Consider the following 71,848-nt stretch of genomic DNA (forward strand, 5'->3'; position numbering starts at 1 on the left):
CCAGCATTCCGGAGGCAGAGGCCAGCAAATCTCTGGGGGATTCAAATCCGGTCTGGTCTACCTAGTAAAACCCTGTCTCAAGAACAAACTTTTGTTGTTGTTTTTGGTTTTGGGTTTTTTGTTGTTTTGTGGGGTTTTTTTTTTTTGTTTTTTTGGGGTTTTTTTGTTTTTTTGTTTTGTTTTGTTTTTTTTAAAAGACAGGGTTTCTCTGTAGCATTGGAGTCTGTCCTGGAACTCGCTCTGTAGACCAGGCTGACCTCGAACTCAGAGATCCAGAGATCCGCCTGCCTCTGCCTCTGAGTGCTGAGATTAAAGGCGTGTGCCACCACCGCACCGCAAGAAGTGTCTGTATGTGTGTGCAGTAGAGCGCACTAGCCATGGTCCATGGGGAGAGGAGTCAGGGGACAACTGGGGGATCCTTCTCTCCTCTCACCATGTGCATCCAGAAATTAAATTTAGGTTGTCTGGCTTGGCGGCAGCACTTTTACCTGCGGATTCATCTTGCCGCCCTCTCTATTTTCTTCACTGCCGAGGCAGTGCTCAGCGGTAAAGTACATGCCTAGCCGGCTCTGGTCTCTGGGTTCTATTCACACCAGGGAAAAAATAGTGCTCCGTATTTATGATGCCTATTTCCTTGCCTCTCGTCTTTATCTCCTCGACTCCATAAATTCCTGGCTTCAGAGATGACTCAGCAGTTAAGAGCACTTGCTGAGCCGGGCGGTGGTGGCACACGCCTTTAATCCCAGCACTCGGGAGGCAGAGCCAGGCGGATCTCTGAGTTCGAGGCCAGCCTGGTCTACAAGAGCTAGCTCCAGGACAGGCTCTAGAAACTACAGGGAAACCCTGTCTCGAAAAACCAAAAAAAAAAAAAAAAAGAGCACTTGCTGTTCTTCCAGAGGACCTGGGCTGGGCTCCAGCACCCATGACAGGGGACTCACAACTGCAGCTAACTTCAGCTCTTGGGGGTGATGTGTGTGTGTGTGTGTGTGTGTGTTATCCAATTCCCTCTTCTGGCCTCCATGAGACCCGCACATAAGTGCGCACACACACCCAAAACAGTCTTTTTAATATGACTTTTTCTTAAAGATGATTCTTGGTAGGGAGGGGTCCTGTACCCTCAGCACGGCAGGATCTTGAGTCAGAGCTACACAAGGATACCCTGTCTCAAAGACTGCCTGATGGAAGTGAAGTGTGTAGGCTCCCTGCTGGTGAGGTCTCCATGACTGACACCTCAAGCCAGACCATTGCTCCACAGCCAGGCACCCCACATTGTCACTATGCCTACCCTCCCCCCCACTTGGCAATGAAAGAGATGCCAGTGACCATCCTTTTCTTTTTTTCCCCCTTTTTGGTTTTTCCGTAGCTCTGGAGTCTGTCCTGGAACTCACTCTGTACACCAGGATAGCTTTGAGCTCAGAGATCCACCTGTCTCTGCCTCCTGAATACTGGGATTAAAGGTGTGCACCTGCACCGCTCAGCTACCGGTGACCATCTTTAGAGAATGTTACAGATTGGAGTGGATGAACTCTTATCACAGAAAGCCAGGGCAGGGTTTAGTGGCTTGGGCCAAGTCTTGTTTGTGGTTTACTTAGAAGATAAGGCATTTAACCCCCAAATGAGATAGGTTTAACACATAGTCAGAGGCTACGGGACCTGAAAGCTGGGTTTATGCATTAAGGCCACAAGTGGGTGATATACAGGGAGAATCTCCCTCGATTCCGCAGAATGGGATAGACGGGTCAGGAACACAGCTGGAATCAAGTCTTTTCTAGCCTAAGTCAAATCACTGACCTATAAATAAGACCAGAATCTTCCAACTGCATCTTCAGCTCTACCTGGTCCCTACCTGCTCTCAGGATCTCTCTCCAGGAACTCTGCCCCTCACACACCTGTCTGTGGTCTCTCCTTCAGGCCTGCCTCTGCCTTTTCACCCACCACAGTGGGCTCCTGTACCTGACATGGACCACCCTGTTCTGGAATTACTCCATACCTTGAAGCCAACATGCTAAGCAGTTTAAGCTCCAAAAAGCTTGCTCTTCAGAACCCTACGGGCTACTGGTGCCAAATGAGGTGCCCCCACCCCTCGCGTTGCTGTCATGCAATGAACTCATTTCACTCTTTATAGGATCTTCTCTCCCACTCCAGTCTTCTCCAGTCCACAGCCTCAGCAGAGAGCTTTAGAGTCATCCTTGGCTTGGATCCTCTGTGTTTTAGGCTAATCTATGACTGGTGTCCTGGAGGATGGATATGAAAACAGAAATGAGTAACAGCCATGTGAAAGTCTAAAATAAAATGTTATGTGTGGCCACTGAGCTAAAGAATCGAAATAACAGATCTCTTCAGTGAAACCCCAGCAAACTACTCCACCCAAGAAAAAATTGTTGTTGGGCCACCAGTCCTAGCTACCACCCAAGAGTGCTAATGGGGCATAATGCAATCACATTACAGGACCCAAGAGTCAAGTGTAAATAAAACATCGAACTACAGCATGGCATAATGGCTTCTTCAACACAATGTCACACCTCCAAAGGGCTCTTTCCAAACAGTTTCTCCCAGGAATGTCTGTTTTCACACTGGGAGTAGGGGAACATGTAGAATTACCACCTGGGAAGTCGAGGCAGGAAGATCAAGAGTCCAGGGCAGGGACTGAAGAGAGAGAGAGTTGCAGGGAATCCGACCCCCTCTTCTGGCTTCCTCAGACACCAGGCATGCACGTGGTACAGACACGTGTGTGTTTGTGTCCCATTTTGTAATCCCAGCAACAAAACAAGGGTTCCAGCCTCTCCCCATATCCATGTAAAATACTTGGTTTATATGTATTACTGGGTGTTCACTTTTAATTAGGGGGTCTGCTACCTGGTGTCATCAATTCAGCCCTTCAGCTCACTGGGCCAGAGACAGTGGAATCACATGGAACTTTTATCATTAAACACACACACACACACAGACACACACAACGGCATGTGGGGGCACACTTCTATCCCATGGGTCTCAGGAACCAAGCCCAGCATTCATCAGGCTTAGGGGCAATCACCTTAACCTGCTGAACCATCCTGCGAGCCTATGAACATCTCTTTTGAAATGCCTCCTCCAGAACCTAAGGAAAATCTTCCGGGAACCTCCCACTGTGCCCAGTTATGGATGGCAGGCAAATAACCAGACCGGAAGGAGACGGTGAAGAGAGGAGAACCAGAAGCAGGGCACAGGCTCAGCGCCCGTCCACGAAGTTACGGGCTCTCCAGAAATGCAGATGTTCTTTATTTTGGCCACATTAGGCAAGTGGCAAATGACAAGTTTTAGGAAAAACGCAGAATTCCGTCAAGTGGGTGTTTTCCAGTCTCTGCTTTGAGAAACACAATCAGGCTAAGACTTAGCTCTCCTAAGTAAATCCCAAATACACCTTAGAACATGCAGGGCTTGGCTTCAATCTTTAAAAACTACTTCCTATGTATGGGCATTTTACCTCCATGTTTGTCTGTGTCGCACGGGGGTGCCAGGTGCCCAGAAGAGGGCACTGGATCCTCTGGAGTTGGGAATCCAGCCTGGGTCCTCTGCCCCCACAAACAGGAACTGCCAGGAGGGAGTCGCTCACCCTCCTGGGGCCACAGTTTAGCTCTCAAATGGATCGTCCCCATCATCGCAGGTGGATAAAAGGCCGGTACCCACCAGAAAGGAAAAGAAAAAAGAAGGCAGTGGCAGCTGGTGTCACACTCTCCCCTCTGGAGAGACATCTGTTGCCCTCCTCCTTTGGGAGTACGAAGGACGGGGTATAAAGCCTGCTTTTTGTTTTAATTTAAATACGGACTCACATAGCCGTGGGGTGTGAATGTGGAGGTCAGAGGACAAACTGTATGAGTTGGTTCTCTGGCTCTGCCTACGAGTCATGGGCACTGAACCTCAGTTCTCAGGCTTGATGGCAAGCATCTTTACCAGCTAAGCCGCCTGCCTGCCTCTAGCCTGTTCTGTTTTCTTTATTTAAAGCATAAAACTACTGACACCCAGTTCAGCACATGCGCCCATGCAGTCATGGGGCAGCCACACCAGGGAGTCATCCTCCTGCCCCCTCCACCAAGGAGGTACACCCACCCACCCATACCAGGGAGTCATCCTCCTGCCCCCTCCACCAAGGAGGTACACCCACCCATAGCCAACCCAGATGGAAAGATCAAACAGACACGGTTTTCACAGGAAGACCCTCTTTATTTGATTAAACAAAAATAAAATAAGCTGCATAGGAACAATTTTTAAAGTCCATAGAGACACCGGCTTTGTTTTAAGGCTGCAGTAGCTGATACGTCGCCTTGCTACTTCCCCAGCCTTCTCTGTGGACCACAGAGATACATTCAGAAGCCTGTGAGCTCACAGGAGGTTTGGAACGCTGCTCCACTGGCTCGTCACCTGCTCATTGCCCATCATGCCTGCGGCTGGCAATAATAATAATGTTTAAGGTTTTAAAAGGTAAAAGTCCAAAAGCAGGGGAAGGGACTTACCCCAAATTTTAAAAAAAATTAATTAAAAAAAAAAGTCTTTTGCTTTGAGGTTTGGGGATAGTTCCCCTAACGATCCACTGCCTTGATGAGCTCTGATATGCCACAGCAATTCCAAGAGTGGCAGAGGCAGTTGGAGCCCCAGGTGGGCCAGCAGTGAGGGCTCTGGTGCCAGGGGAGGAATGCTGGCAGTGTGCTCCTCCCATCAGCTTGTTGTAAGAAGAGACAACATCAGGCAACACTCCTCCAAGAATTCCACCCAGATCTGTAACCATTCTTTAAAAACAAAAACAAACAAAAAAAGGGGAGACCCAACTGAGTCATATATTCTCTAGTTATGTAAAAATTAAAGTTTCTTTTCTTTTTTTCTTTTTTGGCTGACCAGGCATGAGAGCTAATGGACAGTATTAAACAAGATCCATAAAAACAAAAACCGAACAACCCTCCCACCCACAACTACATGTAACATGCTAGTTAAACATCACTAATCACCCACCCTCACCAGCACTGACGTCAGGGGAAAAGACATTTACCATCGTAAAAACAAGAGAGTCCCATAGGTATGAAGAGTCTCCCTCTAGAGGAGGCCAACTACCCAGACTGGTAGAAACACCAAGAAGCATTGCAAAGCTGGTTACAGAGAAAGTAAACGCATTGCTGCCACGAGCGCCAACATTCAGCCAGTGTGCTCTGAGATAGCCTTAAGATACGACCTGAGCTCGTAAGTTAATACAATCATTAAAAGAAGGTCTAAGACCATGCGGATACACAAAAACATTTAGAACCATTGCTGGTTAAATGATGATGGAAAACAGCCCACGAGGCTGGATCTGTTAACCCGTAAGACCAGTTTTAAAAATAGACATTGAGGTATTTCTTCATGGTGACATTTATTCATAAACTCAAAACCCAGTTACTCTGGTGGCCTTCAGGATGCTTTCATCCAGGTAGACCCGAAGGCTACCGGGACATACAGAGGTAGAAGGTTAACAGTACAGCATTTCCTGATAATGTGCTTCTCAAATTTATCAAGTATTTAACAAACAAGAAAAGGGGAAGGGGGCACAACAAATGTCAAAGTGTTGCCTTTGGTAGGAAGAACAAATCAAAACAAAGAGCAATGCACACGCCACCAGCCACTGTAGAGAGGGCTGCACCACGGTGGCAGCCATCCTGCTGGGTGCAGACAGCTACAAATACAATCACGAAGTCAGAGATTCTCATTCCCTTCAAATACCTGATGCTCCGCTAGACCTTCAGGGTTCACACGGAAAGGGTAAGTTTGCAGACACTCCTAACAGGTAAAACAGCTTTCTCTTGAAGAGAAGAAAGACCCAAAGGCCTTTATTCTTCTAAAGTCATTTATTCTCCATTAGGTCAGAAGCAGTTCCTAATACTGCATGCAAACTGGGTTTGTGGCAGGGGAATGCAAGATTGGTTGAGAACTACTTGGATGAATGACTATACTGACCTTACATCTCTTGTTCAAGTTCAAATATTTCTCTTTTGGAAGTCAAGTCTGGGTTCCTAAACACTGTCTTCAAGGCAGTCTGCCTACTACCCACTGGATTAACACCATCCTCTCAAGACCCACCAGGTGCCGGCATGAGGTAGATGACTTTGCCAAAAGTGAGGTAGAAAAATCTAATAAACCAAGCAGTGTGGCAATAAGATCTAATAAAACCAACAGGGCACTGTGTCCTGTGACCCTGGCTCAAACGAAGCCAGAGAAAGCCCTTGGATGTCAGGAGGTGATATGTCAGCCTCATTATAGTTCCAGACTGTCAGAACCTCGGTAGCAGAGGGACGTTCTAAATACATACATTTTGGCACCAGAGTGAGTGAGTGAGTGAGTGTGTGTGTGTGTGTGTGTGTGTGTGTGTGTGTGTATCTCTGTGTGCGTATACACATATTTCTTAAACAACAGGAAAAACAGGCCTATAAACTTTGGCATACATTTACTACCTACCAGAACACAGCAACCCTAGAACTTCCCAAACCCAAAAGACAACACACACAAACAGTACTGTGCTGCTTCAAGCCTAAAAGACTTCCCAACTCAAACAACTAAGCTTTGGCTTAACTACAGTGACACAGACTGAGCCATCCACCTCAGAGTACCTGCATCCTGGCAGCTTCTTTGGCCCAACACTAAGTCCAGTTCTGTTTAGGGTACCCTTGTATGTTTCCCCAGATAAGTTAGACTTAAAAAGGGTATTAATTAAGGAGTTCTGTGCACCTGGGGGACAGCCCAGACAACTGGGCTCCAAGCCAAATTTAGGAGTCACCTGCCAGCCACAGCAGTACACAGGATTGGAGACCAACAGGGTAGCTTCATGAACAAGTTGAGAGATTAGTGATGATTGTGGAATGTTACACAGGTGGCAACCAGGAGTCTAATACTCTCTAGGGACGTCCCAATGCCCACCGTCTCCAGCCTGCCTGCTGGACAGGGCGGATCTCCATGAGGACCACCGCCTGTCTCGTCTCTCATCTTCACTCACAACTCAGGACCTGGTCTCTCTCCTGTCGTACCCACGCATCGCCTCAGAATGGCAGCAGGCGTGCACAGGAATGCAAGTGGCGAACTCACGCTAGGGTGCACCAAACATGGCTTGCATCACGATAAGGAACAGTCCACATTATAACACGCTTCAAAGTGCTTAGCACCAATTCCCCCCACAGGCCAGGAGTAGATCTCAGGTAACCACAAATGGCCACTTGTTTTAGAAACAAAAAGCTCTCCAAGTGTGACCATGTTCTTAGAAGGCAGCCATATTCCATTCTGGATACCAAAAGCTAAGGAGCCACATACCTCTAAGGACACTCCCACTTTGCCCTAAGCCTTCACTGGCCTATCCACTTAACTACTCTTTAAGACCTGACATTTCAACCACAAGGTGGAAACCCAGGCTGAGTGATCCAATCCTAAGTATAATATCAAATATTTTTGTCGTAATTCACCAAGAAATTTCCCACTGGACAGCTGATACTCCTGCCAGGCAAGCTGTGAAAAGGATCGGAAAAAACTAAAACAGCACTAAAAAACAGCTTTTCCCTGGCCACAATTAAAATCGGGTTTCTTAAGAATGTTACCAAGACTCGTCTCTTCGCCTGGAATCTTCGTGAAGGATGTGAAGTCGATTGTGTTGAGTGTTTAAGGGTAGATGTTGGGCAGACTGGGGGGAGAAGCCTCCTCCTGGTTCTCTGTCCTATAAAAGCCAGTGTAACACTCGGGGGTGGGCACAATAAAGGCTAAAGGCGTGTGAACTGGGGAAGGATCCACTATTAAGTTTCAAAACAGGAGCTTGTGCCAAGTAAGCTCTCCTTCGTGCTCCTTCCTCTCTGGCCATCCCAGGAACCTAGAAATGGGGAGTCAGCAGCGGAAGCTACTTTCAGGGTTCCTTGATTGTGTACCACTCTCCCTGATGAAGGGACTCTCCCCGCTTCCCCATTTGGGTCGCTGAGAAATTACAAGTCCTGTGAATGAACGCCATAGTCCATACTGGCAAGTTAAATGTCCCAAAGCAATCTGATTGACCCATCACACAACTTCCCATCATCACCTTCTCCTTGGGATGACAGAAAGAAAACTGCTCCATTTCTTAACTTTCTCTTTTAAAACTAAATCCATTCTGGGCAGAAACTGATCATCTGGTCTGTTTCGGGCAGGAGCTTTCCGTCCTCAGCCAGCGATGCGAGAGCCCCCTTCCGAATCAGATCTGATTTCAGTAGTGAGGAATAGAGGCACGAAAGGTCTTCGTCCTGAGACAGACAGTAGCAAGAAGACCCACCCAATCTGCAGTTTACCACAAAACAGTCCCTACGTGGCATGGGAGCCACACACCCCCCCCCATTTCTATTCTTTGGTACAGGTTTTTTAAAGGATATATATTGTGTCCTGCACTTTGGGTTGGGGGTGATTTGGTTTACAAATGCTTTACATTCAAAGGCCTTTGGGGGAGGGAGTGGGGTTCACGTTAACCTTTAGGTCTGACTCCACTCAGGTACAAGGATCCTGAGAATGAGACCTGAGCCAAGGGGGTGGGGATGGGGTGCTCCTACTTGTCATTCAAACATTCTTCTATATTCCCTGAACTTCCAAAGCAGGAAAAAAATTGTGCTTTTTCAAATAAAAGTTTATCCCTTTGCCTACTACAAACTCTTGCAGAACGCTCACTCTTGTGACAGGATCCCCGCCCTCCCAAACAGTCCCTGACGTGGGGGTGCCTCACTTCCCCAGCACCCCCAACTTCTGTGGCACCGTGGCCCACAACTGAAAAGCTCCTCTCTGAGAACAAGGTCAACTTATTTGCTTATACCTAAGTCTTTATAAACAACAAAACACAGAAACTTGAGAACACTTTTAACTGAGAGTCCTGAGCTAAACCTATTTCTTAGAAAGCAAACTGGGAAGAAAAGTTTCCCAGGAATGCCATGTGTCAAATCCAGCCCCCCTCCCCCCCAAGGCGAAGATGGCTTTGAAACAACACACACACACACACCCTTCCTTAGCAGAAACAAAGACCAGACACCTAAAACATGAATGGTCTGCTTTTCTTGGCTAGCAAGCCACAGCCATCCTAGGGATGAAGATGTTAGACTCTGAGGTAACCCGAGAACAGAGGAAATCTCTGTTGCAGCATGGGGGGAAAAAAAATCAAACCAAACAACCTAACCCCACACATACACAGTATTCTCAAGAACACAAATACACTAGAATTATGAATTTTAAATCCTATCTTTCCAACATCTTATACTTAGTAGTTTTTTTTGGGGGGTTTCCTTGGCTCAATCTACAAAACGCACCCCACCCTATTCTTCCAGTGCCCTCAAGGTTGCAGAAGTGCTGGCCTGTGCACTCCACACCCTCAAGAGGGAAGGGACTGTGAGCTCCATGGAGGAGCAGAGGGTTGCTTGAAGGACATGCAAAGGTCTGAGGTAGATAGAAATTATCACTTCACAGGCTCAATCCCTGCACAAGAGAATTACATTCAACTGTAAAAAAAAGAAAGAAAGGAAAAAAAGATGAGGTAGGACTTAAGCTATGTTGTACTTCTGTTTTTTAAAAAAATAAAAATAAAAAAATAAAAAAGGGGAGAAAAAGAAATATCCCTGAGACAATTTCTTCTTTGTTATTCAAGAAAGGGGGGGGAGAGAGAGAGAGAGAGAGAGAGAGAGAGAGAGAGAGAGAGAGAGAGAGAGAGAGAGAGAGAGACACGCACCACACGCACACCCTAAACACAGAAACCCAGAAGATGTGATTAGAAGATGAGGATTCGATTGTTGCCAAAGTCCACCACGACGATCAATCCATCCGGGGTGACCGCGATACCTGAGGGGCGGTCCATCTGTCCGAAGCCACTGCCTTGAGCACCGAACTTGCACAGGAAGTTGCCATTGGCCTCAAACATCTGCACCCGGTGATTTCTGGAATCGGCCACAATGATTCGACCTTCCTGGTCCACGGCTACGCCCTGTGGTCGGAGGAACTGTCCATTGTTGCTGCCCTCTGAGCCCAAGAAGCGTGCTGATTGGCAATCAGGGTGAATGACCAGAAGCCGGTGGTTGTTGAAATCAGTGACGACCAAGTGACCCTCGTGGTTGAAAGCCACACCCCGTGGAGAGTCAAAGTGCTTCCAGAGAGCCCCCTCGAAGCCATACTTATTCAGGAAGACCCCATCAGGCCCAAACAGCTGGATGCGGTGGTTCCTGGTGTCTGAGACCAGGATCTTACCCTCAGAATTCACTGCTACATCCCACGGGTAGTTAAACTGCCCATTCTTGGTTCCTTTCTCACCAAACTTGAGGAGGAACTGGCCCTCAAAGGTAAAGATCTGGATGCGGTGATTGTCTTTGTCGGCCACTACGATCCTGCGGGAGGCATCACAGGCCACCCCAGCTGGCCGGTCAAACTGCCCAGGCCGGGAACCTAGGGTACCAAACTTGTGGTGGAAGGAGCCGCAGGGCTTGAACACCTGAATGCGGTTATTGCTGCGGTCGGCCACGATGATGTAGCCCTCCTTATCCACACTCACGCCCCAGGGCCTGCAGAGCTTGCCCTCACTGTCGCCCTCGCTGCCGAAGCTCAGCCCGGGGAGCCCGATGCCCACATAGCTGCGGCCGGACTTGACCACTACCTTGAAGGGGCTGTTCTCTATATGCTGGTTGCACAGGGTCACCGATACCAGGTGCTCCCCCTCCAGCTGGGGCCTGTAGCTCACCACGTAAGTCCCATTCTGCTGATCACTCACTTCTGCACCAAACAGGTTGCCATCGGGGCCCAGGACCACAGCTGATATCAGGTCACCTCCCGAGAGGCGAGGCTCACCATCATGGTCATAGCCCACCACAGTGAAGGAGGCTACTTTGCCCTGAAGGGCTCGCTTAATGCCATCTCCTGTGGCCTTCGTGAGTGGGGCAAAGGCCCCACTGCTGACAAAGCCAAAAGACTTGAGAGCAAGGTACAAGGCCTGATCGGGGGGTGTGAACATAACTCGATCATCTTCTTGGGGCTGCAGGAGGCTCCGGATGGCCTTGAGCTCCTGCAGCTGGGCAAGCATCCGGTCTCGGGCCAGCAGGATATCCAGGGCTCGGCCCTCTTCCAGGACCTGCTGGACGGCACTGACGGTGCTATCCAGCTTATTGAGGTTTTGACGAAGCTTCTCCACCTGCAGGTATAGAGATTTAGCCTTCACCTGCCTTATCTTCTCCACCTGGAAAAGGAGACAGGAAACAAGGACAGACTTAGAACCAAGCACAGAGAATGTGTGAGAAACCCACACTGGACCTGGAGTAATTTAGGCACAAAAGCCTAAATTATGCAGAAATAGATTTTCTCTGACAAAACAGAACGGATTTCCCCCTTGCTCTTTTGCCTTCACATCTTCCCGGTTCCCAGGTCTAAGCAAGTTGTCCCTCACCCCAAGAAGTGACTCAGTTCACAGGCCTGGCCTGGCATCAAGACTTTGCGGTCTTCTCTGGGCTGAAAGCTCAGAAAGGCCAATGAAACTTTTCTGAGGTCTAGATTTAAAAATAAACAAATATGATTGTTTTAATGATGTGTGAAAGTGGCAGATCACCTGAAACTGGAAATTACCAACAGTTGTGAGCTGCCGTGAGGGTGCTGGTTAATAACTGAACTGGGTCCTCTGGAAGAGCAGCCAGGGCACTCAACTGATGAGCCATCCTCTCTCCAGCCCCGGCTGGTTCTTAACTGTCAAAAACCAGAATTACCTAGGAAGATGGTGGGATTGCCTAGCTCATTCTAGCCCTCTGTCTGCCTATGAGGGGCCTTCTGAGTTGGATTAACTGGAGATGACCCAACCCAAAGCACCGTCACACACAGTCAACTCTCTGCTCTGGAATATGGGTATCACGTGACTAGGTTCTTCAAGTCGTGTTGCTCTTACTTCTCCATGACAATGAACTATAAAACACAGAATAAACTCTCCTGTCGGGGTATTTTATTGCAACAACAGAAATGAGAATAGAACGAACACACACACACACACACACACACACACACACACACACACACACCACAAGCACAATAAAAAAGATGGATGAGGTGGAAGCATCCACAAACAAGAAGTTATATTTAAGAACAGGGATTCTAGGTAAGTAGAAATGATCTAGTAGTACACAGGATGGCATCTTCAAATCTCCCCACCAAAACAAAACAAACAAAAAAAACCCACTGTACGGTTGGACACACTGACACCAGCACTTGGGAGACAGAGGAAGGTGCATCTCTGAGTCTACACAAGTGAGTTCCAGGATGGCAAGGAGGCTATACAGAGATGCCCCCCAACTCAAAAAAAAAAAAAAAAAAAAGAAAGAAAGGAAAAGAAAAGGAACATTCTACAGAGAGCTGGTGGGAAAGAACCAAAACAAGGGCCCATAACTACCACAGGCGTCTTTTCCATCGGGAAATCCAGACATGGATTTGCCGAAGCAGCTCTCATATCCTGACACAACATTTCAGGGTATGACTGTACTAAGAAGGGGTTGGGGGCTGGAGAGACGACTCACTGGTTAGGACCTACAAGGGCAGGGCCCCAGTTCAGTCCACACGACATCCCTGTTGGGAGGCTTACAGCCACCTGTAACCCCAGCTCCAGCTCCTTCCTTCTCTTCTGGCCCCTACACACCTACACTCATGGGCACAAAGCCACACTCAGTACACATGCTTAAAACCACAATGGGCTGGAGAGATGGCTTAGCAGTTGAGGGTGCAGCATAGAATGTTCTTGGGCCAGAGTTTGGTTCCCAGCACCCAAGTCAGGCTGCTCACCAGAAACTCCAGGTCTACGGCGATCCTATGCCTCCACAGGCACCCACAATCACATACACACAGCTTTTAAAAATGAAAGTCTTGGGGCTGGAGAGATGGCTCAGGGGTTAAGAGCACTGGCTGCTCTTCCAGAGGTCCTGAGTTCAATTCCCAGCAACCACATGGTGGCTTACAACCATCTGTAATGAGATCTGGTGCCCTCATCTGGCAAGCATACAGACAGACAGAACACTGTATACATAATAAATAAATAAATAAATCTTAAAAAAATGAAAGTCTTTAATTTTATGGGTCTTTTTTGGGAACTAAGATGCTATCCCTACCATAGTACCAGGTCAAAGCAAGCTACCCAACAGAGGAAGACTCTTCTAAGTCAGTTTTGCAGCCCTGTGTTCAGTACAGCCCATGAATCAGGGTTGAATACCAGCCCATAGGTAGCCACAGGCAGCCTTAGCTGGTCATTTTTCTTGGGTGGGGGGACACACAACCAGATGTTATATGGGTAGGGCGGTGGAAGTCTTCACAGCTGATTTTATCTGACAGCCCACCCATGTGCACTGAGCTCTTCCTAGACTTCAACAGGAAATGGATGGATACACACACACACACACTCCTTCCCAAATAGATGCTTTCCAAACGGGGTCAGGAAGTCCAGCCAGTCAGGACACCAAAAACAAGGGCTGTTTCCTCCCCCACCCCTCTGCTGACGAGAGTTCTGACTGTCTCCCTCTTGTCTGCCTCCTTTCCAGGGCAAGCAACAGAAAACCTGAGCCCTGCTCCATCCTGGCTACTGGGCACTTCTGAAAGGGTTTCTTGTTTTGCTACACGAGTGACACCTAGCATTCCAAGGACGCCTCCTTCCCAGCTTAGAGCCCAGGCCTCAGATCTGAAATGAGGCTAGACTCGGGGAGCCGGCTGGGGTGGAGACGTGCACCTCCTTACCTTCCATAACAGCTCGCACTCACGCTCTTCCAGGGCCTTCTTATGGCGGGCTGTCACAGCCTTGACCTCTGCCTGGACCACCTTCGCCTTCATCTCCACCTGCTCAGCCACCGTCTGGGCCTGCTCAATGCTCAGCTGGGAAAGCAAACAGAACCTTTAAGTAAGTGCTGGAAGGAATCTCGCCTCTCACACCCTGTCTCACCCTGGACCGAGCTTCCCTCAGGCCCACGGGGCTTATGCTAGGACGACGTTGCTGGCACCTACTGAGGTGTAACTGAGAGTTGCTGGCGAGAGCTGGGTCTCTCTGTCTCGGAAGTGGCACCTCCACTGAGTGTCAGACTATGATGGGAAGCTGACAACAGAGCAACCACTGCACCTGGGTCTGTGCGAATGCTGGGAAGGAACATCGGGTAAAAAAATCTACAGCTCTGGGTTCTCTACAGACTTCAGATTTCTTGGGCTTCCTTCCTGAACCTGAAGGAAATCTTGCAAACCAGGGAAGTCTGTGAGGGGGAGACACGGCAGGGAAGGATGGAAGGATGGACGGCGGGTTAGTGGCTTCTCCATACATTTAATCAGTTGTCAGTAATCCCCCTAACCCAACAGGAAGCAACACAATGCGCACTCTGGGAGTATCACCTGATCTAACCTAAGAAAACCATTGATCACACCCTGTAGTCAGGGGCCCTTCATCTTACACGACCAAGCCCCGGTGTATCAGCTGGCTAAATCAGACATATTGTTCATGAAAAATTAATCCAGGAGGCCTGGTGTGTTCATTAATAATACATGAAGTATCTCAAAAAAGCCTCAAGGATTTCTTTGAGGCACTGAGCAGTTAAATCAGGATTTCAACCTGACTGTCAGGGGAACCCTTTTTAGAGCAGATGATCCAACCAGAAAGCACAAGTCCTACAACCAGCACGACAGGGAAGCAATGGGCAAGTACCTGCTTGGGCAGAGGGCTCTCTGAATACGAGATGGGAGGCGGCCTTCTGTACCTCAGCTGGTAGGTGTTTTATTAAAGTAACCCAAGTTCAAATCCCAGCTCCTATTAGTTCTAAATAGGCATTTACCAATCCTCTCTCGAACCCTGGTGGATGGCTAACATGAGAGAAAACCAAGACAAAATATGCAGAGAAGCGAGCAACGGTGAGAGCAGAACGTCACTGTTACTCAGGGTTCAGCTCCTGGCTGATAAAAGAGATGTGTAAGAAACCGAGGTGTGGCAGGGCTGCGGTGAGGTGGTGCATGCCTTTAATCCCAGCATTTGGGAGGCAGATGGATCTCTGTGGGTTCGAGGCCAGCCTGGACTACAAAACTTAGTTCCAGTACAGACTCCAAAGCGACACAGAGAAACTGTCTCAGGAAACAAAATATAAAATTATTTTTATGTATGAGTGCTTTGCCTGTGTGTGTGTGTGTGTGTGTGTGTGTGTGTGTGTGTGTGTGTGTGAATGAATCACGTGTGTGCCTAATGTTGGCAAAAAGTCAGAAGGGGGCATTAGATCCCTAGAAGTGGAGTTACAGATAATTGTGAAAGAGCACACAGGTGCAAGGGGTTGAACCCAGGTCCTCTTAAAGAAGCAGTAAGTGCTCTTAAACACCAAGTCATCTCTCTGGCCACTCCATCTTAATTTTTACAAGGAATTTTGTTATTTTAATTATGTGTTTGTGCACACACGTGTGTACGAGCACATGCGTGCAAGTGCCTTCAGAGTTAATCTTAACTAATTAGCCTCTATGAAGTCTGTATTTCTAAAGCAAGTTACCTTCCAAGGGGTCCCCTTTTCCAAGACATATGTTATGAAGCTTCCCGGCCCAAGCAACACACATCAAGAGGGTAGAGTGGCAGAAACCTTTAATCCCTAAGAACAGAAAGTGGAGGGAGAGGCAGGCAGATCTCAAAAAAGCCAAACAGTAAGAAGTCAGTAAGTGTAGAATGACCAACACTCCTCCTCCTCTTTTCAGATGGTTCAGATGGGTCACTAACACCCAGGGCCAACAAGCTGATCCAGCTATCACTCATTTTGTTTTTTAAATTTTAATTCAAGACAGGACGGGGTCTCTGTGCAGCTCTGACTGTCCTGGAACAAGAACAAGGAAGGACAAGGAGGAAGAGGAGGAGGAAGCAGGAGAAGCGAGCAAGCAGGGAAGACAAAGCACTCTCTAAATGTGCAACTGAGGGCCAACAAGTTAGCTCAGCTGGCTTTAAAGATGCTTTTTGCAGGCTGACAACATACACTCAACCTGGGACCCCCCCCACCAGGGGTGACAGGAGAACCCCACCAAGTTCTCTGATCTCAACGTGAACATGGAGGTCCTTGCTGTCCCCACATACAATTACCTAATAAAATATACCAAACGTCTGTTTAATAAACTAATATTTTAAACATCTATCATGAGCTTACTTTTGTTAACGAGATACCATCTATATGACACTCACCATCTTTATTAATGGGGACACAGGCCAGTCTGGTGGGGGTATTTTCTCAGTTGAGCTTATCTCTTTTATTTTATTTTGGTTTTTCGAGACAGGATTTCCCTGTAGTTTCTAGAGCCTGTCCTGGAGCTAGCTCTTGTAGACCAGGCTGGCCTCGAACTCAGAGATCCGCCTGCCTCTGCCTCCCGAGTGCTGGGATTAAAGGCGTGCGCCACCACCGCCCGGCACCACCGTCCTTCTTAAACTGACAGAGTTTATCCCTTTTTAAGCGGACACAAAACTAGTCAACATACTATGCAAATGTCATCTTACGGGATAAACGGATTCCCTTGCCAAGCAGGGACCAGTGGAATGTGGGAGTGATGACCATTTTTTCCCTGTTGGGTGGGCAAGTGTGCCCTCTTTTGACAAATTTAACTTATTTGTGATCCACTTGTATGTCCTACATGTCCTCAAAGACCTGTTTAGGTATCATCCAGATGTGCTGGAAGATACCTATCTTCCATCAGGTAGAGGGATATAAAGTTTTTATGACACCAGAACAAGTGCACAGCATTTGAGCAAGGGTCACAGCACTCCTGACTCTGTGTAGACGTGCAATGGTCTGTCCTGAACACACTCCAGCAGGGGCTGGGTCTGCAGGGCGCTGGAATGGGGCCAGGAAAATAACAGGGAAAAAAGGGGCTCAGGTGTCAAGTCTTTTAGCTTAGAGAGATCTCCATGCCAAAGCTCAACTCCACGGAACATTTCCTTATTTCCTTATTTCTTTCCTTATTTCTTTCCTTCCTTCCTTCCTTCCTTCCCTTTCTTTTTCAAGACAGGGTTTTCTCTGTAACTTTGGAGCCTGTCCTGAAACTAGCTCTTATAGACCAGGCCGGCCTCAAACTCACAGAGATCCGCCTGCCTCTGCCTCCCGAGTGCTGGGATTAAAGGCATGCACCGCCGCCGCCGCCACCCAGCTACATTTTCCTTATTTTAAAAACATGTTTTTATTTTAGTTATGTGAGCACTTGTTTGTCTGCATGCATGCCTGTGGACCATGTGTAGGGAGTGCCCAGAGACCAGGAGGCCTGGAGCTGGAGTTACAGACAATTTTGACCCGGTGAGAGGGACTTAACTTGGATCTTCTAAAAGAGCAACCCTTTTTCAACTGTTAGACGGCAACAGAGCTAACCTCAGAGCAGAAAAGACGAGAGGCCCTAACAGGGCAACAGTGCACGTCAGCCAACTCCTGTGTGGCAACCACTGCACGTGCGGTAGGCTGGGACCAAACCTGTTTCCAGGGTACAGCCAGGAACTAGTCACACTGGCCACGTGGGAACCTCGAATGCACACCTAAGACTCTCAGACTGGAAACAATACGCTCCTACCGCCCACTCTTCACAGACTGCTCACCTCATGTGACCCAGGCACTCACAAGACACATTCAAAACACCCGTATGCAGAATAATTTTTCAAATTTTATTTTTAAACAATTAAAGGTTTTTTTTTTTAATGTCAAATGGTTTGATCTCCAGTCCAACACTGACATGGACTACCAACCTGGTCCTGTGGCCTACGCTTCAGACTGGTGCTTATACAACTGAGCAGCACACAAAATGCTAAACCTCTGTTCTTTTCTCTTCACTAGAACACAATCATCTACAGAAATGAGATTTCTTTGTTTTAATCACTCCTTTAAGGGGACAACACATTTTTTTAAGCTTAGACTTCTTAGTTAATTGTGTGTGACTGTTTTCCTATTTGTGTGTATGTACCATGTGGCACGTCCCAGAAACAGAAGTTATGGATGGCTCTGAGCTGTCATGTGGGCCCTGCAAATGAAACTTGGGTTTAACCACTGAGCCACCTTCTATCTCTGCAACCTCTCCATCCATCCAATCTTTTTTTGTTTGGTTTTGTTTTTGAGAGAGATCATTTCTCTGGTGTAACAGTCTAGCTGTTCTGGAACTAACTCTTATAAAAACAAGCTGGTCTTGGACTCAGAGATTGTTTGCCTCTGCCTCCCAACTGTTAGGATTAAAGACGTGAGCCACCACCGCCTGGCCTGTCCATCCAATCTTGACAACTCATTTCTCTCCCCAGAGTGGTTGGGCCCACAAAGCACAAACAATACACAACATTAGTTCTATCAAGTTCATTGGTCTGCCTGGGTGCTCTCAGTCTCTATGGGTAGAAACCGGAGAGTGGGATATGGTGGCATCCACTAAATCCCAGCATTTGAATAGAGGCAGGAGAACCCCGAGAACAAAGCCAGCCTGACCCAATAAATCAAGGTCTGGAACAGTCAGGGTCCACAGGAAGACCCTGTCTCATTTTTAAAACAAGCACCAAAAGCAGAAAGCGGGTATATAGATCATACAAACACTTCAGAAAGTAGGAGATCATGTGGCAGCTGGGGAGGGGAGCGGGGTGGCAGACAGATGCCTACATTGGGCTGGACCCAGAAAGGGGTCACATTGTGTCATCATCACCCCCTACAACACCCACCCACTCACACCCACACCCACCCAAAACGCAGCAGCTCTCTGCAGCTCTCTTAGTCCCAGGTCAGAAGCAGTGGCCAGGAAGGTCATAGTAAGTAAAACAGTTCCTAGGGAATTCTAACTGTAACAGTAAGTACAAAAGAAGACACTTGGCATTTATCTGTGGAGACACAAGCAGGTCAGCACAAACCAGAACAAAAGAGATACACTAACTTAAGAAGCAAGGAGGGTGGGGACACTATACAAGTGTTTTGTTTTGAGGCTTGAGATGTAGCCTCCTGTGGCCAAGGCTTGCCTGGAATTCTAGAGTTCCAGGTTAAGAGACACAAGGCCCCTCAGATGCACAGGCATTTTAAAAGATGGAGGGAGTTCATCATGAACAGCACCGGCTACTCTCACGGAGAACCCAGGTTCGGTTCCCAGTGTCTACTGGACAGCTTTTAACCACCTGGAACTCCCAGCTCCAGGAGCAACCTGACGCCCTCTTCTGGCTTCCAAGAGCACTGCACACAGAGACAAACACACGGGAAATAAAAATCTCTTCAAAAACAGACTGAGAAAAAAATACCATTTCTGGTGGCGGGAATTGTCATTCCAGAAATATGTTCTTTAACCCGTATTTAAACATCGGGAGAGTGAAAAAAAAATCTAATCAATCAGAAAAGACGACGCGGATGCCACACACACAAACCTGTTGGCTGCTGAAAGATTAACAGGGAGACCTGCAAACTCAGTCAGGGGTGACCATGCACACCTGTAACGCAACTCTGCAGGAGTGAGGTGAATCAAACCCCTGCCAAATTGTCAACAGGGCGCTCTCAAATCACACAAGATGACTTAAAACATTTTTTATACAATTTTTGCTGGAAATGTAGCAGTGTTTCTAGTCTTTCAAACTCATATTCATGGAAAACGTGTCATAATTTCCTAAATGCTTGTCATGTAGAACAATAGACAGGAAGAATTAACATCAATCAGCTATGTATAATACACCACTGCTTACAATGTAGAACTTAGACAGTTGTCAAAATGTCACACGTCCCTCCCCAACCATAAAAGGAATGATGGGAATTCAAGGACAAGCGTTTAAATCACAAGGGCTTTATGACCCAGGGACAGTTCAAGACTCTTGTAAATCTGTGTATCAAATACCTGTGCCTAAAGAGCATCGGGCGCACAGTCGGCAGTCCAAACCTCGGCAAAGCTAACCATGCACCTGCCATCCTGTTAGGAGCCCTCCAGAGACCTTGGTTGCTTGGGTGTCACACACTAGAGTCCCTTCGGCTCTCTAGTGCAACCTGCACTCCAGGGGGACAGGGGAGGTTTGAGTGGACAACTGACCTGGATAGCTTGGCGGCCCTGCTGGGCATCAGCCAGCAGCTGGATGGTGAGTGCCCGCGAGTCCTGGAGGGCATCCTGGAGGTAGGCGAAGCTGTGACCCCCGTGGCGGCCCAGCGTGCACTCTCTGCAGATGGGAACAGAGCAGGTGTCGCAGTACAGATGCAGAACCTGAGGACCAGAAACACAAGTGTGAACACGGGACTCTAGATTCAAACAATCCTCTTCCAAACATGGCGCGCCCCCTCCCTCATCAAGACAGACAAGACTGCCGTGAGTGCACACTTGATGCCTATTGCCTCAGACCAGAGGGGAGTCCCCACCCAAGTGCCTGACCGCAAAGTTGGGGAACGTACAGGGTAGCCCTACTGGCATATGGGTGGGGAAGAAGAGGGCTCCCTGTGTCTCAACAGAATGATATGGAAGGTTCTATGAATCTCTTGTCTGTGGTTAAAAGTCTGAGTGACAAAAGAATGGGGCTTTTGTAGCTACTCCTGTACGTGAAGCAAGATCAAGAGGTAGTATATGCCCCTCTTCTAAGCCCTCAGCCAGGATGGCCAGCACTTGTCTGTCTCCCGAGCACTCCAGCGAGCTACAGGACGAACGTTAACATCAGCCTGCCTCTTGGCTTTCTTCCCCCTGACAAATTATTCCAAGCAGTTGAACGTGGGAGGCAGCCAGGCCAGGGGATCAGTGTTCCCTAAGAGTCCGAGTGCTTGGGTGAAGAGAAGCCCTGGACAGCCTTCACCTGCTGACAGGCAAGAGGCTCTCAGGAGAGGGCTCGGCATGGAGACCAGCCATTCTCCTCCCTCTGTGATCGTCCGCTGGGTTGATTTCAAGAGCAGTTGGGGGTGGGGGAAGCTGACACGCGACACAAGGAATCAATGCGTAAGCTGCATTCTTTGCCACACGCAGCAACACACTTAAATCTCCACGTGAAGACAGGAGGTGGTGTGGAGACCACACAGCGGGCACACTCCAAGTCAAGCAACGGCTGGCTACCCAAACACATGACAAAACACTCCATCTTGTCCGGATCCCGGAAGGGGCCAGGCTCTAATTTGGACCCTGAATCCAGGAAAGGCTGGGAGACAGCTTTTAAAGCTAGAAGGTCTGGGGCTGAGAAAGAACCACAGTGAGTGGCTGCTGTCTCCCGTGCCCATTTGACCCCCCCACCCCCAAGGTGCCTGGTGGGGTGAAACATGCCTGTACCCCAAGATATTCTTCTTAATCTCATAGAGGAATGGATTGGCTCTTAAGTGGAGTCTGAACAATGAAACGTGACTGTGATCACTTGGGGTCACTTTTTAACCAACACAGTAGGCTATAACCAGGCAGCGATGCGGTAATTTAAGCAAGCTAACCCTCCAGACACGACCTGGTTTCTCCTTGTTGGCTAATCTAAAAATCCAAGAGAACTTCTAAATGGCCAACCAAAAGAAGCTGAGCTGAATAACCGGGAGCAGTCCCTCCCTTGCAGGCTGCAGTGTGGTGTGAAAGTTCTGCTGGGTTGGGCTTTCCTGCTGCATGCATTCCTCTCCTAGACTCCATCTGCCGAGAGCATAAAGGATCTGCTCACTCCCCTCTAAGTGAAGTGTGAAAACCTCCCACCAGAAGGTGCCTTTTAAATTAAAACGGAATGGGCTAAGGTCTTCCCCCTTCTTCGCCAAGCAGCTCTGGGGTGGCTATGTAGACTGACCAAAGCACCCTCGCTTTCTTTCCCCAGAGGTGAGTGAAAGCAAGCGGCCAGTCTACAGGGCTCTCCACCACAAGAGGGAGGCACCTCCGGCTTCTGAGCCTGGACCACCTGCCCTGCGGCTTCCTCTGCCGTGCTTGAGCTTCTAATCTGAGAAACAAATGGGGTCTGGGGAGGTCCCTCTGGAGACCTTTTCCAACCTTCAAAATCCCAGGAACCAGCCTGTCTGGGAGCTGGACAACAGGAAGCAAGGGGCTTTCAAGTAATTCTGGGCTGAGATAAGAAACTGGGCTGCGGCTGCAATCGTCCGCATGTTAAGAAACTCCCAGGCCTTTAGGCTTGTCAGCCCTACAACAGGGCTTATGCAATGCCAGGCCTAAGAGACCCCTGCCCCCCCCCCGCCCCCGGAAGCCTTACAGAAGAAGCCTGGAAGGACTCTAGGGAAGAGAAATCCCGGTCAGAACCCACAGTGGTGTCAGGAGAATAAACGCAAAGAGCCCAAAAGCACCCAGTGAGACAAGGGAGTCCCAGTAAAACGTGGCCCGGAATCCTATCCCAAGTGAATGGGAGCGCGTCCAAGGAGCCAGGGTGAGCCAGGGTAGACAAGCTGGGGCGGGGAGGGGCAGCGGCAGTCAAGTGGAATCCACAGATGCACCGGACAGCCTCGGCATGTTTATAACAAATAAACTGCAACTTCAAAAGACCGTGAAACAAGGTCAATTTTTAAGTCTTCTAGTTAGGAGCGGGAGTTGAAATTTGGGAGCCTTCCAGGTTTACTCACCTGCCATTTCCAAGAAGGGGGAGGCAGAGTTTTAGAACTAAAGACACACGATCAACAGGGAAGAAATAGCACTGGGAAACTTTCAACAGTCAGAGGATTAAAGGAATAGACTTGGGGCTGAGGAGATGACTCTGGGCTAAAGGCCTGCTGCCAAGCCTGACAACCTGAGTCTGTTCCCAGGACCCACACTGGAGAAGAGATCAGACTCCACCAAGTTAATCCTGCTCTCCACATAGCCTGCCTCTAAAAAAATAAAACAAAACAAAATAAAATAAAATAAATATAGTTTAAAAATATACTTGGGGGGGATCATTGGAGCCAATGTTTAAGGAAAAAACAGGAATAGACTGGGCTAGGTAGAGGAACCAGTGACCTCAAAAGTGACAGCCCCTACTAGGGAGCAGGAAGAGAAGTGGAGTCCCCTAGTGGCAAGAATTCCAGGGCCTTCTTTTAGGGCTGTTTAGGGCTACCCTGGCAGATGCATGGACACGCCCCCTCAGGCCTGGCGACAATCTGGCTGCTCTAGCTAAATGGAGCTGGCCTGACCTCTGACCCTCCCAGTGACCACCCCCTTCCCTGCCCCCAGCTTCTAGAACGTCCCACCCCTCCCGGCCTTCCTCTCCCAAAATTTCTAAAATACCAAGCAGAGACAAAGACCCAGGAATGCGGGCCCAGCAGGAAAGGAGCAGGGGGTGGGGGGGAGGCCAAAGAAAAATAAATAAATAACAACACAAGGTAGGCAGGCTGGCCAGGGTACCTTCTGAAAGAAAATGCTTTGTTGGTGAACAAGATACTGTGTGTATTGCTTTCTCCCTCCCCCCCCCACCTCCATCCAGCACCAGCTGGGACACACACATCCGGGGACACGTTGGGGAAACGCGGGCAATAGTTCCAAATACAGCAACCCACATCAGTGAATCAGTGAGAAAGGGGGAAGGGCAGCGGCGATCACCACGTGGTTTCAAGTTTGTCAAGACGCCTTAGCTTAGGCCCAGTAACAACCACTGTTTATTGTTTTACTTAAAAAAAAAAAGTACAGTATTCCTTAAAAATTGGGCCATTTGCTTGGTCTCTCACAGAGGAAAGTCTCAAGCACACACTGGTCAGTGACCACCTCCCATTCCCGAAGTATCAGGCAGCAAGCACAAAAGCCCAATCCTTGGCTGCACATGAACAACGGAGACTCACTTTAAAAATCATAAGCCACGGTCCGGAACCATGAAAAACATCTAAAGAACACCAAAACCAGGCATTACGGCTGGGCTGGTGAGGTGGCTCAGGGAAAAGGTGATTACTGCCAAGCCTGGCGACCGGAGTTTGAGTTCAGGGACCCATGACTCCAGCAAGTTGTCTTCCGACTTCTGCAGGGGTGCACACACCTCAAACAAGCGTCCACAGAAAGAGAGCGAGAGGGAAAGAAAAGCGAGAGGAGAACTCTTAAACCAAAGGGCAAGCAAGCCCTCCGGGGCTGGGAAGCCTGGGGGGAGCAAAGGAAGCCACGCGACCACTTTGCAGAAAGAGAAGGGCAATTCACAACGCTGTTGCGAGAATGTGGTGGCACATGCTTTTAGTCCCAGAACTTGGTAGAGACAGAAGCAGGAGGATCTCACATAGCAAGTTCCAGGGCAGTCAGGGCTACTGAAAAACCCTGCCTCTCAACAAACAAAAGCAAAAGAACAGGAGGACTAGCCTCACTGTATTGCCAGTGCTGGCTTCCAACTGTAGTACCGAATCATTCTTTTCCATCCTGAAATGGAATCTCTCCCTGGACAGCCATGGCACGTGCTGCCGAGAGCCCTGAATAGGGGAAGATTTGGGGGCGGGAGAATGCCTACTGAGGGAGGTGGGAAACTTCAGCAACCCCAGCACTGGGCGGGGGTAGGGGTGTGGGATAGAGGCAGTTGGTCTAGAATTAAATATCTGCCTGGACTGCATGAAAACTGTCTCTATATAATATATAAACAACAGAAACAAACCTGGGCTGGAGGGTGGCTCAGCCATTAAGGGCCAAATCTTAACGCCTTTTCTTGACCTCTAAGGACGCAAAACATCCATACACATAAAATAAAAATAAGAAAACCCAGATCAGATTGGCATCGAACCTCTCAAGAGCTGGGATTAAAAACATACCACCACCACCACCCAGCTGAGACCAACTTTTCAAACAAACAACCATCCATTCCAGTCTGTTGCTTGATTTCTAACGACCTCTCAAAGTACCCCATATTCTAGGCATAGTGCTAAGGATGGAATCCGCGCCTTGCACATGCTTAGCGAGCTCCCACCTGTGGTCCTACTCAACTCAGATCAGACACTGTAACCCAGGCTAGCCTGAAACCTGCTTCCTCATCCTGTTCCTGTCTTGAAAAAAGTGCTGGCAAACACTGGTGCCTGGGTCTTCTTCACTTGCTAAACCTTCTAAAATGTCCTTGGAATACTCCTTTATTCCTGAATAGTTTCAGAGTGTTACATGAATAAATTATAGCCAGTACTTGGTAATAAAAATTAGAAGGTGAAGAGATGGCTCTGTGGTTAACTCTGCACTGCTTTTCCAAAAAGACCCAAATTTGTTTATTTTTGGGGTGGCGATGTGTTGAGACCGAGTTTAAATACTCCTGGAACTCATTATCTAGACTAGGCTAGCACCACATCCACCAAGGTGCTGGAATTTGCTACCAGGCCCAGTCCCACAATTTCTTTACATGAAAAACATTGTTGAGTCGTGTTGTTTTTGGGTTATTGGGTTTTTCGAGACAGGGTTTCGCTGTGTAACAGTCCTGGCTGTCCTGGAACTAGTTCAATAGACCAGGCTGGCTTTGAACTCCCAGAGACCCACCGGCCTTTGCCTCCCAAGTGCTGGGATTAAAGGCGTGCACCACCACCTCACAGCTTGTTCAGTGTTTTATAACTTGTGAGATGCCTCAGTAGATGTGGGCTGCTCACTACCATCTCTGAGGACCGGAGTTCGAATCCTGTATCATGAGTAGAAAAGAAGAGACTCTCTCCCACAAGCTGCACCTGATCTCTAAGGCATACTTGAATGCTGTGACGCACATACTCCAGTTGACTTGTGGTGGTGCACACGTGATCCCAGCACTCCAGTGGAGACAATATTTCAAGGTCATCCTTAGCAAGTTCCAGGCCAGTCTGGGTTGCAGGAACAGTGTCTCAAAACACACACACACACACACACACACACACACACACACACACACACACAAAACTGTTTGCGCCTGAACACCTTTGGTTCCAGCAGCTGGAAGGCACAGGTAAGTTGAGGCTAACTTAGTCTTACATTTTGGGTTCCCAAGCAACCAGAGCTACATAGTGAAACCCTATCTCAAAAAATAAAAGCCATAAATAACTAAAAACTCCCCATCAGCTAGCTGAGCATGCTATATGAACACACACAGGAGGTAAACAGGAAATGAGTTACTGGTTCAGTCAACTACAAAGATGAACTAAACAGGCAACCCTCATCCTGGGGAGAAGAGCTGGAATCCAAAGAGGGCATACAGCCTAACTCCACTCAAGATGGGTACAGCGAGGTAGAAAACAGAAACAAGCATGGGGGGAAAACAGGGCTGAGGGCTTTAACACCATCATCCTGAGAGAGAGGTGGGTCACAGAGGAATATAACCAAACTTGTCCCAACCCCCAAACACTAGCTCTGGGGGATCCAATGTCCTCTTCTGACCTCACTAGGAACTAGACACACATGGTGTGCAGACCTACACATGTAAGCAAAATACTCTTACAGCTAAAAATAAATAAAACCAAAAAATTAATAACAAACCCTTAAAAAAACTGATTATACTTATATTCCAAATTCCACCAGGGAGATGTCTAACAACATGACAGGGTGGGACTCAGACTCCTCTGCAGCACTCTCTATAATAAGGAACACAAAATGAGTTAGCTCTGGTGGCCCCACAAAATCTGTTTCTAATGGCCTGCCACCAGTTTGTCCACAATGTCCCATTAGCTCTTACTCCCCCCACCACTTTAAATACTATCTTAAGTTCTATCTCACCCAAGGCAAGCAAGGACCAACTCCCTGGGAAGAAAATTTTAAAAAATTAGAATCCCCAGTCCGATTTACAGCACCCTTGGCCAGGGGGTCACACAAAGCCTATGAAATCATTAGTGTCCTAGCTGCCGCCCGGCAAGCATCTGACCTCTGGTGTTCTAATAGGCAACGGTTTAATGCGGCTTCCAGGCGGAAATGAGAGAGATCTGTACAAATGTGTGTAAATTATAGACTTTCAAATCAGGCCCACCTCAGGAAGGATGTCTGAGTCTCCATTCCCGTGGCCTCCAGGGCTGTCAAAGCAGGTGTAGTTTGAGTCAGCTGAGTTCAAGGCAAGAAGGACACTTGACTGACTGTAGAATAGAGTGGACTCCATTGGTGGCCTGAAACTGAGCCCCTCCCCTTCCTCGTAAGGGGACACTGCACACCTGAACCCTTTCACCCCCTCAAGTAGCCAAAGCTTCCTTCCAATGCCCGGCTGGTGGGGGCAGTGGAGACGAAAGCAAGAGAAAGCACACAAACTGGCCAAGATGAAGAGAAAGGAAAAAAAAATCAGATACCAACAGGGCTTGGGGTATAACTTAATGAGTCGCTCGCTCGCACGCACGCACGCACACAAGCAATGCAATTAGTTTTGTCGTTTGGAGGTTTTTGTTTTGTTTTTGTTTTTAAGAAGCCAGCTAGATGTTTGTTTCATCAGTTAAGAGCCAGTGCTGCTCTTGCAGGGAGTTCAGTTGGGAGCTCAGGTCCTGTAATTCTAGTTCCAGGGGATCCAATGACTCTGGCTTCCCAGGACACCTGCACATACCCCCTTCCACACACATACTTACATACGGACATACAGCTAGTAGCCTTCCTGTCAAATGTAACAGAACCATCTTTGCACTAAGTTCCACGTCCTTGTAGCTGGGCTCTTCCATTGCACGGTTGCCTCTGGCTGGTCAAGGGGTCCAACCCTGGTTCCTTCCCTGACAGCCCCCAGTTCCTGGTTACAGAACACATTCATTGGCACTGTAAGTACTGTTCTAAGTCTTGGTATTTACAGGACTTTGTTTAACTGTGAAGGGGACTATTTCAGAGCAGACTCCATGTGGCCTTTCAGCTCTGCTAACGCCAGGACATGTCCCAGGAAGCAGGACTGAGATACACCCCAAACTCAAGAACAAAAATAGAAGCTAGCCTGGCTATGGTAGGGACTAGAACCCTAGCAATCAGGAGGACTAAGGCAGGGGGATTGCTGTGGGGTTCAGGGTCAAACTGGGCTAGTCTCGGGCCATCCTGTCCTACAGCTTGAGACAGTATCAAACACAAAACAAAAACAGAACCAGAAGCCGGTCATTCCCTAGCAGAATCTCAAGTCTCAGATGAGATCCCGGCTTGGTCTCGGTGCTGGACCATCGGCGTGTGTAATGTGCAGATGAAAAACCTCCTCAAATGACCTGGTGCCAGCTAATTAACGTAACTGAGAAAAGGGGCCACTTGAGGACCCCCCTGCTCAGCCTTACAGAGGTGCTGACAGAACCTCTCTCCCCTCTCCACTTTCCCAGATAGCATCAGATCACCTCAGAGGGAGAAGGAGAAGGGAAGGAAAGTGGAGGGATGTCTAGAGGGGAAAAAAAGACAGGAGAGGAAGGGAAGAAAGGAGTGAGAAAAAGAAAATCAAGTCTGCCGGGGTGGAATAAAAGCTAAACCAGAGCTGGGCAGTGATGCCACACTCCTGTAATCCCAGTCCTTGGAAGGCAGAGACTGGGGAATCGATCTGTGAGTTAAAAGACAGCACAGAGCAAGTAAGATCCAGGACAGCCAGGGCTACATTCGCAGAGAGGCCCTGTCCTGAAAAAAATAGCTGAATCAGGTCAATACTCTAAAGCTTCAGAAGAAAACTAAGCACAACCACCTTCAGAAAGGAGAGAGAGAGAGAGAGAGAGAGAGAGAGAGAGAGAGAGAGAGAAACTAACTCTTGAGGCTGGGAATGCATGCTTGTGTCCCACAACTTGTAAGGGGCTAAGTGACAAGCTTTAGTCTTTCAGGAAGGACAGGAAGGACAAGGTGGCCGCAAGGCCAGAGATGCAGCTCCACTGGCATAGTGCTCAGCAGCCTTACACACACAAAGCCCAGTATCACCTAAGTAGATGCGGTGGCCCATATGCCTGGAATCCCAACACTTAGAAAGTGAAGGCAGGATGGGGCAGAGGTTTGCAGACTCAAGGCCAGCCTGAGCCAGCTAGGGGAGACTGTTTGGGGAAAGAGGCACCCACAAGACCTTTCGGCCACCATTCTCTAGCCTAAGTCTTCTGCTTGCCTGCTGGAAAGAATGTGCAGAGACCCCAGGGGCTGCCACTAGGAGAGGTGTGCTGAGTGACACCCTCTGACACTGCTGTGGCCCAGCTTCCTTTGGCCAGCAGCTGCCCATCTCCACTGAGGAGCCAGCCACATAGTGGCCGGTCCTTCCTGATGGCAGATTCTAACCCTGCACCTTTCCTCACTGTGTTGGGCTCTGTCATTCCATGTATGTGCCCTTTCATGTATGTGCCCAGGTCACAGTTCAGCAAACCACTGAGGGGGCCAAAAAAAAAAAAAAAAAAAAAAAAAAACAAAACTGGGCCTGGGGTACCATGCTGGGGGGACAGGGTGAGCACGAGTCTGACTTTAGTCATACATGCAAGCAGAGATGAAGGGGGAAAGCTTTCAAGGGCAGACGCTTTTTTCCAAACCACTCCCCAGAACAACAATGGGCAGTTTGGTTTGGTTTTTTTATTTTATTTTGCCCCTAACAATCTCTCCCCATGCAGAGGACAGAGCCCTTTAAAAGGCCTAAGACCTTGCATGCATGCAATTCCTGTCCCTGTGCTTGGAAAAAGCAAGTCAGCGCCCAACCTGCCTGCCTGTTGGTCAGCACCAGAGCTGAAGAGGCCCTGCTCATTCAGCCGGGTGGGTTCCATGGGATGCCACCCCACTGCTGCCTTTGGGATTTTTTTCCCTTACACTGTGTGCACTGCGACCACCTACTTAAATCCTGGTTAGTCCACGTGAGGGTCGCACCCACCAGCTATTTACATGGCTGCCTGGCTCCAGGCACAACATGGCTTCCTCAAACACTTCCAGCTACTGCACGTGGTTCACCTCAGGTCCATTCCCTTCTTTTTCTTGGGTGGGGTCTCCTTGCGTTGTCTTGGTTGGCCTTCAGCTCAAGCAATTATCCCACTCATTAGCTCCACTCGTGTGTGTGTGTGTGTGTGTGTGTGTGTACACGCATGCACGCTTGCGCCGCCTTAGAATTTAAATAAGGCTGTGTTTTGTTCACTACTTAAGTGTAGCCCCAGAAACCACCTGGTAGTCCCACCATCAATAAATACTTGAGGAATAGGACGAAGGAAACAATGGTTTTCGGTAAACAACGATTCAATTTAGTGAAACGGGCTGAAATCTTCCCAGAGTAAAATTGCGGCAGAAAAAGAGTCAATGTCCCCTTACCTTCTCAGCCATTTGATGGGGAGTCTCCGGAGTGAGAGTCGACTTTACTATCTATAGTGACTGCAAGGCACACAGAACCCCTATACACAACAAAGCCAGGAGGAGGAAGAGAGAGGACAGACCTAGCAGAAAATGACATACACAGCTAGTCTACTAGGAAGCATGGATAAAAAATGTAGGTTGCGTGAGGGAACTTGCTCCAGGCGGGAAAGCGAATCTTCAGGCTTCACCCTAAAAAGCTCTCTCCTGCCCGCTGGCCGGGCCTTGCCATCTGTACAGATCACAGCTGTAGCATGGCAAAGCACAGGGAACTCAGCACGGGTGGGCACCTAAGAGAGCACAGACAGGGCAGGTGTGAGTGCTGGACCTCATCCTGTCCGCCTCTGCCACTCAAGTGCTGGGCTCAGACACTGTGGCTGGGGCACAGTCCTCTAAGCTATGTCCGACCTTGTCTACTGTGTGCACTGCTACCTGAGAGGACACTCGAGGCTTCTCCCTAGCCCCTGTAAAGCTATTTTGGTAAAATGTAATGACTGAGGCAGGCTAAAGGCCAATACCAACACTTCCTCCTCACACAGCTTAGGAATTGCACAGAATGAAACCGGGGCTGGGAACATGGCACTCAGGCAAGTAGTCTACCACTGGCTGAGCAATACCCTCTGGGGCTGGAACCCCGAGGGAGCACTAGCTGTGCTCACGAGTAACACTAACACCCACAGCCTCGTTCCCTTTCCAATTGAGACCGGGTCTCCCTGAGTTACCCAGGTGGTCTTCGCCCTCCAGTCTCAGCATTCCTAACAGCTAGCCTGGAACAGGACAAGTCACCACCTTGTTTCTTCATTTTTAAGTCCAGAAGAGGCTGGGGGCGGTGGCACTCACCTTTAATCCCAGCAGAGGCAGGTGGATGTGTGAGACTGGGGCCAGCCTGGTCTACATGATAACTTAATAACTTCAAGGACAGCCAAGCCAGGGTTACACGGTTGGTTGAGTTTCACATACAGAAACTTTTCCTTAGTGACCGTGAGGGCCATTTACCCCAGCTTTATCAGAGGCAGGAGGAGTTTATATTTACTGCGGGCAAGCGGTCACATAGCAGGGCTGAGCTCTGGCACTGCTCTGCCCTGGTCACTACTCTGAGGTGACTACTGTCACCCCTGCTGTTTTATGGATGAAGAATGGCCGTGCATGATTTAGTCTGCTCAAGGCCACAATTAGGAAGCAGCTCCAGGTCACTGAGGAGACCAGTGGGCTCCTCTGCCTCGGCAGGCTGTTAACACGACTCCTCTCCAGACCTGGCCAGTGAGGCTCCTGCAGTCCAACCATCGCCACAACTAAAGACTACTTCTTTGTTGAAGTCGACAATCCAGTGGCTCCCCATTATGTTATAAACAGGTCTAGAATAAATTCCTCTTGGGTAAACAGGCCTGACACCAATGGCTTATCTCCAGAGCTTGGTAGGGTGAGAAGTCCGGCCAGGTGTTGTCAGGCCTTGTCCCATTCCCAGGTCTAGGCTCCTCTCTTATCATGCTGCATTCTTGCCTCTTGCAATACTGCTCCCAATACCTCAGATTTCAACAACCCCTCAGGGGTGAAAGCCAGCAGCAGAAATGTAGAGGCTGGAGAGGCCCAACCCCCACACTCCCTTTGGTCAGAGAGACCAGGACACCGCCCTCACTGTCTTTTTCCAAGAGGTCCCCAGATGCTCCAGCCCAGGCCACAACACTATCCTGCTGCCAGAATCCAAAAGGCTACCGCCCCTGGGAATAGATGATCAATTTATAGTCCAAAACAGAGCATCTTGATGAAATGACGGTCCAAGATGGCAGCTGGTCCAGAGCCGTGCCTTTGTTCCTAGCCTCACTAGAGGAAGACTTCCAGGCACATGCTCAGGCCGGTGCTCGCTGACCCCAAGAAAATACGCGCTTCTAAGACTGGACAGTGAGGGCAGCACGCTCTCACCCCAGGCCCTATTCTCTGGCTCCCTCAAACTGTTAGCTTAGGGTGGTCAACAGCCTCCTGTTGGTGAGCTAACTAAGGAAGACGTGGCCAGCCAGAGACCTAAACCACCTGGACACCTTCCCCCGTGGACACCAATCGTTCAGATCAGCTCCATCAAGCCTACATGACTTCCATGAACTGTGGCTTGAAATTTAGACCTGCGAAGGTGCCTGAGTGAAGTCAGAGGTGAGGACCCCAGCTGCCTTTGGAGAGGACCCGGCTGGTTCCCGGTACTGCCCACAACCATCTCGGTCCAGTTCCAAGGGACCTGACGTGCTCTCCAAAACATGCGCACTTATACAGGAAAATATACACATTAAAGAAAATATAAATAAGCTGGGTGGTGGTGGTACGTGCCTTTAATCAATCCCAGAACTCGGGAGGCAGAGGCAGGGAGATCTGTGAGTTTGAGGCCAGCCTGGTCTACAAGAGCTAGTTCCAGGACAGGCTCCAAAGCTACACAGAAAACCAGTCTGAGGGGGGACGGACAAAGGAGGGGGGACAAGAAAACAAATAAATCCAACCGGGTGTAGTGGTGTGCACCTTTAATCCCAACACTTGAAGCAAAAGCAGGCATCTCTATATGTAGGTTCCAGGTCAGTTCTGGTCTAAATATCATGTTCCAGGCTGGCAAGACCAGTTAAAAAATAAAAATGAATCTTTGGGTATAGTCTCATCATGGGATATGAATTCAACTTTCTATGTATTTCAACAAAAATCATTTCTATATTCCAAAACCAGAAAAAAAAAGTGCTTCATCTCCATGTATACCATGCAGTTATGGTGTGGTGTTCCATGTGCCTCTCTGGTGCTCAGAAGCCTCTGGAGACACCATGGGTGCTGGGAATCAAACCTGGATCCTCTGAAAGCAGAATGTTCTTCATCTGAGCAGTGGGAAGGTAGAGGGAGGTGGGTGTGAGTTTGAGGCCACCCGACTCTATCTACAGAGGAAGTTCCAGGGCAGCCAGGGTTACAAAGAGGAACCAAAAGACCAATAAAGAGCTGCCTGGGAAGTTACGTGTTGGGGGGAATGCTAGGCCTTTGGTTTTGTTCCACTTTTGAAACAAAACAGATAGTCACCTTGTTTTAGGGCACTGAAGTAAACCCTAAGATTATTTTGAGCCACAAAACCTTACCATCTAGCTAGAAAGAAGCCACCTTTAATGGTGCACACCACAGCCCTTGGTGATGGCACACGCCTTTAACCCCAACACTTTAGAGGCAGAGGCAGGTGAGTCTCTTGAGTTTGAGGCCTTTACATAGTGAGTTCCAAACTAGCCAGGGTCTCTCTCAAATCCAGGCAAGCAATTAAAGCATCTGCACAGAACAAAGACTTTTGATGATCCCAGGGGCCTGCCAACCCCAGTATGTGCGCTCTGCTCCCCAGCTCTGTGTGCACAAATCTATGTTTCAGGCCAGCCTGGGGCTAGAGATCCTGCCTATCAGTAATAAGGGCCCTTGGACTGGGGAAAAACAGCCACAGGCTAAGTAGGAGTAATTTCTTGTTTACCTGGTCCTATCCAGGATCCTTTCTCTAATCCAGTAGTTCTCAACCTTCCTAACCTGGGACTCTGTTGCTACTTCACAACTGCAATGAATGGTCATGTAAATACCTGCTTCTCGGTGGTCTCGGGTGAGCCCTGTGCATGGTCATTTGTCCCCCAAAAGGGTTGGGACCCATGGGTGCTCTAATCTCTTACAAACATAACCTTCCCAGGCGGGCAGAGTGTACCTAGCAGTTAGGAAAGCAATACAGCAAAAACAGGAGCCCCAGGCCAGCTTGGGCTACATAATGGAGTTTAGACTGGCTCAATTTTTTTTGTTGTTGTTGTTTTTGTTTTTCGAGACAGGGTTTCTCTGCAGCTTTAGAGCCTGTCCTGGAGCTAGCTCTTGTAGACCAGGCTGGTCTCGCACTCACAGAGATCCGCCTGCCTCTGCCTCCCGAGTGCTGGGATTAAAGGTGTGCGCCACCACCACCCGGCTGACTGGCTCAATTTTTAAGAAGTCCTAGGTGCCCTTGCGCTTGCTGAGTTCAGAACACACTGACAGTGGGTTTGGTGTACCCAAGGCCCTGGATCGATCACATAACAAAAAACACCACTCTGGGGTATCAGAGGGAGATTTTAGCCAGGCTGACAATCTAAAGCGCCCCCCACCAAAAAAAAAAAAAAAAAAAAAAAAAAAAAAAAAAAAAAAAAAAGAATGTGCTGAGGCCTCCATAGGATTTGCAAGGGCACCTCCTTACCCATCCCTGAAGTTTTCAGTCCTGCTTCCCCAACCCAAGACCCTTTTTCCAACATTCTTAGCTTTGACAGGTATGATGGTACACACACGGAATCCCAGTACTTGGAAACAGAGGTAGGTAGATCTCAGTTCAAGCCCAGCCTTATTTGCTTTGTCTAGGACAGCCAGGGTGGACTCTTAGTGTCTCAAAAAAAAGGGGGGGGGGTGATGGCAGGGGATGAAAATGCATGCTGCCTGGAACAAAGCTACACGAACTTCCAGGCACCGTTGCCCAAATATTAGTATGAGGAGAATGTTTGCTGTGTAAGTGCTAAGAGTGAAGAATCAGCAAGCGTCCTTAGGAGGGGACTGCCCCAGAGGCACGGCAAGGCCTGGAGACTCAACCTCGCAGTGGCGCCACTTGGCTGTGCTGCTGGGCTGACAGTGCAAGGCCAGCTGACTTCTGGAGACAAGATAAGAGCTGGCAGGCCAGACCCTGCAGAACTCCCTAGGCAGGATTCCTCTGACCCCAGAACAAGAGGGCAAGGAGGAACACGCCCCAGGCCCAGGAGCACAGCTGGAGACAAGTGTCCTGCGCTTGCTTGCAGGACACCAGAGGTATGAGCCTGTCAACCAAGAATCCACGGCTGGGACACGTGCAGCAAGGAGCAGCAGCTCCTCCATGCTCTCTGGTAAGTTTTCAGAGTGTCCCATTAGGACTGAGAGAGAGAGACAGAACGAACAGAGCTCCATATGGAGACGGATGGAGAGAAGGCAGGCCCAGGGCAAACCTCAGCTGTCAGGATACCCAAATGTCCCAGGGGAAGGAGGCAGAACGCAACTGAGTACAGAGAACAAAGCTCAGAGGCAGGAGGCACACTTGGCAAATCCATAAAAGCAGAGCACAGCCGTGGCCTAGGTGCTTGCTCGGAGGGACAGTGTCAGGGTCTCTCGAAACACTAAAGCACTATTACGCTATGGCCAGACTTAAGAGCGTGTTTGAAAGCCTTTGTCAGGACAGCATCACTCACAAGATCAGCCAGCAGCCTACAGAGCAGTCAGTCGTTAAGTGGACAAAGGAAACAGTCACGTGGGATCGCTTCTAAAGCCTTTTACAGACTGGCTTTTCTAGCCCAGGCTACCCTGATCTCCTGGCAATATGGCCTCAGACTCCAAGTGCTGAGATTACCACAGGTGCAAGGCACTGCACCACCAAGTCCAGCTCTCCACCTTCATTTTATCCCTGCACTTTTGTTGTTGTTCTTTTGTTATTTGAGACAAGGTTTCTTAGTAGCTTGGAGCCTGTCCTGGAACTAGCTCTTGTAGACCAGGCCGGTCTCAAACTCACAGAGATCCGCTTGCCCCGCCTCGCAAGTGCTGGGATTAAAGGCGTGCGCCACCGCCAAAGGGCCTATCCCTGCACTTTTATGTTTTGTGGTATGTGAGTGTTTGTGTGCCTGTATGCAGAGGCCAGGTTAATGCTGAATGTCTCCAGCTCCCCAATAGACATGCCACCGAGTCCAGCTTTGATGTGGTACTGGGGATCTGAACTCAGGCCCTCAGGATTCTACGACAAACACCACCAACTAAGCCAGTTATTCTTCCCCCAGCACTCCCTATGCCATCTCTTCAAAGATATTCCATCCATCATTTGTTTTTCTGTTTGTATGAGATAGGGTCTCTTCTCTGTGTAGTCCTGTCTGTCCTGGAATTCAGAGATCCACGTGCCTCCTCAAGTACCAGGATTAAAGGTGTGCACCATGACTGCCTGGCAAGAAACTCCAACATCTGTGACAGCCTACGTGAAACCAGAGGCCGTGGTGAAAGCTGAGGGAAATAAAGCACGTACTGAAAAAGGCAAAGGCTGCATCTCACTTTCACTATTGATGCTGCAGATGTGATTCAGTGGCTCGACATTTGCCTGGTGTGCGTAAGACCAGGACAGACTCAGAAGCTACAGAGAAACCCTGTCTTGAAAAAAAAAAAAACAAAACAACAAAAAAACAACAACAACAAAAGACCTTGATTTTAATACCCAGCACTGTAAACACTCAGTACACCAAGAGCTAGAACAAGGCCCTGTCTCAAAATGCATTTTCTTATTCATTTATTTTTTGAAAAAGCTGAGAGCCAGGCAAGAGGGCTCAGTGGGTAAAAAGTCTGATACTATGAGTTCCTGGAACCCCCAATGAAGGTGAATGACTCCCGAGAGCTTCCTCGGAACTTAACACTAGAGTATGCACACACTTATATAATAATACAAAGTTTCCTGTGCATCATGGCTGGCTTTAGTAAACGAATTATTTATTTCAAAAGTCGCTAAGGTCTTCTTTCTACAAAATCCAATGAGTACACCAATGAGCTTGACAGTCACTCTCAGACACATGACATTGTATGAGTTATCAATAAAAAATAAAGTGAGCCGGGTGGTGGTGGCGCACACCTTTAACCCCAGCACTTGGGAGGCAGAGAGGCGGCTCTTTCTGAGTTCGAGGCCAGCCTGGTCTACAAGAGTTAGTTCCAGGACAGCCAGGGCTGTTACACAGAAAACTCCTGTCTTGAAAAACCAAACTAAAAGAAAGAAAAAAAAAGAAGAAAGCGAAAAATTGGCCCAATTAATTTTCTACTCAGACATTTCTCATGAGGGAAGGAAGGAAGGAGGAACTTGATGGCCAGTCTCCACCCCCATTTTAAACAGCTCCAGTTTTGCCCAAGGCAGTGTTCTTTAAGCAGGCACTCAGAAATGTTCAAAAAGATCCCAAGGCAATTTACACACAGGGTTGAATGTGTAAATGTTAGAAACCTATAATGCCATCTTAGACAATGCCAGGCTACACACAGTGCCCACAGTATTTAAGAAATGCTCGTTCGTACCCCTAAGTATCCCAAATCAAGACTCCATGCAAATGTCCATGGGGTGGCAGGTGCCAGTACCAGAGAGCCTGCTGCAAGTCTGCTGCTCGGCCAGGCCAGGGACACTGAAAACATCTGAGTTTTAGGTGGAGCATCCTCTGGCCTCGGGAACAAACAAGTGGGAGTATGAACGCGAGGGATTGCACTAACCAAGAATGTAAGAAATAGGACAAGCAAGCAATGCCGGGCAGTGGTGGCGCACACCTTTAATACCAGCACTCAGGAGGCAGAGATTGGTGAGTCTCTGTGAGTTCAAGGCCAGCCTGGCCTACAGAGGACAGCTGGCTACACAGAGAAATCCTGTCATGAAAAAACAGAAGAGGAAGGGAGGGGAGAGAGAGAGAAGGAGAGAGAGAGACTCCTAAACAGGCAAGATAGTGTATGCCTATAACCCCTGTGCGTGGAAAAGACAGGATTGCTCTCAGTTCAAGGCCAACTTAAGCATTTTCTTGAAGAACGGGAATAGGAAGGGAAGGACTCTCAGTTTTTCTGACACCTTATTTTGCACTGGGGCACATAGTGTTTAGCCAGGACACACAGCCTGAAGTTACTTGTACAACATTAAATTCAGAAGGACTTTTTGGGAAGACTCTTCAGAGGGCAGGCTGGAAGAAATGCCTCTTTTGGCATCTGCTCTCAAACCCAGCAGGGCAACAGGGTAAGCACACAGGCGCATGAAGCCTGCTTCCTGGCAGGAAGACTAGCCGGCAGAGAAAGAGAGACCTATTAGCAGGACAGGTGGCGACTGCCATGCTGAGTCCTGGATCTCCCATTCGCCACAACCTGCCACCTCTTAGGCCAGATACAGAGAGCTGGAAGCAGACCAGGTCCCTTGGAGGCTGAAGTTCTGCCTGTCCCCCAATCATATTCCAGCAACTGACAACCCTGCGGCCCCAGGCTGGTCATGTCATGTTCCCAGCTGGCCTTCCAGCCACCTCGGTGGTGATGCTGAAGCTTCCCCTCCACCTCCCAGACACAGAAGACCAATGGTACTACCATCAAAAAGTACTTAATAAGCGCCAAACCGCTTGGGGTTCAGACACAGAATCAGAGGGGTCTGGCCCAGCCTTCAGAGGAGAGGGTCATTTATGACCATTAAGGCAGAGTAAGGCAGGCTCCCAGAGGCTAATAAAACTCCAGGGAAGGAAGTGGGGATTAACCACTTCCTCCCACCTCTCAAGAAGGGGTTTTCATGTTGTACCAAACTGCAGAATAGAAGGTTCTAGGGTGGGGGTAGGGGTAACATCGTCAGAATGGCCTACCCCTGGCCAGGGCCTTGGCAAAGGGAGGAGGCGGCTATGAGAGTCCTCGTGCTTTGACTTTTACACGTGTGGCAATTTTACCAAGTCCTCTTGGCCCGCCCCTTGGCACGGGTCTGGACTCTGTCCAAGTCCAGACCCGCCAGCACTGGAGCTTTAGCGTTTGTTTGCCAAGTGCTGGGATGGCACAATGGCCTAATTCTTTTACATTCCATCCTGACAGTTTTTGCTGGATCAAAAAACAATCCTTACACCAGGCAATAAATACATAATCCTTCAAATTGTACCCTTTTGTCATTTGTTTTGAGACAGGGTATTATTCTATAGCTCTGGCAGTCCTGAAACTCATTATGTACAGAGCAGGCTGGCTTTGAACTCAGATCTGACTGCCTCTGCCTCCTGAATATTCCACCACAACCAGCTCAAATTTCAACTTTATTTAAAACTTATTTCGTCAGCTTTACTCAAGCTTAAGAAATGTAGTTTACAGGAAAAAAAGCTTGGGTTTTTTTTTTGTTTTGAAAAGCGGTCACACTCAGATGGGCTTTGAACCAACTCTGCCTCCAGAATGTTGGGATTCATACACAACCAATGTCTCGGAAACCCCCAGGTAACTTGAAGCTAGTCTTAACTAACTCCCTCCAACTTCCTGGCTTCTCTCTGCCACCTTGGCAGAGTGCTTGGGTCACCAACCCATGCCACCACATCAGGTGGAGAAAAAAATTTACAGACACAGGCAAGCTGAGCCAAGGAGAGTAGGAGAGAGCCCGAGAGATAGCTCAGTAGTTAACTGCTGCTTTTCCAGAGGACCTGAGCTCGATCCTACTCACCAGGGTCCATAACTCTAGTCCTAGAGAATCCAATACCCTCTTTCTGACCTCTACAGGTACTGTCTCCAGATGGTGTGTGGATACCCAGGCAGGTAAAATACCACAGAAAATGTAAATAAAAATAAAAATATAAATATAAAAGATTAAGAAGCATGCTAACTGGGATGGTCTCCTAAATAGACTGAGATCGGAGTAAAGCTTTGGGGATCCCCAACACACAATCACGCCGTAATACACAATCAGTACAAAAACAACCCTCACCCACATTCCCACAGCAGGGAACAAAGTCACACATGCTGAACCAGAAGAGGGCAGGTGTAGCTCTGTCAGGCACCTCATCCCACCCTGCCCTGAAGTGATTTCTCTGAGCCATGAGGTCTCCACAAGTCACACAAAGGTTTTCATGGTGGAGGGACAAGGTTCTGGAGTTCCAATCCAGCTAGGCTGGATACTGGTGGCATGCTTGTTTTATTTTGTTTTGTTTCTCTGTGTTAACAGTCCTGCCTGTTCTAGAACTCACTTTGAAGATCAGGCTGGCCTCAAACTCACTGAAATCCACATGCCTCTGCCTCCCTATAGTGCTGGATTAAAGATGTGCCACCACTGCCCACCAGCTGGCATGCTTTTTTCCAATCCCTGCACTAGAGGCAGAGGCAAGAGGATTTCAGTTCAAGGCCAGCCCAAAATACAAATTGAGATCAAGGGCAACTTCCTAAAGGACCCAGTTTCAAACCAAACAAATAAATAAAAATCATGCATGCACACACAGAACTGAACCTTAAAATCCTCTTCTAGTGTTAGAATCTGTGCCCTCCTGACTCAGCTCCAGAGACAGGAATAGGTGGGAGGTGGGAGGGTCACCATCCGCACAAACCTGTGTTGCAGCCCTGGGAGCCAGAGAAAGCAGAAGCTCTTCCTAGGTGACTCACTGCCCTCCCCTCAGCCCATGCATGCCTGGGGCAAGCTTCCTCTCTTGCCCTAGGCATGCAGGGGTGGGAGGGGTCAGAAAGCCTTTCTGGTCTGGTCATGGAGGCTAACCCTGGTCCCCCTCAAGGATACCCTGTGGGGCTCTGGAGATACAGTAGGGAACCCATTCAGGATGTTCTAAACGAAGCTGTCATACAAAATGTCAGGCACCATCCTGAACCCGGCACACAACACACATACAGGAAAAATGAAGACAACTTATTGTTCTACCTTTTGTGCCGGAAGGGGCTAAATCAGGACCAAAGCAGGAGGTTTTCAGATAAACTGTGGGGACAAGTCACACCTTAAAAGGAAAAAGTTGGGAATTAAGGCAAGTCCCAATTTAGGCCTATTAAGAAGCAGAGGCCCTCCATAGGAGCAGGCTTGCGCACACACCTGCCCCCAGGAAACCCAGGAAGTCAGGTCAAAAGCTAAGTGGCTAAGTACAATTTAGAGTGTTTTAGAAGGTCTAGTCACAGCCAGGTATACCTGCACCTAAGGGGCAGGGCAGGGCTTTCATGATACCATCCATCCAAGACAAGCAGGCCATCCCGCCCAACACTGCAGCAGGACAGCTATTCAAGCTTTTGGGGAACAAAACCCCAGAGAGGAATTCCTACAGCGGGGCATGCAGATCAGCAGGAAAGAAAAGGCAACAGGACATAAGGTACGAAGCCCATTCTCTGGGTGCAGGAAGAAAGGCCAAGAAAGGGTTCCAGTAGCAACTCAAACCAAGGTCTGCAAGCAGCAAGCTGGCCGATGTAGGGTGAGTCCCAGGGCGTGAGGGAGCAAAGTTCAGGAAGAAGCAAGGGAGGAAATCAGGTCCAAAGCCCTGGATTTAATCATTAACTGCCTCTCGAGGGTCTCCTTTGTATTTCTGCTGCGCAATGGCTTTTCCGTAACTCGGGCAAACACTCACACTCTGCCCTTCAAAGCCTGGAAGGTGGGGCTGTTCAAACATCAGCCCTGCATCACAGCACCACAGGGGATGATTCAGGGAGATTCCGCCAGAGAGAATGCAGGAGAGACCCGCCTCTGTTCCTGACTGCTGGCTCTATGGTGATGGCACGGAGGGGAGAAGGGGGACAGCTAAAGATACCTGGGCTTTGGTGGGGACTCACACACCTGCCCGGTTGTCGTCTCTGAGAGCAGACAGGGCAGCCCAGCCAGACACAGTAGCGAATTTCCCAGCCCTAAAGACGTTGAAGCAGGAGGATTGCCACAAATTCAAGAATAATCTGGGACTCACAGCAGGTCCCAAGATAGCCTGTATGAAACCTTCTCTCAAATAATGTAATTAGCTTAATTAAACAAATATTCAGTGGAACCAAACAGCTTCCTTCAGCCAATCTAATTAATCTGACGCTGCTGAACTGAACGGCTACTGTGGATGAGGTCTAACTGCCCAGGCATTTCCCAGATTTCCAAAGGCCCATCTACTCAAAAGCTCCCGGGTCATTTTGGGACACCCCACCCCACCACCACAGACTCTTCATCCCTTTCCTGGGTATACACCACCCAGTCAGTCCCCCTAGTCCAGCCCCCTCTGGTTTTTAATACACTCAGATCCTCCTGGAATCCAGAGACTGTAGGTGGGGAACAAAGCAGAGGACGCCACTCTTCCCGGTCCGAAAGGGTTGGTGAGGGGTGGGAAGAAGGGCTCTGGACCCTGCAGGAAGGAAGCAGCCTGCAGCCTCCAGTAAAGATCAGGGAGTCACGTGCCCCCACTGGTACGATCAGGTCACTTCCCCTGGGACCTCATCATCAGCGGAAGGCTATTCTGAAAGGCACGTACAATAGCGGGTCCATGGCAAAGCTGCCCTGGTGGGGACTAGGAAGTAGCTCTGTTGGTAAAATGCCTGCCAACTGGCCCCCATTTCATCTTCTGCACAGCTTACATTCCTGTTAAGAAGCCAAAATGCAACATTTGCTGAAAGGAAGCCACCTGGCTGCCTAGGCAACTAAGTGCTCAGACCCAATCAATGACCACTACAGAAAATACGCTGTCAGTTCCAAAGGCTCTGGCTCCCCTGCCCTGCCCAGACACCTCTGGAACACCACAAAAGCTGCCTTTCTGGTAACTTTTAAAGCCCTATTTTAATGTAAACGTACAGCACTTTTACCAATGACTCACGCCAAGTGCTGCTGACCAGGAGTCTTTCCATAATCCGGTGACGCAAACAACGGCCCCCAGACGGCAGTCTCTGGGTCTCTGTGTCCCTCAGACACCAGGAAGGAGTTAGGCAAGGCAGGCGGACAGTCGGTGGAAACCACCGATGGAATGGACTTCACCTCCACGTTTTCCAGGCAGTCCTCGAGGAATTCGCCTCCCAGCGGGTATCTGCTCAGTAAAAACAATGTGCCCTGGCCATTTGCCTTGTGGCCCAGAAACAGCAAATGTTCATCATGGGGGAGGGGACAGAATGGGGTTCTCTTGGAGAGGATGTGGTTTTCAGGTAAAGACATCCTGAACCCATCAGCGGTGAGCCAGGCCATGGCAATTTCTACCATTAAGACCCACCCACTTGGGGTCTGGAATGATAGCCTAGCAGCTAAGAACACTGGCTGATCTTTGAAAGGACCTGGGTTCAATTCCCGGCACCCACATGGCAGCTCACAACTGTCTGGTTCAACACCCACCAGGATGTGTACTCACTCAGAAACACATATAGGAAAAACACCAATGCACATAAAAGTTTAAAAAAATTAAAAATAAATAAACCTTTAAAAAAAACCCACCCCACTTACTGGGAGTAGTGATGGTGGCACAGGCCTTTAATCCCAGCACTCGTGGAGGGAGATCTGTGGGTTAGTTCCAGGACAGGTTCCTGTCTTTGGTAGGGGAGACTTATAGGGCCTGCAAGACAGCTCAACAGGTAGAAGCTTGCTGTTAAGCCTGCCAACCTGAGTTCAACCCTCAAGACCCACACGGTGAAAGGCGAAAACAAGCTCCCCCAAATTGTCCTCTGACCTCCACGTGCGGAAAAAATAAACAAAATGTAATTTTTAAAAAGAGTAAGAAGTTGGCCAAAGTATGCTGAGCAGAAAACTCAAAGGAGGAAACCCAAATGAGCAGCAATAGGACACACGAAAGCTACACCCATCCGCCTTTTCTGGTAATCACGGAAGTGTGGGGTAAAACAGGACCGGACCGGCCATTTTTCTTCCATTAGATTGATGGCAATAGGCAGACAGTGGGAGGAAATGGGGCTGGTGGTGGGGGTATAGCAAGGCCTGGGGCTATTAACATTTCAAATGTGCCTCTTCAGGGTCCCAGGGTCCCAGAAGTCCGAGGGAACCAGGCCAGGAACTGCTGCTGGGGAAAGACCAAGTATTCCTGCCAGCCTAAGGAGACCACACGGAGGCCCAAGCCTGGAGCAGTAAGGGGCAGCCAGCTCTCAGTGGAGCATTCAATACCGTTCTGCAAACAGCTTCATGGCTTTGTGTGCATGCATGACTGCTAGGAAGACACGAGGGTCTAGCACTTTTAATTAATTTGCGACTATCAGGATAGCTCTGCAGTTAAGAATTCTTGGGCCTCCCCAGCACACACATGATGGTCCACAACCATCCCTAACTCCGGGTCCAGGGAATCTGACGCCCTCTCCAGACCTCATGGGAACTTGGCACATGTTTGGGTACACATACATACATACATACATACATACATATATAAACAAAGCTCTCATACATACAAAATATGTTTTTTAAAGCTTTTCTGGGCAGGCTTGGATTAAAAGGTGTGTGCCACCGGGGCTGGGCACAATTTTTTTTTTTACTTTAAATTTACAGATAACCTAAAGGACACATTTAGGTACAACGGTATGTTAAATCAGGACTAGAATGAACGAGATAAATGTTCTTTAACAAATATGAACAAGGCAAGCTGGGTGGTGGTGGTAACACAAGCCTTTAATACCAGCACTGAGAGGCAGAGGCAGGTGGATCTCTGTGAGTTTGAGGCCAGCCTGGTCTACAGAAGGACAGCCAAGGCTACACAGAGAAACCTTGTCTCAAAAAAAAAAAAAAGAAAAAAGAAAAACAACAACAACAACAACAACAAAAAAAACTAAATCTGAACAAGGCAGTCCCAGGTATGCCTGTTTTCCTAAAATGAGCGAGGCCAGCAAAGGGCAGGGCAGATGAAGGCTGAAGAGACTCAGAAAAATGACATCCTAATGGATAAGCAAACTATAAAAACCCAGTCAGGCTTTAGAAGATCCTCTAGTGCAGGGCGGTGGTGGCGCACGCCTTTAATCCCAGCACTTGGGAGGCAGAGGCAGGCGGATCTCTGAGTTCGAGGCCAGCCTGGTCTACAAGAGCTAGTTCCAGGACAGGCTCTAGAAACTACAGGGAAACCCTGTCTCTAGTGTGACGACTATAGGGACACAATTTAAAAACAAAATTGTCAGAGGCAGGTTGATCCGAGAGTTCAAGGCCAGCCTGGTCTACTGAGTGAGTTCTGGGACAGCCAGGGGTCACACAGAGAAACCCTGTCTCAAAATACAAAAAAACAAAACTGTCATCCTGTGCTCCAGTTTCAAGTGTTACCAAAGCAGCTGCAGTAGGTTTCTGTGGTGTTGGGAATGGAACCCAAGCTTGATGCCTACTGGGCAAGAGCCCTGCTACTTAGAAGCACTCAAAAGAGTTCATCCATGTGTGCACTTCTTCTGGTAACTGAGAAAACCTGCTTCAGATGGAGAGAAGACTCTCACCACTGACAACAGGCACCTGGCACAATGGAAATCAAAGGGCCGCATGGAGAGCACAGAAGGCAAGCAGCCTGGAAGGGAGTCCTACCGGCCTAGGAACAGAGATCCTGAAGAGATGACATCATGAATTTAAACGCCATGCTGAGCTTCTCCAGTCGCCCCTGGACTATCAGCAGAAAAATGCAGCACCCACAAATTCAAGGCCAACCTGGGTGATACCGTGAGGTTCTATCTGGGAGAGGGAGAGAAGTAACAAGACTACACATCATCCCTCCGAAGAGGAAAAAACCATGAGAGCTCTCTGTTCTAGGCCAGTGAGCAGATCCAGGGCTGAGAGGACCCAGGCTCAGGTTCCCAACACCCATATAGTGGCTCACAGCCACCTGCAGCTCCAGGTCCACCCAGGGTCCTCTTCTGATCTCTGCAGATACTGCACAAATGAAATGCATAGACATACATAAAGTCAAACTAAGGGGCTAAAGAGATAACTCGGGGTAATAGACAGGTCTTTCAGAGGGACCCAAATTTGATTCTCACCACCTACCACATGGCAACTCACAACTGACGGCATCTCTAGTTCTAGGAGGTCCAACACCCTCTTCTGACTTCCACGGATACCAGACATGCACGCGCTCCAAATATATATACAAGCAAAATACCCATAAACATAAAATACTTACAAGAACGTTTTTAAAAACTTTTTAAGCCAAGCACACAGACGGAGGAAAAATCCTAAGGCAGCCAGCTGGAGGGGGAGACAAAGGGGACAATCTATTCTGCATTTTGGCTAGAGCAATTTTTACCAACAGGTGTTGCCAAATGGGGTGAAATCTATGCTAAATGGTGAACAGACCCACCCAAATAGAGAGCCACTGGGGCAGGTCGTTAGTAGAGGCTAGCCCTCTAACCAAGCCCACAAGAGGCAGTAAGCAAACCCACTGGCTGGGGAGGGGCTCCCATCCTGAGTGCCTTCTGGCAACCTGCCGGGATCCTCTCCATCTCAAGGAGGTAACCTCAGGCCACACCAAATTTCACCTCTGGAACCCACACATTCCCCCGTCTTCCAGCGGCAGCTAGCTACCCACAGGGCAGAGAACAAAGCTCCGCACTCATGTCCATAAAGACTATTAACAAATACAACGTTGGAATCCGGAGGGCTCACACAGCTCCGTGGGCTAAGGGGTAGGGCGCCTTGAGAGGGAGTCCCCAGCGAGGCCCAGTCTTGAGTGAGCTGCTCGCACACATTGGACACGATCAAATTGTCAGGTTCACGTGTGAGGCCATAAGGAAATATAAGTCTCATGACACTGAGATTACAGGCTTGGGCCACCATGTCAGGCTCTTACCCCCTGTGCCAAGCCACCATACCCGACTTCACCTTCTACCATGCCTTGCCAGCAACAATCCAGGAGCTGAGCCACTCAGCACAAACTGAGCAGCCCCAGGGCCCCACCTAAGGACTGCTAGACTCCTTTTTACTTGGGTTGGAACGTGCTTCCCACAGTTTGCTTTTATTTGCACCCACTCCCTGACAAACAGGGCAGTCAGATGACAACCAGCAAGGGCCATTTGCCAAATGGGGTCTTGGAAACTGAACTCAGGTCTTCTTCAGGTTTGGAGGACACCATCTTTACCAGTTCTGCTACCCCACTGGTCCTATCTAGGCAAGCACCTCCTAATTATCCTTGGCTTGGCCTTAAATTTCCAGCAACTCTCCTGCCCCTGCTTCCTGGGTGCTGAGATTACAAGAATGAGCCTCCAAGCCCAGCCTTAGATCTATCAAGATCTGGCTCCTAACGGATACATTCAAATATAGTCCACCACACTCCAGAAAAGAGGCAGAACTTTGTACCTTCCTAAAAGGTGGGTGATGGTCTCCATGACGACACATTCCCTGGACTCCAGCCACAAGAGGCTCTGAAGAAACCACCTCCACAGCCAACATTGAAAGCCCCTCACTCCCCTCACTCATTCTTCCGAGACTTCCAGCCCCAACCAACTCACCTGAACCTGCCAGGCCCCACCAGGCTCCTCAGCAGCTCAGGTTTCACGGAATAGACCATATCCATGTAGAGCAGCCAGGATGGAAGGCTGAGACCTCCTGCCCAGTTCCCTTTCCTCTCCAGCCCACAGGCTGTGTGAAGACAGACATCCCAGACACAGTGAGAAAGACTAGAGAGCCATCCAGAGCATTTCAGAGCTATCACTTTGGCCATCAACCAGAAACTTTTATCCCAAAAGCAGGAGCCTTGCTCTGTAACCTAGAATGACCTGGGAACTTTCAATCCTCCTGCCTCAGCTGGAATGACAGGTACAGCTAACTACAAACTATCGTCTTAAGGAACAGAAGTAGAACGTAGGAGGCAAGGATCACACCTGCAAGCCCCACACGATCCTGAAGCTACAGATGTCTTAACCAATAAGCTGGCTCCAGCTCAATGAGTAAGTGGGTGACCTGGCTCCATCTCTCCAGGCCAGACCCATCTGTAGTCCCAGCACTCTGGAGGCAGAGGTGCGTGGGTCTGCTCTACGGAGGGAACAAACTCCACCCACAAACTTGTCCTCTGACCTCCACATGTGCCCCACACAGACACCAATGCATTATTTATCTTTATTATATCTGTTTTTATTACCCCACACTTACGCATACATTGGGAAAGACGTTGGCTAGAAGCCTACGATGGATTCTAAATCAACATGCTATGCTCTCTCTTTGGCACTGATCCTGCAGGGCACAGACCGAATGAAACTGCAGGTGTTAAAATGTCCAACACACTGCACTGCTGTGCCTCAGCGTGTGTGTGTGTGTATGTGTGTCTGCGTGTCTGCGCACGTGCAGCTCTCCGCTTGCAGGAGGCCTGGGCTTCCATGCCCAAGGGAAAGGACAGAACAAACTGAATTGGCCTGTACATCAAGGTGTTTATTAGCAAAATATGGAGCAGTTTATTTTGCTTTCAGTCTAGCCTCTAGTCCCTCCTGTCTCAGCTCCAGGGTAAGTGGCACTGAGGGAAAGTGGGTTGGTCCATGAGTCACACCACACGGGTCTGTCACTGCATGGGAGTATGGATTCCCAGAGGCCAGCTGTGGCCTGCAGGCCTGGCTGCTAGGCACTTAACTCCAGGGCTTAAGGGATGAGCATCTCTCCGGTCCCAGGAAACAGGCATTTTTTTTTTTTTTAAATCTGTGAAAGGTTATGGTTCTAACGCAGCTAGCCAAACATTCCTTAAGTAATACAATGAAGCTAGTGACAGGTAAGATACACAGGCTCCCCACCTACTTACGCTCCAAAATCCAAGACACAGCTCCCACCAACAAAATGTCCCAGGGAGGCAAAGCCATGAGGTCCTGTCTTTTCATTCTGTGCTTTTCTGCCCCAAACTGTTACCGCTGACCAACACATGCTATCGCAAGAAACTTATCTGACTTCAGTCAAATAAGAGGGGCTGGAGAGATGGCTCAGCACTTCCAGGACTCTGCTTCAATTCCCAGCACCCTCATGGTGGCTCACAATCACCTATAAATCCAGTCCTAGGACATCCGACACCTCTTCTGGCCTCCATCAGCATCAGGCATGTGTAGTATACAGACATAAAAAGCAAAACACTCACACACATTTAAAAAAAAATTTAAAAATTAACAAAGGCAGAGTCTGGTGGTACACACCAGCCAAAGAGCTATATCAAAAAAGCAAAACAGCCGGGTGGTGGTGGCACACACCTTTAATCCCAGCACTTGGGAGGCAGAGACAGGTGGATGGATCTCTAGGCCAGACTGGTCTAGAGTTCCAGATAGAGCGAGTTCCTGGACAGGGCTGTTACACAGAGAAACCCTGCCTCAAAAAAACAAAACCAACAATAACAACAAAAGACTTGGGGCTGGAGAGATGGCTCAGAATTAACACACCATTCAAGACAAACAGCCCCCACCCCCAGTCAACTCGCTGACACACAATTACAGAAAGCAGGCATCCTTAGAGGAGATCACCTCTCCCTGAAGCACCTAGTTTGAGGAACTGGCAAAGTTTGAGGTAGGGATCCCTATGATAATTAAACTGGGATCCCTGCTGGGAGAGGGGACCCCTCACTAGGTGAGGTTGATCTGAGAAGAATTTAAAACTGATTTGAGAAATCTATTTTAGGAACAAAACTAGCCCATTAGTAATCTAATATAGATCTCCCAAAAAACACTCAGTAGGTTTAGGTGTAAGAATCCCCCAGCAAGAATCCACCTATTCCCCGTCCCCTTCATCAGTTTTTTTTTTTTTAAAGTAGTTGTAAACAAGTTTTCACATTTAACGTACAGGGAGGGCCGCTGTCACTTTCAGATGCAAATATCCAACACCTTGCCCACAGCCCCAAACCTGCTAATTCATTTGATTTCAAACTAAACAAAGGCACTGGAGAGACTGCTTTTGATAATAGCTGAGAACCTGGGTTCCAAGTCCACTTCTGGCTACCCAGGTTCCCTCAAAGATTCAAGCAGAAGGTGGTTAAAAAAGACACCCAAAGTGGAAGAGACGCTCACACCACCCAGGAGGGACTGTTGAGATTGGTAAGGCGGGTAGAGAGAGGGACGAAGGAGGGGCTTCAGGCTGCCAGGACGAACTGTCACTCTCACTGGTACCCTCTTGTCCCCCCAAACAGAAATAAAAACAGCCTCGGGGTGCCATATGCTTCTGTTGGGGGGGGGGGCGGCGGCAGTATTTTGAAACTGCAAACATGGGCTAAAACTCATCCCAATGACCTACCATTAATTACTAAGAATGAAGCCAGCTACAATAAACCTTGACCTATGTTTGGAACTGGATGGAGAAAGAGCAAGAGTAAGCAAACCATGTGACTCTGAGTGCCAGAGGGGATTACACTTTAGAACTGGAGGACAGTCAAATAAGAGGGCCCTGCTGAGTGATCCAAAGGCTGAGGCCAGAACTGAATTTGAAGTAAGCCAAGAACATAGCAGAACCTGGCTGCAGCCAACAAACAAGACAGGAGAACAAATCAGAATCTCAAGTTAGAAGAATACACTTTCGAATCTTCATACTTCAAAAAACAAAACCCCAAATTGGTTCCCACAAACAAGGACAGATACAACCGACTTCTGCTTTAAAAGATAAAGGCTGCGGGGCTATGGCTCAGCAGTTTATTAAAGCATTGGCTGCTCTTCCAGAAGACCCAGGTTTAATCCCCAGCACCCACGTGGCAGCTCACAACTGTAACTCCAGCTCCAGGGGATCCAGCACTTTCACACAGGCCTAGGTTCAGCCAAAGCACCAATGTACATGAAATATATATATTAAAAAAAGCTGGCTCAGGCATTCGGGATTAAGTTGAGATCATTTTAAGGCGCGTGTTTTTTTTTTTAACAAACTAGACACTGTAGTAGCCTAGCCTCCTGAGTCTGAAGGGCTAGACTCTTCTAAAACCTAGTATTTACATCACCAAAATAAAAGGGAACACCACCAAAGTAGATAAAAAAATTTCCTTTCTCTAAACCCCAAGGTTTCTCTAGTCCAGATCCAACTAGATTTAAAATTTAACTTTGATAAAGGACAGTCAGTGAAGCCTGTAAAATTCTCCTTCCCCCTAAAAACGCCTTCACTGATATCCAAGACACAATCCAAACACTGACAACCAATTTTTATAAACTATCATGTCCATGAATTCCAAAACAGGAATCTTCCCTCCTTGAGATAATTTCAGAGGCACATACTGCTAGGTCCCCCACCATGCAGATACCACAGCCTCTGTGTGTTCCAGTTTATGGCCTTTCATGTATCTGAGGTAACCTCATCAAGCAAAACACACCAATGAAATCCCACTCTCTCTGCACTTCAATAAATAGTCCAAAGTTTAGCAGTCAGCAAGTGCCCGCCAAGTTTTTATATTAAAAATATTTTCTGAACCACAGCCTCTGTTATCACTTTTGAGGTATTCGGAGTTTACTTTTGTAGCCCACAGATGAGATACACGCACTGTGACCTGGGGACCTCCAGCTCTCTCCCACCAATGACATTACAATTTAAATCCCATTTTTTTTTTGGTAGGAAGTTTACCGTAAATCTGACCTCCAGAGATGGATGGATGAAGAAAGGTAGGAGAGTGGATTCTGGTTTGGTTTTGACACTGTAATCCTAGCACCCTTTGGCCTGCTGAGGCAGGAGAATCAGGATGAGTTAAGACCAGCACGGGTGGTCCTGACTGACTTACAACCAGGAAAGAGAGGAGAAAGGAACCAACTACTTTGGCATTCACGCATAAATGAGAAACAAAATTGTATGGTTTTAAAACCCATTTTTCATGGATTTTGTAATTCACACACATTTTTTTAAATGCATGATTTAAAACGCGCTCGTGCGCACACACCCCCACCCACACTGGGTTCCTGAACACTAAACGCAGCTTCAATCCTGAATATGACAACGGTGCAGAATACAGGCATGATGCTCACTCCAGGAGACAGGACCTCACACAACCAATTATTTTAGGCAGCAAATTGCCTTGTTTGAAGTGGAAGACCTTAGCCACATCAGAGAGTCACAGGAAGATCCTATATTCTTGAGTTAAATCAGTTTAATTCTGGATCTTTCGGGAACCCAGTTTCCGGCTCAACTTCCTGAGGACGACCTTCATTCACCTTCAACCCTAAATTTAAAACCCCATTTTCTGCAAAATGGCCAGGAACAATATTGCCATCATAGTGTTCCCCTGAGATCGGGATGGCAACATCATCACCTGTCACCTGTTCCCTGCAGGTCCCCAGGAGCCCTGCCATTTTAACCAAGTGTGCTTGCTGCCCAGTTCTGAGACACATACCGATTTCCTTCCCAGTACGACTTCTAAAGAAAGTGAAGGGCTCCCATCCTAGGTGGCTGTCAGGGCAAACCTCAGAGAGAGCAGTGAGATGCTCACAAGGCACTAGCAGTTTCAAGATGTGTGGCCATGGGGCTCGGTCCCTAGGATGAGAAAGAAACCTCTACCCCATCCCTGAGGTGCACAGTGCCTCTAGGGACTAACTGGCTCTCAGGCTCAGAACTAGCCAAAAGCCAGAGCAAGCATGTCTCCCTTTGCTGGAAAACCCAAATGTATCCTGTCCTTTAAGCTTTCTTTGTAGCCCAGGCTTGCCTCAACTCATCACCAGGCTCCTGCCTCACACGGGGATTGCAGATGTAACCCATTTCCGAGCTCCTTTCAGGTTTTCAAGCTCTTCTCATTTTTATTTAAACCAAAAATGTTCAGACATCATGTCTCAGTTTCTAAATTCAGGGCTTGGGGGATACCTGAGGCCATCTCCCCAGAGAAGCTCCATTTCCCCCGCAAAAGTCAGGTGTTGGGCAGGGCACTGGAACCATCACCATCCCCAGAAGGAAAAGACACCCCAAATTATTTCTCCCTGTTGACACACAATTAACTTGACATCCTTTAAAAACCTCATGCAGAGGTGTTCTGTGTACCAAAGTCCAGACAGGGGTCCCATCTATCATCTCCCCAAAAGTGAAGACAGCAATGTATCAATCACCACCCCCCCCCAAAAAGGAGCCCAGGTACTTTCCCAGTCAGAGGCAATGACTTTTTAAAGGAACAACTCCCTGAGACCCCTAGCCATCGTTTCCTTCAGGAGGGAAGAGGAAGATTTGTTGGTCTTTTTATTCAAAGCTCCAGGCTGTCACCCTCACATTCAGTAAGAAAAACAAACATCTAACCATTTCTTGCTTTAACGGAAAACTGAGAAAGAAGAATCTTGCTCGAGACTCAGCAAGCTTGATGTTACTTTCAGCAGCCTCCCATCTTACTTCCCTGACCCCAAATGTCGAAAGGGACTTTTAAAGGCATCTGGGTGGGACCCAGGATGGAGACATGCCTCATTTTGGTCTCATAAGCTCTCCCACACGGTTCACATGGTTTGATAATTTACAGTGCAAAGAAACAATGAAATCATGTCACCTACAGGGTGACATTAGCAAAAAGCCCGACTTTTCCTAAATGTGACCTGTGAGGGGAAAAAGGGGCTTCAAAGACGGGGAGAGACACAGGAGGGGGTGGCACACACCTTTAATCCCAGCACGTGGGAGGCAGAGGCTGATGGACTAGAGGCCAAGCTGGACTAGAGTGAGTTCCAGGACAGCTAGGGCTGCAGAGAAACCATTAAAAAAAAATGGGGACAGAGAGAAGACCAGAAAGGAAAAAAGGAACACAAAACTAGATATTTACTGACACAAAAGCACAAGAAAAGGAAGCCAGAGACCTGGTGATGAAGGAAGTAGCTAGGAAAAAACGCTCCTATGAAGATGCCATTAAGAAACTCACTGTGGTCAGCTTACTCAAACATGTTTTGTTTTGAAGTGAAGCCAGTCATGGTGGCTCCCATCTGTAATCTCAGCATTGGAGCATTGGGTTACATAGTTCCAGGACACCCTAGGCTAAAGAGACCCTACCTCAAAAACAAAACAAAAAAAAAAAAAAAAAAACAGTGAGTTAGTTTCTCGCAAATCAGTCAGCACCAAACACCTACAGTCTTGGCCCAAATGGAGCACCTTTGACTAAAAATTTAAAAATAAATAAATAAATAAAAATTTCAGCTCTTTCCCTTCCATAGAAACAAACCCGGATTCCCGGCCTTGTCCTGGCACTTGATCCTAATCTGCAAGTGAACTGGCTCCATCTCCCTGCTCAGGGATTTTCTATAAGTAATGAAAGAACATACTAGAAGCATCAAACCACGACTGTGAGAAAACGGGAGTCAACCCACGGCTGAAAACCGAAGTGAACTTCACTTCAGGGGAAAAAAACTTAAAAAGCTAGCGTCCTCGCATTAGAATTTCAAACTTTTTTCTAGCCCAGTCACAATTTAAGGCCAGAGGGTGGCTCCGCCCTCCTCCCCACGTTAAGATGTGGACCCGGCCGCGGCGGTGCCGGCAATCCCACTCTAAATCACGCGGGACTGCGAAACCCTTGTTTGTAACCCTGCTCTCCTCCCAGCGACAGCGAACGCACAGGGTCTCATATTTCCAGGTAGAGCTAGACGAGTTTACCCAACCCATCAAGGGTGGTCCGCCAAGCCTCTGCTCTCAGCTTCTAGTGGATGGACTAAGTGGTGACCGTCCAGTATCAAAGTGGGGGGAGGAATCAGGAGCGCAAAGGGACAATCAGGTCCGAGGGCAGCAATACAGCCCCCAGGATTGAGCGGCGGGTGGCTGCCCAAGTGGAGAGCGCATGTGGATAGGCAGGGTGGCGACCAAGTTCCCGCGGGATGGGAGATGGGGCCAGCTTGGGAACAGCGCCAAAGTCCCAACGGCGGTGGTCCCAATCTGGCTTCTGTCGCTCTCTCAGGAGCCCCCACGAGGCCACATGGTCACCGCACGTTGGGTACTCACCAACCAGAGCATGCCTTACACACAGTACGTAAAACAACTGTAGAAGCAAAATTAAGGAGTCAATTCCGGGGGTACCTCGGTTCTCAAAAAGCCATATGCTTTTTACCAACAACCAGACAGACCACCCGGAGAATGCCAACTTGTGCAAATGACAACAAAATCCAAGTCCTCGGACCCAGCACACACATGGGAAGCAAGTCCGCACCTCAACCACCCCTTCCCCACCACGGAGAGCCTCTCAGCACGTTGGGCGGCCTCTGGCGGACCCACACAAAAGGAGTCCACGACTCCAAACACACTTATCTCTTCCAAACTCGTGCCCGACTGGATACACCAACTGCACATCTCATCACGCAGGAGAAAAATAATAATATAATAAATATAGGTGAACTGGCGAGATGGCTTACTGATTAAAAGGCACTTGTCTCAAAACCTGAAACGACCCGACTTCGATCCCCAGGACTCACAAGAGAAATGGGGGAAAAAACCGATTCTGAGACCTCCACACACGAGTGCAACCAAATGTAAAAATTAAATAAAAAAACAGTGAAATCCGGGAGCTGGGAGTCTATGGGTAGACTTGCCTAGCAAAAAGCCCTGGGTTTGATCCTCACCCCTAAAGAAACACAAAAAAAGGTAAACAAAAAAAAAAAAAAAGAAAGAAAAGGAGGGAATCCAATGTTTTGGGACAGGACATACACAGGGAAAGAAGATGTAGCCAGGTCGTGGTTCTCTGAGGAACTTAAGGGTGGAGATGTGATACAACCCTGCAAAACGGTCCCCTCCCCTCGCCCGCGTCCCACGCGCGCTCACCTCTTCATCGTGGTGCTGGCAGAAGCCGAGCCGCTCCGGGAACACCGAAAGAATGGAGAAGGGCGCGCCAGCGAAGGGCGGCCCGAGCCCAAGCTGCTGCGCCGCGGAGGCGGCCGCTGGCCCCGGCGGGCCGCGCTCGATGTAATGGTCCTTGGTGAGGCGCACGCGCTGGTGCGCGCGGACACAGTTGTCGCACAGGTGTTCCTGGCAGTCGAGGCAGCGCGACGAGGCGGCATTGCCCTCGTCGCACGAGCTGCAGCCGTGCGGTCGGCGCAGCAGCAGCGCCGCGGGGGAGGCGGCCGGGCCAGGAGGCGGCTGCGGTGGCGGAGCGGCAGCGCGCTGGGGCGGGTGGTGCGCGTGGTGCCGGTGGTTGCTGTGACCGCCCGCGCCCCCGGGGCCGCCGCCCGCTCGCCCGTTCTTGGGCGGCGGCTCTTCGGCTGTGGCCACCACAGCATCCAGCAGGTTGCTGAGCAGGAAGGCGGACGACGGCAGCGCGTCCATACCCGCCGCCTCGGCTAGGACCACTTTCTGGTCGCACACGGGACAGCGCAGCTTCAGCGCCTCGCTGGGGCCTGCGCCGCTGGGGGCGGGCAGCCGGTGCGCCTCGAGGCACGGCCGGCAGAAGGCGTGCAGGCAGGGCAGGACGTGCAGGCGCCGCGCCGCCGCCCCGGGGCCGCCGCCGCCCGCGGACGACGTGGACGTCTGCGACGACGACGACGAGGCGGACGAGCTGGAGGAGAGCGGCGCGGGCGAGCCGCACATCTCCTTGCACAGCAGGCAGATCTGGAAGTCGGTCTCGGGGAACGAAGCCATTTGCAGGCGGGCCGGAGGGAAGAGGGCGTGCGGCGAGGAGGAGGAGGGCGCGCGGCTCACTCAACAGAGCGCATCGAGGACGCGGTGGAGGCGACCCCTGGGCCACCTCGGTACGGCGGGCATGCACCGCCACTCCGCAGCTCCGAGCGTCCGCCCAAGTCCCAAAGTCCGCCGTGGAATGCGGTCCCGCGGCGCCAGCGGGGAAAAAAAATTGGTCTCGACGAGTCTTGCGTGTGTTGCTTTTTTTTTTTTTGCCCCCGGCTAAACGGATGGAGTCTCCTGGAGGAAGGGGAGAACGCCCCGAAGTCGCAGCAGCAATAGCTGCCCCAGTCCCCGCGCGCGACGCCGGCCGCCCCGCCGCATGACGCGGCGGCAGGAGCTCCTGCGTGGCGGCCGAGACGCAGCCTCCCCCGCGGCGCGGTCGGCTCGAGCGCGCAGCTGCACCTCGTGCGGGGGCCCCCGGCCCGCGGAAGCACGCGTGCCAAGTACGCACGCGCGCTCCACGCACTCCGCGCCTCTGCTCAGCCCAGCCGGGCCGCGGTCTCTGTGCGCTCACACGCACGCGCGCCCCACGCGGCCCGGCGCCCGCGTGTTCCCGGGCCTCCTCGCTCTCTCTAGCGCGCGCTCCGACCCTTCTCCGGCCTCAGGCGCTCCGCGGCGCGGGGCCGCAGGTCCCCGCGGGCCGCCCTGAATTATTCATCGGCGGGAAGATATTGGATGTACCCGCCGCCCGCTCCGCGCGGGGCCGTCGTGCAATGCTATCCGCGTTCCGCGCGCGCCGTGCGCCCCTCCTCCTCACGGCCGTCCTCTCCGAAACCTGGGCTGCGAAGGGGGGATCACATTTCCTTTGTCATCGGGCCATTTCACCCTCGCTCGGGTCCCCCCTGCAATCCCGGAGCCTCGGGGACCCAGCCTCCCTCCCGGGCGTGCTGGAATCAGAGGAGCCGCCGAGAGACCCGCGCGGCCACTTCAGGAGCCGCGTGGCCAACGCCGCCCGCGGCTCCCGCCTGCGTCATCCTCCTGCAAACGAGTCACCGAGCGGGGACGCGGGTGGCCCCGGCTGTGCGCTGCGCCTACCGGGCTCTGGCTCTCCCGGTGCCCTGGTCTCCTAGGTTGCTTTGGGTTTTATTTTGCACAACTCCCCTGAAACGGGGGGCACCGTGCGCGCGCGCGTACCCTTCTTTCTCCGCTTTGCCGCCTCTCGGAACGCCGGTTATTGGGACTGATCGGAATTCGGAATCCTTTTAATCTCCAAAGGAGCAAACTCACTTCCGCCCGAGTGCTGGGAGGGGTGGGGGAGGGGAGGCCGGGGAGGGGGTTCCAGGCAAACAGGAAACATTAGCCCTCTTGGCCCGGCCCGCTTTTGTGTGCGCCTCCCCTCCTCCCACCACCCTCCTCCCCCGCTCCGGCCGCGGGGGAGACGATCGCCCCCAGGCCTCAGTGTGACGACCTTTGGAACCTCCCGGGCGAGGAGCGCAGAGCGACTCTTCCGTTTATTTAAAAAAAAGAAAGAAAGAAAAAGAAAAAAGACTTTATTCGGAATCCCTGCCTCTTGGAAGCTGATGGCCACTGCCCGGGAGAGCTAGGGTTGCCCCGCTCCACAGCCCCCACCCCCTTTTTTCTCTTCCCTTTCCTTTGCATTTCTCTAGGACTCTGCAAAGCTGAGACCGACCTCGAAGCAGCGCACAGTTGTGCAGTTGGATGTGTGCAAATAAACGAATCTGAATTCTGATCATCCGAGGGGCCGGTTACCCTGTTTTAATGGGAGCCCAGGCAGCTGTTAAGAGGAGGTGACCCACTGACGGCCCCTAGGCCATCTGGGTGGTGCCCCGGGCTGTTTTAGGAGAGCAGCTCTAAGGGTCTCTGAAGAATGACTTGGAAAGGCCGCTCTCAAAACTTTTAAAAAAATGCCATTTAAGATTGGGCGTGGTAGTGTTCCCATTATAATCCAGCAGGAACTGTGTGTGGAAGGAGATTGATTTGAGCCTGAACTACACTGGGAGACCCTACGTCAGATTAACACATGAGTAAAATAAATAAACGCCATCTAAAGTGTGTATAAAATTTCACTCTGTAGGTTATACCCCGGTGGAATAAAGAAGATGGACACAGGAGCCACAGAAGCTCAAGACCTGGGCCACATGAGACCTCTCAAGAAAGCAATGAAAGCTGGAAAGATGGGACCGTAGTCTTTCCCAAAACCAGCCATGTGTGCTTCAGAACTGCCTGGAACTCCAGCAGCTGGGAATCCAACTTCTTGCTGTCGTCGGGCACCTGGCTTCATGGGCACATAGACACACATAATTAAACAATAAAATAAAATTTAAAGAGAGAGACTAGAAGAGAATTTAGCCTCCAATCTGTCTGGATCGTGATACAGATGGGATGCAATTCGAGATACTGCTTTCTGTCTATTCATGATAAACCAGGGAAGATCATTCTGGAACCATGATTCAATTCTACTGAATAGACTGCTGCAGAGCCCTAAGGGCTGGGCTGCCCTTGGGGTGAGCGCTTCCCAGACCCAGAGAGCCTTCGGCTCCCCTGCTCACCCTTGAAACAACACTGAAGATCTCTGACCATCTGCTTCTGGGGTGTGGGAGTGAGAAAACTAGGTCCACTAAAACTGAGCAGAGCTCCACCAAAGATGGAGCGCGGTGGACCAAGAAGACGTCTTTTTTTCCGTTTGTAATGAAATTGTTGGTGAAGCCTCAAAAAAGCATTGTTTGAAATGACCATCTGTGCACAGGAGATGGTTCTGCAGGCCAAAGGCACTTTGCTGCTAAGCCTGAAAGACTGAGCTCCATCCCTGGGGCCCCGTGGTGGATGGAGAGAAGCAAATCACACGAATTATCCTCTGTGGTGGCAAAGACTTACTGCTGTACATGTGTGTGCTCAGGTGTCCGCAGAAACCAGGAGGCGGCCTCGGATACGTTGGAACTGGAGTTAGAAGCATTCCTCAAGCTGCTGGCTGATCTGGGTGGTGGGGATTGAGAGCTTCAGCCCTCTGCTGCAGCAGTAAGCACTCCTAGCTGTTCAACCTTCTTCCCTACAGCCCCTGAACATTGTTTTGATAAAAATGAGGGGCAGACGCTGGACATGCTGTCACAACACGTGTAATCTCACCACTGAGAGGCTAAGACAGAGGTGTGACTGTGAGCTAGTGCCTGGCCAGCCTTGGCTACATAATGAAATCCTATCTCAAAAGACAAAGCAATAAAATTAGGGTCTAAAGCTTTGTGTGGTCTCACAGCCTAAAATACCAGCATTTGGGAAACTGAGGTAGCAAAATTGAAAGGCTTAGGCCAGCCTGAGCTGCAGAGTGGTACCCTGGTTTCTACTGTGAAAATGCAAAAATAAATAAATAAGCCAGGCATGGCCATACATCCCTTTAATCCAAACACTCAGGAGGCAGAGAAATGTATTTGAGGGCAGCCTGGTCTAAAAACTGAGTTCTAGGCTAGCCAGGGCTACAATTTTTGAGACCTGATCTCAAGAAAAATTTGAAGCCGGGCGGTGGCGGCACACACCTTTAATCCCAGCACTCGGGAGGCAGAGGCAGGCGGATCTCTGTGAGTTTGAGACCAGCCTGGTCTACAAGAGCTAGCTCCAGGACAGGCTCTAAAGCTGCAGAGAAACCCTGTCTCAAAAAAAAAAAAAAAAAAGAAAAGAAAAAAAAAGAAAAATTTGATTGATAAATGATAAAATTTTAAAGGTTGGAGGTTTAACACAGTGGTAAAGAATTTGTGTGTGATACCTTGGGTCACTGAAAGGCCTTTTCTATGGCATCTTTTCTTTTTTCTTCATGCTAGCCTCAATAATCCTATATCAGCCTCCCAATTGTCTGAGACATTGATCACCATGCCTGACTAGCCAGTTGACAGTACAGGATTCTTCTATTATAATTTTAAGAGACAGGCTGGAGAACTGACCCAGCAGTTAAAAGTAATTAGTTTACTTCCAGAGGACCTGGGCTCAGTTCCCAGCACTCTTATGGCTGCTCACAACCCTCTGTAACTGCACTTCCAGGGGATTCCCCTCCCTCTTCTGGCACTAGGTACATGCATCCATGGCACCTGCCAACAACACACGCATATACATGAATAAATCCTGGAAAAAAAGGTTTTGGTCAGGTACAGTACAATATCACATACTTTTAATCCAAGCACTTAGAAGGTAGAGGCAGGCAGAGCTCTTGTGAGTTCAAGGCCACCTTGGTTTACATATTGAATTCCAAACTAGTCAAGGCTACAAGTTAGTCCCTGTCTCAGAAAAAGAAGTTAATATGCAGAAGGCTGTGACGAATCTACCCACACCTGCATCTTTCCACCGCACAGGCCTGCCCCTAAAGGTATTTTATGGATTTTCACTTTGGTTTCTTCAGGTTTGTTGTAGTTTATGAGTTTTTGTTTTTTGTTTTTTTAACAAAGAAATTTTAGCTGGGCATGGTGGCACATGCGTGTTGATGTGTACCACAAGCAAGCAAGGCCCCTGGAGGCCAGAAGAAGAGAGCCTCCATCCAGTCTCCTGGAACTGGGGGCACATAGAGAGCCACCTTGTGGGTGCTGGGAAATGATCCCCGTCCTCTACAAGAGCCGCAGTGTCCTTAACTGCTGAGCCATCTCCCTGGCTCCTGCTTTGTTGTAGGCGTTTTGGAGTCATTATTGAGATGGGGACTCTTGAAGCCTTTCTGGTGTCAGACTGGCTATGGAACTGAGGATAGCCCTTGAATTTCTTTAATTTATTTATTTTTATTTTATTTACATTGGTGTTTTGCTGGCATGTATGTCTGTGTGAGGGTGTTAGATCTTGAGTTACAGACCTTTGTGGGCTGCCAAGTGGGTTCATGGGAATTGAACCCAGGCCCTCTGGAAGAGCAGCCAATGCTCTTAACCACTGAGCCATCTCTCCAGCCCTTGAATTTCTAATACTCTTGTCTCTCCCACCCAAACGACCAGACTGCCCTGCATTCAAAGCCAGCAGTCCAGTTGCTGAAGTACATCCTAGATTTCTGGTTGGTTACTTAAAAAAAAAGCAAACATAGGTAGTCCCAGCACTCAGGAAGGTCTCTGCCAACCTAGTCTACAGAGAGACCTTGTTTCAAAACCAAACAAACTGGAACTGAATGGGTTAAAAGCACCGCCTGCCCTTCCAGAGGACCCAGATTTGGTATTCCCAGCACTCACATGGGGGCTTAACAAACATCCATAACTCCATTTCCACTTAAATAGATGCAGGCAAAACGTATATACATGTAAAATAAAATTAACTTTATCTTTAGAAAAACATAACCAGGCAGTAGTGATGCCGAGCAGTGCAGAGGCAGGGGGATCTCTGTGAGTCTGAGGCTAGCCTGGTCTACAGAGTGAATTCCAGGATACCCAGGGCTACACAGAGAAACCCTGTAGGGAAAAATAAACAAACAAACAAACAAATAAATAAATGTAAAACAAATAAGCAAAACAGATGTGGGGTGGTGGTGGAGGGGGCTGGGAACATGCCAGAAAGAGGGGGTAGGAGAAAATGGCAGAAGGGAGATGGCTCCAGAGGAGACTCTGTGGCCTCACCCACTACCACCAAAAATAAAATAAAGACAGCACAGTGGGAAAAAAACTAACAGTTTTTTGGGTCCTAAAGAGGACAGTCCCTGGGGAGAAGGGCACCAGGACTTGAGAAGAAATGACACTTGGCTGCAGATGGTAAAATTGCTCAGAATAATGAGAGAGAAAAGGAACAAGGGAAGGAGGGAGGAAGGATGGCGAGACTAGACTGTGAGACTATAATCTCAGTACTCAGAAATTCAAGGTCATCCTTGGCTACACAGCAAGCACAAGGCTAGCCTGAGCTACACAAGACTCTCTCTCAGAAACAAAAGCTACTTAGAAATCGGGTTTTGGGTTCCTTTGGGTTCCCTTATTGTACTCTGTGACTTTGGGGGAGATTAATTTGTGTACATCCAATTTTCTGTTCACATAACAGGAATGATATAAATAGCCAATCAGAATTAAGTAAGCTCCTCAATCAATATGCAGGGCTTTACACAGTACCAAGTACATGTAAAGTTCAGCAAACAGATGTTCTGTGCATCTTTTTATTTTATGTGTATGGTGTTCTGCCCGTGTGTATATTTATGTGCAGCATTAGATCAGCATTAGATCCTCTGCGACTACAATTACAGATAGCTGTGAATCACCATGTGGGTACCGGGAACAGAACTCAAGAGCAAGCCTCCACAAACACACTGTGACATGCATGCACCCATTCATTTACATATAAAAATAATGTAACTTTAAAAATATGTATGGATTTTTTTTTTTTTTTTTTTGGTTTTTCGAGACAGGGTTTCTCTGTAGCTTTGGAGCCTGTCCTGGAACTAGCTCTTGTAGACCAGGCTGGCCTCGAACTCACAGAGATCCGCCTGCCTCTGCCTCCCGAGTGCTGGGATTAAAGGCGTGCGCCACTGCCGCCCGGCATGGATGTTTTGCCTACATCAGCATTCCTGATGCCCAGGGCCAGAGGATGGCATTATATAACCAGGAGCTAGATATATACATTTGTGAACTACCAAGTGGGTGCTAAGTGTTGAACTTGGGCCCTCTGCAAGAACAGTGCTCTTAACCACCGATCTGCCCCTCCAGCCCTAAATTTATTACATATTTATTTAGAATGTATATGTATAAGCATGTATGTGCACACATAAGACCTCAGAGGGCAACTGTGAGGGCTGGCTCTCTCCTTCTACCACATAGAATGGTAGACCTTCCTTTAGGCTCAACAGCAAGTCTCTTTAGACACTCAACCATCTAGCCAGCCCTTTCGATTGGTTTTTTTTTTTTTTTTGAGATAAGATCTCACTATACAGTCCTGGCTGACCTGGAACTTGCTATCTAGACCAGGCTGGTCTGGAATTTGTGACTATTCTCTTGGCTTTGCTTTTTCAAAGCTAGAGTTACAGGCGTGGACCACCACACCCAGTTAACCATTGTTTCATGCGACTACATTTTAAAGTCACTTGTTTTGTAGAAATTGATCTGTGGAACCAAAAGAGCCCCCACCCTGCCTGATTCAATTCAAGCCCCTGATTCTCTCCCTGGAGGGATGAACCCTTGGACTCCCTTGTATTGGCCAAAGTTCCCTGACTCTAGACTATCCCCAGCCCCTGACTTTAATACACTAATAATTACTTTGAAGTTAATTTATGTTGTGGTAAATTTCTGTTTGGCATGGTTTTCTGTTGTTATCGTTGCTTAGGGTCTTATTTGTTTGCTTGTTTTGTTTGGAGACACTGTTTCTACGCTGTGTAGCTAAGGATGACTTTGAACTTCTGATCCTCCTGCCTCAGTTTCCAAATGCACGCTCCACTACTGCCCCAGTTTATACAGTGCTGGGTGGGGATTGAACTCAGGATTTCCTGCATGCTAGGCAAATACTTCACTACTGCTAGGCAGTGGTGGCACACTTCTTTGATTTCAGCACTTGAGAGGCAGAGACAGGAGCATTTCTAAGTTCAAAGCCAGCCTGATCTAAAGAGCCAGTTCCAGGACAGCCAGGGCTACACAAAGAAACCCAGTTTGGAAAAAACCAAACAAACAAAAAACAAAAATAAATGGGTTGGTGGTAGCATTCACCTTTAATCCCAGCACTTGGGCAGCAGAGGCAGGTGGATCTCTGTGAGTTCAAGGTCAACCTGGTTTACAGAGTGAGTTCCAGGACAGCTAGAGCTATTACACCGAGAAACCCTGTCTTGAAAAACAAACAAACAAAAAGCAAAACAAAACATTTTACTACTGAGCTACATACCAAGACTCAGCCTTTTTTTTTCCTTTCTTTTTGTTGTTTTTTGTTTTGAGACAGGATTTCTTTGTGTAGCCCTGATTGTTCTGGACTTACTCTATAGACCAAATATCTTCCGGCCTCTGCTTCTGGAGTGATATTAAAGTTCACTCCAGAACCACCACTGCCCAGGACAACTTTCTTTTCTTTTCTTTTCGTTTTTCTTTTCTTCTCCTCCTCCTTCTTCTTTTCTCCCTTTCTTTTTGTTTTGTTTAGTTTTTGTTTTTGTTTTTTTTGTCTGTACTTTTGGAGCCTGTCCTAGAACTCACTTGGTAGACCAGCCTGGCCTTCAATTCAGAGATCCACCTGGGAGCCTCTTTATTCCTTCCTTCCTTTTTCCTTTTCTTTCTTTCTTTTTTTTTTTTCTTTTTCATTTTTCTTTTTTAAGACAAGATCTTACTGTAATAAGATTTCACTGTGTATATAACCCTGGCTGTCCTAGAACTCAACTACGTAGACCAGACTGCTCTCAATCTCACCAAGATCTCCCTGCACTGGATCCCCTTGGACTGGAGTTACAGACAGCTGTGGGCTGCCATGTGACTGCTGGGAATCGAACCTGGATCCTTCAGAAGAGTGGCTAGTGCTCTTAACTACCTCCCCCGCTTTGGTTGTTCGAGACGGGGTTTCTCTGTAGTTTTGGTGCCTGTCCCGGAACACACTCTGTAGACCAGGCTGCCCTCGAACTCACAAAGATCAGTCTACATCTGCCTCCTGAGTGCTGGGATTAAAGGTGTGCAACACCACTGTCCTCCCCCAGTTTTTTTTTTGTTTGTTTGTTTGTTTTTTGGTTTTTCGAGACAGGGTTTCCCTGTAGTTTCTAGAGCCTGTCCTGGAACTAGCTCTTGTAGACCAGGCTGGCCTCGAACTCAGAGATCCGCCTGCCTCTGCCTCCCGAGTGCTGGGATTAAAGGCGTGCGCCACCACCGCCCGGCCCCAATTTTTGTTTTGTTTTGTTTTGTTTTTTGAGACAGGGTTTCTCTGTGGCTTTGGAGCCTGTCCTGGAACTAGCTCTGTAGACCAGGCTGGTCTCAAACTCACAGAGATCCGCCTGCCTCTGCCTCCCGAGTGCTGGGATTAAAGGCGTGCTCCACCGTCGCCCGGCTCCCAATTTTTTTTTTTTAAAGAACAGATTTTCATTATGTTGCCTGTATAGCTCAGACTGACCTCAAAGTTAATCATTCTCCTGCCTCAGCCTCTTGAATAGGTCGAAGCATGACAGATAGTGTACCAATGCTTGTGTTTCAGATTTCATGCTTGAGACCACTCACCATCTTTCTGTGCTTGGCTTCCCTCAGCCTGAGGTCTTCCAGGCTTTCCATGTTATCACAGATAGCAGATTTCCTTTCTTCATGAAGACAAACAAGAGATGACTCGTGCTGGGCAGTGGTGGCTCACACTTTTAATCCCAGCACTTGGGAGGCAGAGGCAGCAGATCTGAGTGAGTTCCAGGCTAGCCAGGGCTACACAGAGAAACCCTGTCTGACAAAAAAAAAAGGGAAGGGCAGACAGACAGACAGACATACAGACACACACACACACACACACACATACAGACACACACACTGGGCCTTTAGTCTCAGTACTCAGGAGGCAGAGGCAGGTCTTGTCTATAGAGCAAATTCCAGGAGAGCCAGAGAAACCCTGTCTCAAACAGAAAAAGTGAACTACCTGGAACTCCAGCTCTAGGAGATCTGGCATTTGAAGGCTCTGCTCCTGAGTGCATAAATCCACACACAGATAAGCATAATTAAAAATAAGATTAATATCAGGCTGGAGAAATGGCTCAATGTTTAAGAGCACTGGCTGCTGGCTCTTTCAAAGGACCCAGGTTCAATTCCCAGCACCTCCATGACAGCTCACAACAGTCTGTAACCCCAGTTTTGGGGGACTGGGCATCCATGGCAAAACACCAATGAACATAAAATAAAAATAAATAAATTAATTTTTAAAAAGTGACTTTCTAAAAAGGTAAATTAAATTATCATCAGAGACTAATCCTATTCCATTGCAGGAGCCTCTTTCTCTCTCTTCTCTTTCCCCTCTCATCTGCCTGTCCTCCGTTCATCCATGCTCTTGTCCTCTCTTATTCCTGATAGATGGTGCTACTGCATAGTTCCCCAACATCCTCAAATTCCTGACCCACCTCCCTCAGCCTCCAAGTGGCGGCATGCACTATACATCAGTGCCCTCCTGCTCTCTAATTTCCGTTATCCAAAGGACATTTAAACTGAGTTCACATCTTGGCTATTATGAACACTGAAACAGAAAAGTCTCTTCAACAGGTGCTGGAGAGATGGCTCTCAGGTTAAAAACCCTGGCTGCTCTTCCAGAGGTTCTGGATTTGATTCCCAGCACCCACATAGTGGCTCAATACCATATGTAACTCCAGTTCCAGGGGACCATCTGACACTGTCCTCTGACCTCTTAGAGTGCCAGGCACGCACACAGTGCACATGCGTACACAGTAGGTAAAATACACACACACACACACACACACACACACACGTAAGATAAAAGCAATACATTTTAGGCTGGGCAGTGGCGGCACAATCCTTTAATGCCAACACTTGGGAGGCAGAGGCAGAGGCAGAGGCAGAGGCAGGTGGATCTCTGTGAGTCAGAGGCTAGCCGGGTCTACAGAGCAAGTTCCAGGATAGCCGGGATGTTTCAGAGAAACCCTGTCTCAAAAACCGAAACAAAACAATAAATCTTTTCAAGAAATCTCTCCCAAATGCTGAGTTCGGATCCTCTGGGTACCTACCTAGAGGTAGAATTGCTGGTGTCTCCATCTGCTTCTGATCTTTCTAGAAATCGCCGATACTTTGCCTCAGTGGCTATACGAGGTGCATTCCCTCTCAGACATGTCCATCCCTTCTCAGACATGCCCATCCAGAGGGGACCCTGACCCAGGGACTGCAGCCCGCAGGCTGGTGAGCTCCAGTATCTTGCGCAACTTCAGCTGGGCAGACTCTGTGGCTCCAGGTGTTTGTCTGCACAGGCCTGGTCTCTGCTTTTTTAGGGACTGTCTGCAGTTTCCCCACCCTAGGGACTGTCTGCAGTTTCCCCACCCTAGGGCCTATCCTCCCTGAGGTCCCAGCTTAGACTCTCTGGCCACTGAGGCTAGGCCTGGTGGCCACCTGGGATCTCAGCACCCACAAGACAGAAAAAAGAGGATTGTTGTCAGTACAAGGACAGCCAAAGCTATAGTGAGTCTCTGTCTGTCTTTTTTTTTTTCTTTTTCTTTTCTTTTCTTTTCTTTTCTTTTCTTTTCTTTTCTTTTCTTTTCTCGTTTGTTTGTTTGTTTGTTTGAGACAGGGTTTCTCTGTAGCTTTGGAGCCTGTCCTGGAACTAGCTCTTGTAGACCAGGCTGGCCTCGAACTCACAGAGATCCACCTGCCTCTGCCTCCCAAGTGCTGTGATTAAAGGCGTGCGCCACCACCGCCTGGCCCATAATAATAAAATTATAAATTAAAAATGAATCAACTTTGAAATTGTTTGGCAGGCAGTGGCGGTACACACCTTTTAATCTCAGCACTTGGGGAGGCAAAGGCAGGTGGAAATTATATGAGTTCTAGGCCAGGCTGGTTTACATAGTGAGCCAGCCAGGGCTATATAGTAAGACCCTGTCTCAAAATAAACAAATGAAGACAATAAAAGAAAAGTTTAAACACACACACACACACAAGCCGGGCGGTGGTGTCTTTAATCCCAGCACTCTGGAGGCAGAGGCAGGCGGATCTCAGAGAGTTCGAGGCCAGAGCCTGATCTACAAAGCGAGTTTCAGGATAGGCAGAACTGTTACACTGAGAAAACCTGTCTCAAAAACAAAAAAAGAAAAAGAAAAGTTTGGCACAGAAGTGTGTGTCTTTAATCCTAGAGCTGGGGAGGCAGAGACAAGGATTTCCTGGACTTGCTGGCCAGCAAGTCCAACAGGTCCAACCAGATTGTCAAGTTTCATGTTAGTAAGACACCTTGTCTCAAAAATAAGTTCCAGGGATTCTGACACCCTCTTCTGGCCACCACAGGCACTGCATACACGTGGTGCACGTACATATGACCAAGCAAAACCACATGCATAAAAATAAGTATACCTAAAAGACAAAAATTGAGAGACTGAAGAGAAGATGGCTTGGTGGTTAAGAGCACTGGCTGCTCTTCCAGAGGTCCTGAGTTCTATTCCCAGCAACCACATGGTGGCTCACAACCATCTTTAACCTGATACCCCATTCTGTCATGCGTGTATACATGTAAGTAGAGCACTTAAATACGTAAATAAATCTTTCTTGGGGGGTTTCGAGAGAGGGTTTCTCTGTAGCTTTGGAACCTGTCCTAGAACTCGCTCTGTAGACCAGGCTCTGCCTCCAGAGTGCTGGAATTAAAGGTGTGTGCCACCGTAAAAAACAATAAATAAATAAATCTTTAAAAATGATTTGCCTGGAATAATAAATGAACAAATCTTTGGGGAAAAAAAAAAGCTAAATGGGCCAGGCATGGTGGTGCACACGTTTAATCCCAAGCACTTGGGAGGCAGTGGCAGGTGGATCTCAGTGAGTTGGAGGTCAGCCTGGTCTACAGAGCAAGTTCCAAGACAGCCAAAGCTACACAGAGAAACCCTGTCTCAAAAACCAAAATAATAATAATAAAATAAAAATAAATTAGTTACCACTAATAATAAAAATTTAAAAAGCTTAATGGTGGTGATGCACACCTTTAATCCCAGCACTCAGCACTGGGAAGGTAAAGTCAGGCGGATCTCTAGGCAGATCTCTAGGAGTGTGAGGCTAGCCTGGTCTACAGAGCAAGTTCCTGGACAGCCAAGGCTACACAGAGAAACCCTATTGTGAAAAACCAAAATAATAATAATAATAATAATAATAAAATACCAACCCGGTGACTTCTACACACAGCTTGTGCATGTATACCCATACACATTCACACACAAATACACATAGGAACATTTACAATGAAAAAGGAAGTCTGAAGATAGAGGAACATCTACTTAGCTTCACCACCTTCTATACACCTACTCCCTAAAGAAAACCCCACATGCTGAAATCCCAGCCCTTGGAAGGAAGCGGACCCTTGGTGCCCAGCTGTGCTGGGTTACACAGAAAGACCCTATCTACCCCCACTCCCACGCCCAGCCATAGAACCCATACTAATGCTGCTAACTCCCTCACCTGTGCACCCAGCCCCTGACAATTACAAATCAAACCTCCATCAAACCTCCACGCCTGCGAGTGGCCTTCTCACCACGACCACTTACTTCTGTGTGTGTTCACTAAGACCTTTCACATTATCTTATACAACCGAAGTGCTGTTATCAAAACCAGGAAATCCCATGTTGATACAAGTCTACTATCTAATCCACAGACTGTTCACATTTCATCGGTTGTCCCAAGACGTCCTTTCTGAGACTGTTTTGCCTTCCCCGGACCCCAAGGGCAGAGTCTTCGGGCTCCCCGCATCTAGAACAGCCCCCGAGGCACCCGTGGTCTCTCAGGACCCCGCCAGGCCTGCAGTTGGTGGCTTTGTCACAGCTCACAGTATGTTTGAAAATTCCTTCTCTGAGCGTCCACACCTCATCTCTTGTCAGCAGCTCTGTGCCTCCAGACCCAGGGGACGGTGGGACTCTTTCCAGAGACTTGTAAAACCTTAAATAAACTAGGCGAACTAATTTCACTTTGACCACGATCTTGTTAAAATTCCTGAAAAAAGTTAACTCATTGGGCCCGAAGTAGCTTAACAAAAGCCAGGCTGTGTTCTCCAGTCTCTGTCAGCTCCTCAAAGTCTTTTATGTGCTGTCTAATGATTTTTTTACAAATACTTTCTCTTGCCCTTAAAGTTCGATTAATTGAATTTTAATTCAGTGGGCTTGCTCTCTCAAGCAGCCCCGGTCTGGCAGGTGGAACCTCACCAGTAGGACCTAATTAGGGTTCTTGTTCAAGCGCAGTGGGACTGTGAGGGTGGTACATTGTTGGGATCATAGTGAAGAGTCCCTTTTCTGTCTCTGCCTAAGGAAGAAATCTGTGTGTTAGCTGCCAACCTGGATCGAGTCACATGGACTCAGTGGACCCATGACCTCTTTCCCGGGGCCCACGTCACAGTCACATCCTTGGTTCCATTTTCTTTGTTTCTCCTTCTTTTGTTTTTTCAAGACAGGGTTTCTCTGTAGCTTTGCTGCCTGTCCTGGAACTAGCTCTTGTAGACCAGGCTGGCCTCAAACTCATAGAGATTCCCCTCTGCCTCTGCCTCCTGAGTGCTGGGATTAAAGGCGTGTACCACCACCACCCAGCTTGTTTCTGTTTTACAAAAAATTACTTGTGGCTTTCACAGAGTAACCTTGCATTGAAAAGCCAAAAACAAACAAACAGGCAAGCAAGCAAACAAATAAATAATAAACTTTAAGGTCTAGAAAGATGGCTCAGCTGTTAAGAGCACTTGGCTGTTCTTCCAGAGTTTCTGAGTTCAATTCCCAGCAAACACATGGTGGTTCCCGACCATCTGTAATGAGATCTGGCACCCTCTTCTGGCCTGCAGACATACATGCAGACAGAATATTGTACACATAGTAAATCTTTTTTAAAAATTAAAAATTAATTGCATTTTTAATTTTGAATATAATATGTCTGCTTGTAAGTACATGCACATGTGAATGCAGATGTGGGGTCTCCCTGGAGCAAGAGTTATCGGAGGTTATGAGCCTACTGATGTGGGTTCTGGGAAGCAAACTTGGGTCCCAAGCCATCTCTCTGCACTGGGCCTGCCAGCTTTAAACTTCACTCAGGCTGGGGAGCAAGTTCAGAGGATAGAAACACTTTGCCACTAAACATGCTGACCCGTGTTCAGTACCTAGGACCCATGAGATAGGAGACAACCCCCGCTCCTGCCAGATGCCTTCTGACCTCCTGTAGTGATGAGCTGCAGGCAGGCCTGCTTTTCATCCTGCCCAGCTCTCGGCTGCCTGGCTAGCTTATGCCCCGAAATAACAACACACAAACTGTATTCATTTAAACACTGCCTGGCCCATTAGTTTCAGCCTCTTACTCACATCTTGACTAACCCAAATCTAATAATCTGTGCAATACCACGAGTGGTGTCTTACCGGGAAAGATTCAGCATGTCTGACCTGGCGGCTGGCTCCATCTGTCTCAGAGAGGAGAGGCGTGTGATTGACTAACTTCCCTTTTTCCCAGCATTCTGTTCTGTCTACTCCACCCACCTAAATCCTGCTCTATCAAAAAGGCAAGGCCGTTTCTTTATTAACCAATGAGAGTCCTCCATCAACCTCCACTCATCCCACGGCAAACACAGAGGCCCCCACAGGTGCCGCTCTTCTGCTCTTCTGTCTCTCTCCACTGCGCCAGCACAAATAAATGCAATTATTGCTTTCACTATTATTATTATTTGCTTTTTGAGAAAGCGTTTCTGTGTTGGCTGTCTTGGAACTCGCTTTGTAGATCAGGCTGGCTTTGAACCACCACCGCCCGGCAAAACTTTTTTTTTTGAGACAGGGTTTCTTGTTTCTCTGTGTAACAGCCTTGGTTGTCCTAAAATTCTCTTTGTAGACCAGGCTGGCCTCAAACTCACAGAGATCCGCCTGCCTCTGCCTCCCGAGTGCTGGGATTAAAGGTGTGCGCCCCCGTCACCCAGCAAAAGGGAGATTTTTGATTGTGTGTGCAGCTGTGTGCATGCTTCATACATACACGTGCAAAAGGGAGGGGGCAGCGTTTCTGGAGCAGATTCTCCCGTTCCACCTTGATTTTAGATGCAGGGTCTCCTTCTGTCACTGTATTTTCGAGCTTCTGGACATTTCTCCTTTCTCTGAGGTCCACTTAGTCAAGGTTACACCAAATCTGGCCACCCCCACCTCTTTTAAGATGTATTTCTTTAAAAAAATTTTTTTTTAATTTATTTACTGTGTATACAGTGTTCTGCCTGAAGAGGACACCAGATCTCCTTACAGATGGCTGTGAGCCACCATGTGGTTGCTGGAAATTGAACTCAGGACCTCTGGAAGAACAGCCAGTTCTCTTAACCTCTGAGCCATCTCTCCAACCCTTAAGATGTATTTCTTAACATTTAATGTGCGTTGGTGTTTTGACTGTATGGACATCTGCAAAGGTCCCAGGTCTCCTGGAA

At 48.7% G+C, this 71,848-nt stretch overlaps 1 protein-coding gene across 1 annotated transcript; it reads right to left on the reverse strand.

The window, feature by feature from the left end:
• Window positions 1-9,751: 9,751 nt before the first annotated feature.
• Window positions 9,752-55,870, reverse strand: Trim71 (tripartite motif containing 71). Its single transcript, XM_038324458.1, has 4 exons — window positions 55,058-55,870; window positions 19,996-20,163; window positions 13,726-13,860; window positions 9,752-11,203 (listed from the first exon to the last, which is right to left on the reverse strand). Exons 1-4 carry the CDS (start codon window positions 55,868-55,870, stop codon window positions 9,752-9,754), a joined length of 2,568 nt encoding a protein of 855 aa, XP_038180386.1.
• Window positions 55,871-71,848: the final 15,978 nt, after the last annotated feature.

The sequence above is a fragment of the Arvicola amphibius genome, chromosome 3, assembly GCF_903992535.2.
Source record: "Arvicola amphibius chromosome 3, mArvAmp1.2, whole genome shotgun sequence".
Classification (NCBI taxonomy): Eukaryota; Metazoa; Chordata; class Mammalia; order Rodentia; family Cricetidae; genus Arvicola; species Arvicola amphibius.

Bases quoted from the DNA above. Each gene is read 5' to 3' on its own strand.
- Trim71 (XM_038324458.1), bottom strand. From the start codon at position 55,870: ATGGCTTCGTTCCCCGAGACCGACTTCCAGATCTGCCTGCTGTGCAAG. The intron at 13,861-19,995 runs GTCAGTTGTCCA...TTGCTTTCCCAG, and splicing joins AGGGCCGCCAAGCTATCCAG to CTGAGCATTGAGCAGGCCCA. The intron at 11,204-13,725 runs GTAAGGAGGTGC...CTCCTTTTCCAG, and splicing joins AGTGCGAGCTGTTATGGAAG to GTGGAGAAGATAAGGCAGGT.